At 42.6% G+C, this 71,566-nt stretch overlaps 4 protein-coding genes and 2 long non-coding RNA genes across 7 annotated transcripts in view; 3 read left to right on the top strand and 3 right to left on the bottom strand.

The window, feature by feature from the left end:
* Positions 1–361, top strand: part of HTR1F (5-hydroxytryptamine receptor 1F) — a 101,357-nt gene extending 100,996 nt beyond the window's left edge. The window contains exon 3 of the mRNA XM_081907902.1: positions 1–361. This exon is cut by the window's left edge and continues 3,369 nt beyond it. The gene's annotated coding sequence lies outside the window, so the exon portion shown is untranslated.
* A 19,500-nt stretch (positions 362–19,861) lies between these two features.
* On the bottom strand, positions 19,862–25,250 carry LOC309368116. The gene is made up of 3 exons (XR_014167553.1): positions 24,894–25,250; positions 24,341–24,382; positions 19,862–20,148 (listed from the first exon to the last, which is right to left on the bottom strand). It is a non-coding gene; the product is annotated as an uncharacterized lncRNA (long non-coding RNA).
* Positions 25,251–26,752: 1,502 nt separating this feature from the next.
* On the top strand, positions 26,753–40,297 carry PDZK1 (PDZ domain containing 1). 2 transcript variants are annotated; one of them, XM_081907881.1, is made up of 10 exons: positions 26,753–27,244; positions 28,155–28,222; positions 30,883–31,094; positions 32,247–32,493; positions 33,711–33,847; positions 35,361–35,556; positions 36,349–36,545; positions 37,396–37,584; positions 38,838–39,137; positions 39,647–40,297. In XM_081907881.1, exons 3-10 carry the CDS (start codon positions 30,888–30,890, stop codon positions 39,704–39,706), a joined length of 1,533 nt encoding a protein of 510 aa, XP_081764007.1. In that variant the 5' UTR covers positions 26,753–27,244; positions 28,155–28,222; positions 30,883–30,887; the 3' UTR covers positions 39,707–40,297. The 2 variants fall into 2 exon arrangements, with proteins under 2 accessions (XP_081764007.1, XP_081764006.1); XM_081907880.1 differs by having other exon boundaries at positions 28,164–28,222.
* Positions 40,298–40,468: 171 nt separating this feature from the next.
* On the bottom strand, positions 40,469–53,904 carry GPR89B (G protein-coupled receptor 89B). Its single transcript, XM_081907885.1, has 14 exons — positions 53,706–53,904; positions 51,744–51,803; positions 50,729–50,832; positions 50,446–50,552; positions 50,215–50,316; positions 49,333–49,453; positions 48,731–48,811; positions 45,984–46,093; positions 45,159–45,247; positions 44,268–44,360; positions 43,770–43,865; positions 43,172–43,261; positions 42,171–42,236; positions 40,469–42,064 (listed from the first exon to the last, which is right to left on the bottom strand). Exons 1-14 carry the CDS (start codon positions 53,745–53,747, stop codon positions 41,858–41,860), a joined length of 1,368 nt encoding a protein of 455 aa, XP_081764011.1. The 5' UTR covers positions 53,748–53,904; the 3' UTR covers positions 40,469–41,857.
* A 3,426-nt stretch (positions 53,905–57,330) lies between these two features.
* Positions 57,331–58,826, top strand: LOC309368177. The gene is made up of 2 exons (XR_014167592.1): positions 57,331–57,697; positions 58,523–58,826. It is a non-coding gene; the product is annotated as an uncharacterized lncRNA (long non-coding RNA).
* An 8,277-nt stretch (positions 58,827–67,103) lies between these two features.
* GJA8 (gap junction protein alpha 8) overlaps positions 67,104–71,566 on the bottom strand; it is a 4,946-nt gene continuing 483 nt past the window's right edge. The window contains exon 2 of the mRNA XM_081907890.1: positions 67,104–69,488. Coding sequence (XP_081764016.1) covers positions 68,221–69,486 — 1,266 coding nt within the window. The 5' untranslated portion in view covers positions 69,487–69,488 and the 3' untranslated portion in view covers positions 67,104–68,220. The remainder of the gene's footprint in view (positions 69,489–71,566) is intronic.

Genomic DNA, 71,566 nt, shown 5'->3' on the forward strand with positions numbered 1-71,566 from the left:
TAAGTAAAGGGGCAGGAGATCTGGAATCTTACATAGAAGATCTGGGGTTCAGCCCCATTGTCCAACCCATAGAAACACTCCTGTTTGCAAGGCACTACACTCTTGTGCATCAGTTCTAACTGCTGCATTATTTTTGAGAAACGACCAGGAAAGACACTCTGCATTTTTTAATAAGCTCCACAACAACCTTACTGAGCTGTTTTAAATTCCTCATGAGTTGGAGGAATAACTTTTGCAGTGGGGATCCTGCTGTACACATGTAGGCTACTGTGTGATTTAGAACCCTGAAAAATCAGGAAGAGCAATGGGAGCAAGATAACACATTAGTTCTTGCCCTTCATCATCATGTGAGAGATTTAGGAATACCTGAATAAGCATTCTAGGTACATGCCAACCTGGAAAGTATGGATATCCCACACACCTTTTCTCTCTTCTGCACACATCCATCTATGCTGCTTCATTCCTTCATTCCTGGACAGGTATCATTGAGCCTACTGAGGTCTGGAGGCTTGTCCATGCTTATGTACCTTTTGCCCTGCGCTTTTCAGGCACAACTCTGTGATTTAAAGCTCTATGAGCACTCTTTTTGCACCCCAGTGCATTCCCTGTGAAAATCCACTCTTTAAAGCTGAAGACCAACCAATGTCCGTTCAGGTTTTCAATGGATTGCCAGTTGCTCCAATTTGGTAGCAAAGAGCAGGTTTCCTCAGGGAAAGCTCTGGGACAATAAAAAAGTGGAAAGCATAAGTGTAGATAAGTCCTGGGACTTGCAATGACGCTCTTTTACCAATCCTTTAGGATGATCACCACCACCAACACACACTTAAGAAACATGTCAAGTGTTTGAAAATACAACTCCCCCTGCACTTCCACGTAGCACTGCAGCCTGGGTCTTGCTCGAACTTTGTAAGTTAAGCCATCTCCCATTAAAAAAAAAAAGATGCTGTCTTTAGCTGCCTATCATTATGCAGTTCTGCATCTTACAACAAGAGGCATTGGGACCTGTTGAAGCAATGCCTACAAAAGACATAATTTAATGTGCCAGCTGTAAGCTCTGATGGATGACACCAGCATGCCGCACTACATTAATGTGACATAACCATGGACTGCTTGGCGTTTCACATGCCCAGAATATTCAGAGAAAGAAATCAAATACTGCAACCAAAGAAAAAGCACTTCAAATTACACTCCCTGAATGGCTTCACTTAGATTTTTGTAAAATAATCACTCTCGGGGACATTCAGCGTAACAGAATCAGATTCTACAAAAAGCAACTCTTGAGTTTACAAACTCTTGTTTGTGTATAAGTCATTAGAGTCTACCACCTGGGGAAAATATGTGATTCACTCATTGAGGCTTGACTTGAGGTCATACTGGGGAGTAACACAACCAGGTAGAATGGGTCGCTTTCATGACCATCTTAGTTATCTACTCTCTTTTTCACGAAGTGTATTTCTGGGACCCATATATCATTTGATTTTGATTGTCCAGAGCAAAGCTACGTTCAAACCATATTAGGGGAAAGCACTGCAATTTTGTTGTATGTAAATATTTGTCCAGTGCAAAGTTAAGTCCAAACACTTTGCTAGAACTGCAGCAACTGCCTCTTCTGATGCAGCAGTTGCCGCCCTAGTTCCAATCTATTAAGGTACAAGTCAGGCGGGAGCGGGTGGGATGGAATCGGATGGCGCTTCACTTATTCCATACTCCAAATAGTGTCATAAATCTGCTTTTGCAAAAGGACAATAGCCACAGAAAAGGACCTCGGCGTAAACTGTCAACCGAAGGACTTCTTACATCTGTGCGGCACTATCCTTAAGCCACTTTGTCCAAATTGGATGTTCTGATGTGGGACTTGGAGCCGGGAGCTTCTTAACTTGCGAGTCACAGTGCTGACAATTGATTTATATGGTCCATTTCATAGTGGTTGCCGAGTGCAGAAGAATTATATTGCCATTATTTGTAAGACCTCACGGAGCAGAACAAAGGCAGGGGGGAAGGTGTCGCTGTTAGGAAAGAAGTTATTGAAGCTATCACGTTTGCCTGCAGTGTCTCCGGTTCGGGAAATGGATCAATATGTAGATAATAAAGAAGAAAATACCTGTTACATTGTGAAGTCGGTGCTTACATGTAATACTTGGCAAATATAGCAGTTGCTGCTGCAGCTAGGAGTCAAAGGAGGGCTCTTTCTACCCTTTAGGCTGGTTCCAACTGGAGCATTCAAGATACCAGCAATTGCAGGATGTAGCTAAGTAGCTTTTTCGAATATCACCACTTGTAGGTCAGTATTTAGTCGCCAATAATCTCATGCCACATGAGACTCTTTTACCACTTCCAATAACTGTACTGGGTCACGATATGCCATTATGGCTATCTTAAAAAAAGGCAGAGGACTAGGCAATTGAGATATGGTGTCTAAAGTCCTCCATCCTGACTCAGCCAGGGTTCAGCCAGCTGAGCTGAGGCCAGGATAAGTCCTGGAAAATGAATGTTCTAGGGGAGTGGTGGGACAGGGAGAGACTTACCCCTATTCCAGTCCCTATTGACAAAAACTCTTTATTTTGAAAGGCTTGTTTTCCTCCTGTCAAGCTCAGCTGGTAGCCCCACTTCTGAATGGAATTTGGAATGGGGTGGGTTACATTGGCATAATGTGCCCCCAGTATAAATGACACTGGCTTCCTGGGTTGCTCTGTAAGTCTACAAATCTGCCAAGAGATTTTGCTATCATATCAATTCTAAGCATCAATTTCAAGCATCAATATCCCAACTGGTGGAGATGAAGTAACTTCACACACACACCCCATGTGCCCCTTTGAGTCCTAATTGGTACCGTGGTCCTAACATGGCCACTTGTGACTGGTTTGGCTACATTCACTCATCATCTTAAGTCTTCTCTTGAATGGGAATCATCCCAAAAATATCGCCAAGGAAAATATATCAGATTTACATTTCCAAGATCCAGGACTGGAAACAAAGGAAAGACTAATTTGCACTCAAAATAGGGGCATGTTTCCTTGGGGAAAATACTCTCTGTATAAGAATTTCCCAGGGACGATGGTCAGATGGATTCTTCATCCCTAGATGATGACCATTTCCAGATTGGCTATGTATTGCTCAATAACCAAAGGTTATAGCCTCGATTCCTATCACTTTGCTTGATTAAATGCTCAGTAGAATAGGGCATCGGAAAATCTCAAAGTGTATGAAAAGAAACTGTCCTGAACTTTCTTACTTTTCATATATAACCATTTATGATCTCTTAACTCCAGAGCAGCTAGACAATGTCAGTGTTGCCACCCTGTCTGCTTTGAAGATGCTCTTTCATTAGCCTTCATTGCCTAACAATCAATTGTACTTCTTTTTAGCTTTTTTGCATTTAGAATTCTGAAAAGCTTTTGTTCACCTTTTAGCATTAGTATGAAACACCTACAAAGAGCACATATATAAAGGTCAGAACTTTGGTGAAAGGAAGCAATTTAAAACAGAATCATCTTCTGCTATTCTTTCTTCTGCTCTTTCTTACCCACAGGGTATCTTCTAATTATGCTTAGCCTCACAAAGCCTCATGCCCTCTTCAACAAAGTTTATTTCACTAGTGCACAACAAGTGCTTCCTGCGTCTCCATTTTGGGTTTAAGTCTTCATTTGTAAATATAGAAAGCCCCTACACGAGCAACCCCTTGTGCTACCCCAAATCACAGACATTTGCATTAAATTCTTTTTTTAAAATGCCCCTGGATGGGCATGCAGACACCCCAAGAGAGGACATGTGTGAATGTGTGGCTTCTAGTGGAAACAAGCCGTAGTGGAAACTTCAATATTCGTACCCAAACAGAACTTAAATTTGCCCCAGCAGGTATGAAGGATTCGTATAAATAGACTATGTTATATGTCTCTTTGAAAATTAAAAAAAGAGTTAGAAACTGAAAGTACAAGTGGGATTGACCTCAGTGTCAGAACAGTTTGGATTTATCAGGATGTTGCGACTGTCTAAAGGAGCAGATGTTAAGTGCCAGGGCTGGGAAACAGGGAGAGTGGAGGGCAGATTTCCAGCCCTGCTGTTCAGGCTGCTTCCAGCTAATGGCAGAGTTCCACACATCATCTGAAACCCAGGGAAAGGAAGCACAACGTTCATCTTGCCTCGAATGCATAGGTTCTGCAGCAGCCACACTGGCAAAACGGCCCACTTCACCAGGAAAGCAGTGGCATCACATTCAGGTCTTATTTATATTTCGACAGGGCTGGAGTCCACAACATGTGCCCTGCAAACATGATTCCTGATGATTCATAAAAGATATATTGGTCGATTCTCCCTGGGATACAACAGAACCCGCTGAAAATTACTTATTAACAATCTCGGTTGGAATTGTGTCATGTTATTTTTCTAGGCGGAAAGCATATGCAGTGTTTGCACAATTCCTGCTAGCAACATGGCCCACGTCTGTTAATCTATGCCCTGCAATTAATGGGGATAAGCTTGTGTCGCAAAAGGCATCTATAAAACCCTAGCACTAAAACCTTTTACATTATCAAGTATAGCGTAATGCAGGGGTTCCTAAACTGTGTTCTGCTTCATTCAGACCACAGTACGTCCGGAAGACAGTAGAGGGTACATCTACCCCATTAAATAGTCATATTGATTTTTACTTGTATTTGTATTGCTTCTTTTAGTTTATTTTTACTGTATTTTATTAAATGACCTATGGTGTCCCTATGGGATTCATATTGTAATGCAATCAAATACAATATATAAGAAATAAAAGAAATAATAATAAATGCAATGATGCAGCAGCTAGCGCAGCACATTACAATTGCCACCACAGTCAGAAAAATAATTAGGTGCTCTGCCAAGGCCCACTGGCATAATGTAAGAACATAAGAAGAGTCTGCTGGATCAGGCCAGTGGCCCATGTAGTCCAGCATCCTGTTCTCACAGTGGCCAAGCAGACTCATCAGCCACAGCTCTTGGTTTACTCCCTGCCTATGCGTCTGTCATTCGGCTCTGAATCTGTAACTTCTGATTAATGCTGGCTCCATGATTTGAGGGCTATTGGGCAATATATCTTGAGTGGTTCTCACTACCTGCCTTCCTCTGGGCCCAATCCACACAGTTGCTCAGAAGGAGAGGTGAGCAGAGGTTGCTGCTCCTTGTCACTCACTTACTAAGGAAGGTCAATGACAGCAAGGGGAGGAGCAACAGAGCCATGGGGCTTCCAGGGTTTGCAGTGGACCCCTTGCCTGGGCCTTGGCTGGTGCCTGAGAGTGCCAACCCAGACAGCAGACATGCAGATGACCCCCTTTCCCCCAGGAATGGCTTCCTCGACTGCTAACCTCTTCCCTCATTCCCAGATTCTGCCTTGTTTCTGCTCTCTGATCTCATTCCATCTCTGGAGACATCTCTGGAGGCTATCTTGACATTAGGAAGCATGTTGAGCCAGAAGCTGTGTGAAATGTTTCTTGACCAAGCCAGACAGAGCCATTAGGCAATCTGAAGTGAGCCGGAGCGGGCAATGTCTTCTTGACTCTTACTATAGTGATCAATCATCCACCTTCTTTTGACAAATATTGAGACACAGCTCCTTACTATTCAACTTGGTTTCTGTAATTATACCAAAATGTTGACCATTCAAGGCTGGAAAGGAGGGGAGGAACTGGCCTCTTTGATGCAGCTTTTTCAACCTCACTTATCATCTTTTAAACCAAGCCAATCAAAATGAAATTTTAACAGCTTGGGGTCATAGTAACGAATAGGCTCACTTTGCATTGGCACCATCTCAGAGCTTGTGGACTCTCCACAATTTGAACTTGACAGTGGAACCCACAGCAAGCAGGCACCAATTTAGATACAATCATTTAATAGAACAATAGAATTGTACAGCTGTAAGGGACTCTGAGGGTCATCTAGGAGACTGTACAATTTGAAAAGCATATAAGAACAAAACAGATCAAACTTGGAACAACTGCTAGGTAATAACATTGTCTCCAAGGTGCAAATACTCAGCTATCCAAAGGTGTCTTATCAAAGCAAGAAGGATCTCATTCTCTCTCTCTCTCTCGCACACACACACACACACACACTTCCAATTTCCCCACCATATAGTCAAGGTGCAATTGTAAGACTATTGAACTATAACAACAAGGGAGGAATTTTGTATTAGTTTCTTATTTGCAATTGAGCTCATCTTGACAGCTGACTTTTGAATTAGAGGGATGAGCAAAACAATCCAATTTCAGAACATAAAATGAGTCCCCAACAGGTTGGAACCACAATATAAAGAAACAAGGATTTTTTCATGAAGTCATTTGGGGTCCCATCTCATAGATTTTCAAAAGTTTAATGATCACACTAAACTGAGTATCCCAGGAGTGAGGGTGGATTATGACCAGCACGGTTCCATTCAAAGTAACGTGTGCTTTAACTGGGCTAAGTAGAAATTAATTACATCAGCAAGCTAGATCCAAGGGAAACGACTAACCAAATGTAACATCAATGGAGTATGTACAGCAGGCTTCCCCAACCCAGTGCCCTCCATATGTGCCCATCATAAGAAAATAAGAAGCGCCTGCTAGATCAGACCAATGGACCTCCAACCAGTTTCCTGCTCTCACAATAGCCAACCAGATGCCTATCAGAAACCTACAAGCAGGATCTGAGCACAATAGCACTCTCCCCTCCTGTGGTTTCCCGTAACTAGTATTCAGAGGCATACCGCTTCTGACTGCAGAGCCTTGCCATTGTAGCAAGTAGTCCCTGATAGTCTGATCCTCCATGAATCAGGCTGATCCTCTTTTCAAGCCATCCATGTTGGTGGTCATCATCTCCTCCTTTGAGAGTGAGTTCCACAATGACCGCTCCCCGCTTAAAACGGGGGGCGCCCTTTGCGTGGACGCGTCCAGCCCCTAGATCTGGAGCGGCTCCAACAGCATAGGCTAGGCTTTGCCTTCCCTCAGGTGGGATACCTGGAGGTCTCCACCTACCTCAGTCAGTTGTCCAATCCCACCTGGGGGAAGAGTTGCCAAGGAGACCAGGCCAGGTAGGGGAGGGATTACCTGCCCACACAAAGGAGGGAGGATCTTACCTGGGAATTCTCACTTGGCTCCAGAGCTTCTCCCACCCTACCCACCCTCAGTCAATGTCTTATGTTGCAGGTTAATTTTCCTCACAGGTTTTGCAGGTTAATTTTTCTTCACAGGTATGCGGGCGCTGCTTCGTTAAGGTCGCTGTTAAAGGGCCGGAAAGGAATTTCCCTGCATTGGCAGGTTTCGCCTTTCCCGTAGCAAAACGTCACAACTTTGGCGGTATCAGGCCTTGGGCGGAATCCTTTTGTCCATCTTCCTCTTTGCGGTGGCGATACCAGGGTTCCCCGTTAAAGGGGTTTCTGAAGGGAGGCTTTGACCGTACGCCGGAAGGTCGTCATTGCTCTCCTCTGCGGCGGCGTTACGGGGGCGGCTATCTCTGCTTGAACATATGTTCTCCAGAGCCAGCCCATCCCCCACACACACACTGGATAACCCTGATGCTCCCTAGGTCCCCGGCTGGGGACTGGGGAGGGAGGACGCCCAATGCCTGAGCCAAGGTCTACCCACATTTGAAATTTAATAAAGTTGTGGCCAATTTAATCCCATAGCATGTTGTCTTGAGTCATTATTCCACATGACGGGGGGACCGCGCAGCATCTGGGGACTCCGCCTGTCCACGCAATAGAACTATGTGTTGTGCAAAGAGATGCTGTCTTTTGTCTGTCCTGAGACTCAGCCAGTGTGGCCAGAGGCCAGAGAAACATAAATTGTGGTCCAAAACGTAGAGAAGGTGCCTGCTTGTGGAAGGCTGATGAACACAGTATGCTGCTCATTGAAACTCAGGATCATCCTGAAAGATCTGAGGTTCCTTCTTCATTCTAAATGTCCTGGAAACGTGTTCACTCTTAAAAATTAGTCTAAAACTGAGGAGGCATAAATGGTAAGCCCCATGTCCCTTTTCTCCTTCAGCATTTCTGATACAAGCCAGTACTGAGTGTGGCTGTAGCTGCCAGTGAATAAAGGGAATGAAGATTTGCTGCCAACTTAAGAAAACACCAGTGTTTGTTTCCACTGATCCATATCCAAAAGATTGAGGGGAATGTCTCCAGCCACTAGATCAATGCAACAATAATAGCCAAATCGAACTGTGAGGTGAGCAGCTTCAAGAAAAATTGCAAAATGTCCATCATAATTGGCTCCAGATTCATCTGATTCTTCCCCTCATTATCCAGCCATCTCAAGCTACAAGATCACAGTCCCCATTTGAAGCTTGGGTGTCCCAACAGCTTGCTATTTTATTTTTATTTTTAAAGGAATATCTCAAATATATTCTGTATTACAATCGTAAGTTTATATTTTGGCCAATATCCTTAAAAACAGCTCAAAAACTTTAAAATTTTTGGAGTTTAAAAAAAAACCCTCAAAACTCAACAACTTTTGTGTCTGGATTTTCACTTTTTGAAATATGGCAACCCTAAGAATCAGCAATGACAGGATCCCAAGAAAGCTTTAAAAGCTGGGGGAACAAGATTTGAGAGCAACACTCTTAGCTGAAGATTGGGATGACATATAGGAATATCATTCAAATTAGTTTCTGGACGTTTATGCAAGAATCTCCTCAAGGTCATTCACCATGGGTCCCTCCATTCCCACCTTTGGAGCAAAATAGCCAACTCTGAACTCTGCTGGAGAGCGTGTGGGAATTTGGGGAGCTGCTCCAGCCCCATGATCATTTTCACTGCCCTTTTTTGCACTTTTGCCGGCCCAACAAGATGTATTTTGAGATGCAACTACCCAAACTGTACACAGTACTCCAACTGTGGTCAAACCACAGATCTGTATAAAGACATTACAATATTGGCAGTTTTATTTTCTATCTTTTCCCCCAATGAGGTCCAATATCTTTTTCCAACTCAGATGCCATCAGTGAATATGTGAAGTTAATATTGTTTTAAAAAATAAAAATTGTTCCAACTCACATAACTTTACACAAATGTATATTAAGCTGCATTTGCCATTCTGTTGCCTTTTCAGTCAGTTTGGTGATCTCCTTCTGGAGCGCTTCACAATCCCTCCTGGGAGTTGGCACCCTAAATCATAGAATCACAGAATTGGAAGGGATCCTGAGGATCATCTAGTCCAACCTGCTGCAATGCAGAAATATGCAGCTACCCTATATGGGGATCAAACCTGCAATTTGGCATCATAAGCACCATGCTCCAGCCAACTGGTATCATCTACATCTCACATCTCTCCATTGTGAGAGCTGTCCAGTTTATTCCTGATTTTTCCTTTCTACTCCTTAATTAGTTACCAGTCCAGAAAAGGGCCTATCCTCACCCCCTGACTGCTGCATGCCTATGAATGACCTTGGAGCCCTGTTGTTCAGGTACCAGCCCCAATTCAGTAGCAAACCCTGAAATATTTCATGGTGTGTTCTGATCCCTCCATTGATTCTCACTCCAGGTCCTTCCACCCTTAGTATCTATTCCAATGCTCCCTTTCCTCTTGGCCACTGTGTTAAGGCACTATGGCTAGCAGCAACAACAAAAGCTATGCCTCATTCTGAGTTACAGCTGCTCACTTTTCTGAAAACCTTTTCAGGCCAAGTTCGCTTTGCTTTGGCATTTTCTTGCCTGGAGATAAAGTGGCTGAAATCCACTCCCCCACCCCACAAATATTGCATATGAAAGGAATAAAATACAACCCCCCCTTTTTTTTGCACTTCACTGCATATAAATAGAGTAACACTTCCCCAAACCATCCCTTCCATTTACTCAGCTCCTTGTTCTTGCTGTTTCCACCCACTGCAAAGATACACACAATAGATGAAGCAGGAAAACTGGTTAAAATAGAAACAGGCGTCATTTATTCCGTATAATCAGCCAGAATAAAACCAACAGGAATGGGGGAGGTGAGCATAGGACTGGAGATGACACGAGAATATGGTATAAGATACAGCCTCAGAATTGTAGGTCATGGGTAGGCAAACTAAGACCCAGGGGCCGGATCCAGCCCAATCGCCTTCTAAATCCGGCCCGCAGATGGTCTGGGAATCAGCGTGTTTTTACATAAGTAGAAAGTCTTCTTTTTATTTAAAATACATCTCTGTGTTATTTGTGGGTGTTTTTACATGAGTAGAAAGTCTTCTTTTTATTTAAAATGCATCTCTGTGTTATTTGTGGGTGTTTTTACATGAGTAGAATGTGCCAGACTGGGCTCTCCTGTAGGCTCTGCAGATCCAGGCAGACTCTACGTTTCCCCAGTATGGAGTGTCTCTTGGGTCCGCACATGTATCTGGAGTCTTGTGCAATATTTGGAGACTTCTGGGTGGGCCCTCAGTTACATCAGGCAGGTGGGGTTGAGTGAACATGAACACTGGCCCCAGGACTCAGACCTTAATCTCTGGTTAACAGTTCAGTGGATGGATTCTGCCTCTAGGGTTCAAGTGTGGAGAGACCATTTCCTCTCCCAGCCTGTTCCTCCAGATACTAGGCTCTTTAGGTCCTTTGTGACTAACCCTTCCCAGTCCTGCTGTGGTGATGCATTTGTTAGTTTTCGCATAATGAAGACCTTTCTCCTGAAGTGTGACTCAGCCATTTTATGGAATATTAATTGTACAACTGTAAGAACGGTTTTGTTGTTTTTAAAGCCTATTTTTTTGTGTTTTACATATTACTATACACTGCTTTAAGAGCCTCTGACCGTGAAGCGGTTTATACCTCCATAAAATAAACAAGTAAATAAGCAGAATCAAATCATTTTGGTGCCAAGTGTTTTGGTACCCTGCTGAAATATTATGAAGGTGGTGCTGTTTTAAGCACAGAGAATCGCCTATATATTAGAGGAGTTCCTCTATTGCTCTGTAGCAGTAGCAGCATAAAAACTACAGGGGCACTTTAGGATTGAAAAGCGGCAACAATAGGCAGGTGGGTTAAATCATCCCCCCAATACTCAGGTGATGTGCAGTATTCATACTCTAGCAACCCAGAAATATTTGGGGTTTCTGTTGTCAATTCGGCCTTTGTTAGCATGCTTCCTGATTCGATACACGTTCACTCAGAGTGAATTGCCATTGTGTTCAGTTGGCTTTAGGTAAGTATTCATGGGACCGCAGCCTTTGTTTATCCTCGTGTGTATATTTGCATCGTAAGTCACTGTTGAAGGGTAGGCTGTTGTCACCGAACACTTGCCAAAAACTGAGGCAGACTCTCCCCGCCTCTCCATTAGCAGCCTCGTGTGTGCAATCTACACATCCATTGTTCCCTGGTTTCCTGCTAACAAAGACTCTGGCCAGAAATCCAATGGTAACTGCCAGCTGAAGCAACGGGCAGTCACCTATGGCTGGTAATGCTGAGTTATGCGCTTAGAGCATCCCAGAGGTTAGTCAGCCTCTACAGGTCTTAAGCTTGCTGAGAGAGCAGCCTGGTCTCGTTCCCAGGCCAGCAGTTCCCCCTAGTGGCTAATCAGAACATGCATTCCTTCTTGAACCAAAATAATCACAATTGACAGACCTTTGCTCCCAAGAAGCTAAAGTCCTTTTTTAGTTTGTTAAGGGTTTCTGAGAGTTGTCACTTTTTGAGTAGAAAGCTGCAGTGCTCAGCATCTTTTGCAGGAAAGAATGTGCTTCAAACATGCTTTCAAGGTAAAAGGGAAAAGGAAAGGAGCCCTGGATGGTTGAGTCCAGCCAAAGGCGACTCTGGGGTTGCGGCGCTCGTCTCGCTTTAAGGCTGAGGGAGCCAGCGTTTGTCTACAGACAGCTTCTGGGTCAGCTGTCTAAACCGCTTCTGGTGCTTCTGGTGCAACGGAACACCATAACAAAAGCCAGAGCGCACAGAAACGCCTTTTATCTTCCCACCACAGCTGTACCGATTTTACTTGCATTGGTGTGCTTTCGAACTGCTAGGTTGGCAGGAGCTGGGACAGAGCAACGGGAGCTCACCCCATCTCACGGATTCGAACCACCAATCTTCTGATCAGCAAGTCCAAGAGGCTCAGTGGTTTAAACCGCAGCGCCACCCACTCCCTTTTTAAAGGTATAGATTGTGTGTATGTAGCCTGTGTTTTTAGTCATTGGTGGTCTTCCCTAACAGGAATGCTCCCACTCAAAACTCTGACCAACTTTAGCCAGGAGTCTTGTGGTAGTGTGAAGACAAATAAGGAGAAAAGAGTGGTGATGATCCCTGATGTAGCTTATAAGACAGAACTGTTTGATGTTGCAGCTGTAAAATTAGAAGCCTCATGAATTACTTCTTCCTTTACTTGCAGTTTGTCTTATTTGGACTTGCATCTTATCATCACTGAAATGAATTCGTTTGTTCATCTTTTGGAGATTGCCTAGATATGCAGTATTGTTTTGGGATGATCAGCCACTTTAAACAAACCAATAAAAGTAACGGAACCAAACTGAAATCCTGGAGAGCTGCTGGGCTAAATGGACCAATGGTTTGACTCATTTTAGGCAGTTTCCAAAGCTGGTGCGAAATAACTAAAGAGCAGCAACCAGATGATTTAACAGAAGGGCAACATGCAATGGCAGGAAGTCTACTGTGTGACTGTTAACTAAACACTGGTTTCTCTATAGAGCCGTGAGAGTGATCTCTGCAATTGATTCGCTTTACCCTTTGTATTAGGGAGCTTATTTTAACTGCTCTGATTCATTGTTCCCTGAGATATTTTTAAAGCAGCGCACATTTGTTATATCCTGAAAAGGGGGTGTTCGGCCTTTGTGAAAGCAAAATGAGAGGCCAAGGGCTCAATAAAGCCAATGTAGCACAGCTGTGTTTAATAACGTATATTTCACCACAGGGATGACTAAACACAAGAAACGTTGTTTGTCTTCAGCCAAAAACACTCAATACGAACAGTCCAGTTTTCAGAAACTGCTTCCGCCTTCCTTGGATTTTAGTTTTATTAATTTGCCATTTGCTTTGTCAGTTTGGCTGATTTAGGAAAGGCCTTATGTCTAATATTGCTCAGTTGGGATGATGAATGTATACAAAAAAAATGATTTTATTGGATTAATTATCTTTATGTCCTAGAAAGTGAAAACTTGGGGGAAATTTCACACATTATTCTAGAAAACCAGGGGCATTCCAGTCACAAACCACATTATTATTATTATTATTATTCTCATCATAATCATCATCATTAATTCTATACTGCCCTTCATCCAAGGATCACAGGGTGGTTTATATTATAAAAACATGGAAATGCATATCATAATAACAAGCGAAACAATATCCCACAGCACAGTTTAAAAGGCCATAGATTGTTTACATAGGCAAAGGCCTGGGAGACATTAGCATTCCTGTTAGCATTCCTGAGGAGCGTATTCCACAAGCTGGGAGCCACCACAGAAAAGACCCATGCTTGTGTTGCCACCCTCCAAAGCTTTCACGGAGGGGGCACATGAAGAAGGGCCTCAGGTGATGACTGCAGGGTGTGGGTGGGTTCATAGGGGGAGAGGTGCTCCTTGAGGTACTGCCAACTTGAGCTGTGTAAGGCTTTATAGGTTGAAAACAGCCCTTTGAACTGGGCCCAGAGGCTAATTTGCAGCCAGTGCGGTCAGGCCAGGATTTGTGTTTTAAGTTCAAATCATCTTCCCTGGTTAGCAAAGGGACCACTGCATTCTGCACCAGCTGAAGTCTCGGGACTGTTTTCAGAAGCAGCCCCACGTATAATGTGTTGCAATCATGTAACCTAGAGGCAGTGGCGTAGTTAGCTGCTCGGGTGCCCGGTGTGGCAAGCGTATCCTGCAGCCAGGGGCAGGGCAAGCCGCCCATGGGGGCGGGGCAAGCCAAGGCAGGGCGCGCTGTGTGGAGCCTCTTCACAGCCACCCCCTCAGCTGTAGGGTGGCTGAGGCAGTAGGCAGACGCAAGGCCCACGCTGCTCGAAAAAGCAGCGTAGAGCTTGCAGGCAGTCTGCCTGCCGCCTCCCCCTCAGGAGAGACGCGTGGCTCAGGAACGTTGCAGGCCCTGCGTGGCGCAGGCACATGTGGCGCCCAATGCCCGCTGTCTCACCTAGCTACCAGTGGCATAGGAAGGGTGTGTGTGGTGGGTGCAGGAATTATTTTTCCAAAAAAAAAGTGTTGTGAGCCCAATTTTTACTTATTTATTTTAAAAACACATACCTTTGCCATTTTGTCAACCCCTCAGTGATGACAACCGGGGCGGACCGCACCCTCCACACACCCCTTCCTACGCCACTGCCTAGAGGCTACCAGAACACATACCGCAGAAGTTAGGCTATCCCTGTCCAGAAAGGGGCAGAGCTGAGCCACCAGCCAAAGCTGTTTGTTCCATGTGAAGTAGGCCACAATATAGTGTAACAGATTTTCTGCCAAACATAACACCCGGGGGCGGGGATGGATATGCGCAATCTGTTTGTGCTACAAACCTTTACTTCGGAAATATCACAAGATACTTGCAGAAGTATAGTAAGGTCAAGACCTAGTCTACCTACCTGGATTACCTACCCAATGGCAAATAGGCTGTGTAGCATTGTATTCCACCAACCAAATCCATTCTAAAGAAATTCTATAACCAGGCTCAAACCGCAAGGATGAGTTGCTGATGATAGAATCCTAGTTCTATACAGGCAACTTGCAACATTCATGCATTTAGCTTGCATGTTGAATGTGCTTGGCAAAAAAAAAACACCCAACATTTTTTTAAAGGCAGCAAAAAGGGGATGAGTGTCTGGGGGAGGGAAACTTTGGAAATCCCACCTACTATGATAGCCATGTTCAAATATATAAAAGGATGTCACATAGAGGAGGGAGAAAGGTTGTTTTCGGCTGCTCCAGAGAAGGGGACACGGAGCAATGGATACAAACTACAAGAAAGAAGATTCCACCTAAACATTAGGAAGAACTTCCTGACAGTAAGAGCTGTTCGACAGTGGAATTTGCTGCCAAGGAGTGTGGTGGAGTCTCCTTCTTTGGAGGTCTTTAAACAGAGGCTTGACAACCATATGTCAGGAGTGCTCTGATGGTGTTTCCTGCTTGGCAGGGGGTTGGACTCGATGGCCCTTGTGGTCTCTTCCAACTCTATGATTCTATGATTCTATTGCACCCAATATGCTTTGAGTATATCCAGTTTTGCCTTTATGTGCTATCCCCATAATGTAACCACCGCATAAATTCAAGGTTGCCTGAATTACCATAAAACAAAAACAACTATTGGTGTCTTTGAGTGCAGCATGGACTGCCACTGCAGCACCAGCTATTGGCTGGCACCTGTGATGTACAGGTAATTATGCATCCATAATTATATAAAATGACTCTTGTTTATAAATGTGTCATGTGTGTCATCCTTATACATGTACACACACTGACCACCTTTTAATACTTGCTTGAGTCAATGATCATTGAAACTGAACTCTATGCAATTACTTCTAAAACCAAGTTAATATGTAAGATGCACAAACATTAGTCATTCAGTGCTGTGCACAAGATTTTTTATCAATCAGATAAAACAGCCATGGGGATAAGTGAGGAAGCTGGATGAGAGGCAGGGAAGTATTTGTTCTGCCATGGAAAATTTAAGACTAAGTTGTGTTTTTTTAATCAGTATATAAAGTGAGCCAGGCTGCATGCTTCACTACCTTTGAGACATTTTAGCCCCAAAGGTAAATTGCTGAGAAAGTTTATTAGCAGCTAAAAAGAGAGCTGCAGAATGAAAGTGCTATTTCAAACTATTGCATTGATTGCTGCAGTAATAGTGTAATATACTAGCGCATAGCTACAATAAGTTAGAAAGACTGTGTCTGCAATAATAATTTGGATTTACTTCCCTGAAATGACCCCAGCCAAACTCTTTTTCTTTGTTTTGTGTTAAAGGATGGTGGACTGACTAGGGTTGAAGAAAATTGTTTCAAACTGTTTTTTGACATTCTCTTTTAATTGTTGTAACCTGCCCTGGGACCTTGGGGTGAAGGGCTGTCAAATAATAATGATGGTGGCACCTGATGAAATATGCAGGCAACAGGAAGTGGCAGGGCACCTCCAGAAAAAAAGCACTTTTCTTTTCACATGGTCATATGGAACATTCTTTATCTATTGAGATCGGCATTCAGCTAATGCCAACTGCAAAATAAATTTTAAAAACTCAGGCAATCAAGATTATGGCACATTAATCAACAGAACCAAGGCCACATAACTTCAAAGTAATGAGGTGGCCTGAGGATGTCAGATCAGATGCTCTGTTTTCCAGGACAAGATCTCTGTGTGGCATGAATACACAGTATATATATATATATATATATATATATATATATATATATATATATATATATATTTGCTTTCGTAGATTTTCACGGGTACAGGAATGCAGGTTTTGGTGTCCTCGGGTGTCTTCCCGTGTAAAAGTTGGGGTGTCTAGGCGACGTTTCGACGAGGTCTCACTCGTCATCTTCAGGCTGGTGCTTTCGGCTTCTTGTTACTGGAACAGAGCAGGATCTCAGTGTTTGAGTTCCTATAAATACTGTTGAGGGGGTGTGGTGTATAGCCTCCAATGTTCTGGGCAGAGAGGAAGTTCCCAGGCTAGTGTGCCTTTTCTTCTTTTGTTCCTTAATTACTTGAGGGATATCTTGAGTGATTTCTTGAGTGATATCCTGAGTACCACTCAAGGTGTGGATTAGTTGCTAAAGTCTTTGTGTCTTGACCTCTTGAACTTTGTGAAGAGTTTTTCTGAGAAGATGGCTGTACTGCACTTAGTTGTGCTCTGGCTTGGCTTCGTGTATAGGGGCGAGCTGTGGTTTTGTGGCCTGTGTCAGCCAGATCTGTGTAGGGATTGCAGGGGGGTGCAGCATCCGGAGGTGCCACCATGGTTTGGCTACTGGATGGTGTCTGTAATTTATCTGTGGAGAGGGTCTGGGTTTGGGTCTGGTGTGGTTGATTGGTGATAGCGTTCTGTGTGCCTCTGGATCTGGTGTCAGTTTTTGTGGGGAGGGCTAATTTCCAGATGTCTGGCAAGCGGGATGTGTCGTCACGCTTGTTCATGTTGTGAGGGTGTTTCTCTATCTCGATGGCTTCCATGATTATTCTCTTGTGGTGACTCTCATCTCCAGAACCAAACGCCTGGCTGACAAAGACCACTTGACAACTGAGTTACAGAATCTCTCAAATGTGTTAATTGCCAATGGATACCAGCAAAACAGGGTTACGAAGCTAATCCAAAAAGAAACACCCCCCAAAAACCAAGACACAGAAGAAAACAATGGCATGGCCCTCCTTCCTTATATCAAGGGCACTACAGATAAAATTAGCAAAATCCTCCATAAACACAATATCAAAACAGCCTTTTGCACCAACCAAAAAATAGCCAATATCCTCAGAAACCCCAAGGATAAAATCCAGTTGGAAAACCAAGGGGTCTATGAAATACCCTGCAAAGTCTGCCCAGCCACGTACATTGGACAAACAAACAGACGAATAAATGCACGTATCGCAGAACACAAGAATGCCGTCAAAAAAGAAGAAAAAACTTCCTCTCTTTTCCAACACATGAAAGAAACAGGACACGAAATTAATTTTGCAGATTCCAAATTGCTCTTTAACATGGAACATCACCACAAGAGAATAATCATGGAAGCCATCGAGATAGAGAAACACCCTCACAACATGAACAAGCGTGACGACACATCCCGCTTGCCAGACATCTGGAAATTAGCCCTCCCCACAAAAACTGACACCAGATCCAGAGGCACACAGAACGCTATCACCAATCAACCACACCAGACCCAAACCCAGACCCTCTCCACAGATAAATTACAGACACCATCCAGTAGCCAAACCATGGTGGCACCTCCGGATGCTGCACCCCCCTGCAATCCCTACACAGATCTGGCTGACACAGGCCACAAAACCACAGCTCGCCCCTATACACGAAGCCAAGCCAGAGCACAACTAAGTGCAGTACAGCCATCTTCTCAGAAAAACTCTTCACAAAGTTCAAGAGGTCAAGACACAAAGACTTTAGCAACTAATCCACACCTAATGACCCACCTAAGTGGTACTCAGGATATCACTCAAGAAATCACTCAAGATATCCCTCAAGTAATTAAGGAACAAAAGAAGAAAAGGCACACTAGCCTGGGAACTTCCTCTCTGCCCAGAACATTGGAGGCTATACACCACACCCCCTCAACAGTATTTATAGGAACTCAAACACTGAGATCCTGCTCTGTTCCAGTAACAAGAAGCCGAAAGCACCAGCCTGAAGATGTCGAAACGTCGCCTAGACACCCCAACTTTTACACGGGAAGACACCCGAGGACACCAAAACCTGCATATATATATATATATATATATATATATATATATATATATATATACATATATATCCTTAGTGATTTGGCAACTCTTAATGGGTTCATTTGAATGTCACTGTTTGCTACATCGTTGTTGGTTATTTAAAAGAAGATCTCAAATAAATATCTCCATAATTTTAACGTATATTAGAGAATGTGATGGCTTTCCTGCACTGCTAGACGAATGAGGTCTCTAGTCCTTATTATCACTGAATGTCATGTCACATTTAAAGATGGAAGGAAGCCATAAGCCTGTCTCTCCAAATGTCAAAAGTCTCTCAGTTGCCCAAACGGCGACCTTCCCCTGCCCTGCCTCCTTCATTAAAAGATGACCCAAGTATGTTCTCTCCATCTGTTTCAACCTCCAAGCCAACAAGACAGCTATTACTTGCCTAAAAATACCCACCAGTTAAACTCATAAAGCTTATGCATTGCATTTCATATTTAAGGGAATTTGATATAGAAATAACTACCGTAATCAGAAATACAGTATGGACATGGCCAGGGGATAGAAATGGAAACAGTATTAAGAAGCTCATTCAAGCTCTATCTACAAATAAGTAACCATTATTGATCAAGCATTATTGAACTGTGTCCCTATTGAAAATGAATTTCAATAGGGACACATGTAAGGTTGTACACGTAGTCTGGGGCAACCAGCTGCACCAATATAAGGTGGAGGACACCTAGCTTGCCGGTAGTACATGTGAAAATGATTTAGGGGACTTAGTAGACCACATGAGTCAACACTGTGATGCAGCAGCAACAAGAAAAAACTGTTCTGCCTTGGTGAGACAACACCTGGAATACTGTTCAGTTCTGGGCAGCACAGTTTAAGGATGTTGACAAGCTGGAGTGTGTGCAGAGGAGGGTGACCAAGATTATCCAAGGTCTGGAAACCAAGCCTTCTGAGGAACAGTTGAGGGAGTTGGATATGTTTAACCTTGGAAAGAGAAGACTGAAAGAAGATATGATAGCCATCTTCCGATATCTAAAGGGCAACATAGCCATATTCAGGGATGGTGAGAATTGTAGTTCAAAACATCTGGAAGGCACCCCTGTTCTGGACCATCTTTCCAAATCCCTTGCACCCTTCCCATTGGAAAGCCAAGTTGGGTTCAAAATGCTGAAACTACAGTAAAACTAAGAATAGGGCAGATGATGCCTCAACCCCTTGTTCATTTAGTTACTGTGTGTGTGTGTACTGTTTATATATACTGTGTGTGTGTGTGTGTGTGTGTGTGTGTGTGTGTATATATATATATATATATATATGTATATATTCTATTTTAAAAACACTTTTGAGATGGGATGACTAAACTATGATACTTTGAAAATGACTAACCATTTAAAAATGCATTTTGCAACTTGTGATTTGTTTTATTTTCAGCTCATTTCTTTAATTGAATTTGCCTTTTAGCTAACTGATATGTTAAGCTCTTTTTTTTCTGGAAAGTCACTGTCAAGTTAGAAGCCACCAGCATATATGTAAAGCTAGCACGCACACACACGCGCACACACACCCCATCCAGTTTTGTTTTGTTTTGTTTCTGTTCCAGTGTCGATCACCGTACACTAAAGTTGGAACTCGCTTATTAAGGCTGCATTCCTAAACATACTTATCTGGGAGCAACTCCCATAGAATTAAATGGAACTGATGTAGACATGCATGGCAGTGTGCTAATTGTCCAGTCTTCTACTTTGGAGAGCATCTTCCAAAGTTTACAGAGACTGCATGAAATTTTATCCACCTGAATAGTTTTGTTTCATCTGAAAACTCAAGGGGTTCTTGGGAAGGGATGGATTCCCCTGAGCTCTGGAAGAGAACAGGATAAAAATGTAATTAATAAATGTAATAATAGCAACCTAGCTCTTTAAGTTATACAAGAGCTTCTAGACATTGGGGATAAATTTGTTCACTCTGCATTTTTAAACATTTTAATTCATGCATCCCAGACGAAGGCTGTGTATACACTCCTGTTTATTCTGCATCTTGTGCTCCCCCACTGCTGGTTTGGAAAGTAGTGTAAACATGGCACTTAACCACAAGCCATATATATCCTGTATCCTTTTTTTAAAAAAAAAAAAAGAAATACAACATGCTGCTACATTTTCTCCCAGTTCTGATATGAAGTGAAAAAAGAACAACCTAGCTGCATTTAAGCCAATAATGTCTACAGCCTAATACACAAATCTTTTTATACTTTGCAAATCTAATATTTTTATGTTTTGTAGATCTCTGAATTTTACAGTAGTTCTTGGCTCACTAAATGTACCAAGATGTATAAAATATGTATAAAGTATGTATTTTAGGATAAATCTATTCAGAAATGTGTGTGTTGCTATAAGATGCATATTTACGTACTATTTTAAAAAATAGTATTTATTTTTTTAAATTGCAGATTGATGCAAAAATAAAATGGAATGAACAGATGCAAAAATTACACAAACTGGAAATAGATTGATCTGTCCATGTTTAACAGGAATGTTTACAGAAAGAAAACCCAGGAACTGAATTTCATATACATATTAAATTGAAGCCAGCTAGTAAATTTCAGCACTTTTCAAAAGAGTTTGCAGAAGTTCATGACAGATGGAAAATTTCAAAATAGGCATGTGCTATTTTGAACAAATACTTTAAAGAAGGGGTCTGTGGTTAACAGAGAAAAACTAAAGATCTCAACCACAAAACCTATCTGCAGTTACATTGCTATGGAGAATCTTGCTTGTTAAAATAAGGTTCTTCGACATCATACAGGCACTTAATTCTCTAGCAGAAGTTGGAATGCTTTTTATTTTCACTACATAGGGTTATTGGCTCGTTTCAGAGGAGTCCCTGCTGTTTGCTATTGCAAAGCCAAAATAGAAGGAACCAGACAGAGATACAGTACAGAGATATAGATGGGAAATTACTTGTGCTGAGCCACTGACATACTGAGGCATTGATAACAAGTTCTAGTACTGCTTCCTATCAAAGGAGGATGGAGCCAATACTGTAGTAATTTGACGTTATAGAATGAAATATTGTCTCCAATTATTATGGGTTGGAACTAAGACTCCAGCCTTAGGCTTCTTGTGCTTTTTTACATTTTCTTATGTTGTGTGTCAGCCTGTTCAGGAATAAATAGTGTCTTGTTTTGGGCATACAAAGTGAGTAACCTTGCTTTATACTAAAAAGAAGAAGAAGGTGGCAACAAGAATGATACCTGCATTTATACTGACAGGCATACCAGAAGTACCACAGCAGTCACCAAAGAGGAAGGAGATTACCCCAGAAGCTGAGCTCATGAGAATCACTGACAATTCTGAACTTGGACATTTGGGGCCATTCACAAAAAGGAAGTCAAGAGACCCCAGTAATGGACAGAAACCCCACAAGCTAGAGAGACTTCTGTGTTTTTTTCTGGGGGGACGCAGGGGTACGCATACCCCTAAACATTTTGTGAATCTAAGTTTGGCCTCATTGGGAAACAGTATTTCAATATGAGTAGGAAATGAGAGTAACCCCTACACGTTTTTTTAAGAAAAAAAGCACTGCCTACACCTGAGGAGAAGTGTTATTCGTTATTTGTCCTTTGAAGGACTTCATGTGAGTTGTGATTTAGGTGGGGACAGAATGTAGTAATTAGGAATTGTAGAGTTAAATAGTGGGAGGAATTCAATGCCACACTTGTGATCATTCCATTAGACCAATCATTTCAACTTGCCAAATGGAACAATCCCCCTATTTCCTCCCCAGTGCATATTTTGTGGGGGTTCTTCTGACCCCGAGCCAATTTTGGGGGGATGCAGGGAGTGTATGGAGGAAGGATGGGGAAGCCTTCTTGTGCAAGCAGAAGTCCTTGTGTAGAGGATTGGCTGACAGGACTCAATAGGTGAATGCCGCCCTATGTCCTCAACTATTATTGGTTGGAGCTAAGACTCCACCCTAGAAAATGCCATCTAGAGAACTCGAAAGCTTGCACAATACTTTGTAATATTTTAGTTGGCCTAACAAGACCCACCTATACTTGTCCTTGATTACTGAACACCTTTACAAACACATTCACATTTCTTGCCATCCTCTAAATAGCAGAGGTTTCTGGTGATTTGATTCCTTCTGTGTGTGTTTTGAGGGATTGAGTGTGTTTAATGAGTTCCAGAAAGAATAGAATCAAGGTTGATATGTTGCATATGTTGTTACACAAAAACATTTTTAGCCGACAATTAGAATATATTTAGTTATACCTTGGCCCATTCTAAAGGCTTGAAGCAGGTAAAATGCATTAATCTAACAAGTGCTAACACCACAAGCTATATCCCAGCTCCCTAAAACCACCCTGACTAGAAAGAACATACAATGTTTTCAGAATATGACCCAGGTTCAGTGAGGTTCTGGATGTGGGAAGCCAAATTTTATAGCTGTTGGAAAACCACCTAGAACTCCTCTACATGTTGTTGTTGTTGTTGTTGTTGTTGTTTAGTCGTTTAGTCGTGTCCAACTCTTCGTGACCCCCTGGACCAGAGCATGCACACTCCTCTACATACTCTAGAGTAAAACCAGAGCCATGCAAGATTAGCTGACAGTAACATTTGCTTCTGTGATCAGAGAACCAATGAGCATTGGTACTGGATCTACCCTGACTGTTGTAACGTTATTAGAACAATATTAGATATACCAATCTAAAACATCACAGGGCATACTGCTAAAAGTTCCTCCTTAACATTCCTCTGTAACAACACAGTTGCCCTTACTGCTGGTTCCTGGTTACTCTGCAGTGCCCTCTGGTGTTACATTTTAATAACACATTATTAATATTACAAGCAATACATTAAGATATACCGGTACATTCCTTAACTCTTCCTTAGCATTATAGATTCATGTAGGTAGCTGTGTTGGTCTGACACAGTCAAAATAAATTTAAAAATTGTCCAGTAGCACCTTAGAGTATCTAAAGAAGTGTGCATGCACACAAAAGTTTATACCCAGAATAAACTTAGTTGGTCTCTAAGGTGCTACTGGACAATTTTTAATTTTTTCCATTTTCTTCCTTAGCGTTATAAACCATGAGTGTAGATCCACCCTGGGAGTGATATTTGGACTCCCTATATCAGGATAGGGAGCCTTTGGCCTGCCAGCTGTTGTTGGACTACAATTCCCATTATCCCTAACCATTGTGAGAGACCCTGATGGGAGTTGGGGTGCAATAATATCTGGAGTCACCAGCCATGACAGTTATGTTGTACCTCCAATGTTAGAGGCAGTATACCAATTGCTGAGAATAACAATTGGAGAAACTGCTGTTGCATTCTATTTCTGCTCTTTTTAACGCCACAGGTTTTCCATCCCTGCCTTATATGAATAGTCCCAGGTAACAAACAAACAAAAAATGTTCAAGGTGAAGCACTGGCATGATTACACGGTCCATTTTGGGGTTTTAATCTATCTTGTTTCTGTCAGCCATAAGGGATATATGTATGTGTCACCTAGCCAAGAACTTGAAAGGATCTCAGATGGGAATTCATTCCAAGATAAGATGTTTCAGCTCTCGAAACCAAGAGGTACCAGGCAATTATTCATCTGGGCAGAACACTTTCAAGTTAAATGAACGAAATTAACCCTGAATACAAAGCCTTGCATGTTAGTTTTGTATATGCAAGACTTACTTTATTAGATGATACTTGGAAAACTGACGTCCCAATAACTGAAGAGTAACTATTGGCAGTGTCAGCTCTTCCCACAAACCTGAGAAGATTAACTGTGGGTATCAGGAATAGTGCTGGCTCATGAATGTGCCAAGATTGAGTAATTGTATGCATTCAGTTTTGAATACTTAGCTTTGCTGATTTTAGAAGAGAAGACTTGATTAATATGCATAGGTAATTTGTTTGCTTTGTATTAGAGATCACCAGTCAGTCAAGAACCTTCTGTCTGCTGTTGGTTAGAAATCAAACAGGAAGTGACATGTCTCAACAGAAAGAAAAAGAGTTTTTGGAAATAGGTTTGTTCAACGGGAGGGGATGCTTACCTCTTTCCCTGTTTGTCACTTCTCCACTTCAAGAAGAAGCAACTATGGTCATGAAGAAGAAAAAGCAAGGCATTAAGGACATAACAAGAGACTCCTGGATCAGGCCAATGGCCCATCTAGCATCTTATTCTCACAATGGCCAACTAGATCTGGCAAAATGAAGGCACCATGGGTGAGCAGTTCCCATGTCCAAGAAATTGCTCAACTGCTGGCTCTTGAGGGAGTTTCTGCCTGAAAGAGCAGAGTCACAGTCTGGGGCTGCTTCTGGATCCAGGTCTGTCACTGGCAGCTCAGGTAGCCGCAGTTGCCAGAAGTGCCTTTTACCAAGCATTATTATTATTATTAATTACATTTATATATTGCCCTTCATCTGAGAATCTCAGGGCCCTTTACAATATAAAAACACAAAAAATACATTATAAAATGCTACTGGCCACCTCTGCTGAGATTCCAGGGGTCTTCTTGGTGCTTAACCAGGATTTGTGTTCCTTTTCAACAAAGCACAGAAGAGACTAGCGTCTATAAGAAATATGGTGTGCCTTACACATACAACCTGGGCTATGATGGAGGAAGGGCAGAACATTACACCCCAACACGGTCTCTCGTTGCTCCCCTCATAACTTGGGTCCAAAGCAGCAGGCAGTCATGCCCCCGGGCTCTTGGTGCAGCCTCTCCTTGCCAGAATGCATGGAGTTCTGCCTGCTTCCACCTTCTCCTCCCCAGCAACACTTGCAGAAAACAACTGCTCAGTTTAAAAGGGGCACATTTCTTCCTGCGGTGACATCACACCCACCATTACCCTGGCAAGCTCCTCCTCCCAGTTTACATCATCAAACAATGAAATCCTGAGCCTGGCATTTGTCTCTGCTCACTATCCCCTCATCAGAGGAGGGGGTCAAACTCCGATGCTGCCTACAGGTTGTGTCAATGGCCCATTACTTTCCGTTCTACTACATGATGGTTCTTCTCCCCAGGCCAAGAAACAGATTTCAGCCTGCATCTTTACACGGCTAAGCTGTCTTGCACCTGGGTTCCCTCACTGTGAGAAGCGAAGTTACAGGGAACCAGGCAGAGGGCCTTCTCGGTAGTGGCACCCGCCCCGTGGAATGCCCTCCCATCAGATGTCAAGGAAGTAAACAACTATCTGACATTTAGAAGACATCTGAAGGCAGCCCTGTTTAGGGATGTTTTTAATGATTGATGTTTTAATGTATTTTTAACCTTATGTTGGAAGCCGCCCAGAGCGGGTGGAGAAACCTGGCCAGATGGGTGGGGTAGAAATAATCTATTATTATTATTATTATTATTATTATTATTATTATTATTATTATTACATTTACTAACTCTAGAAATTAGTGGCAGCCAGAAGTTTTAGGGGATCTTTGCCTCCTGCAAACCCATAACAATAATAATAAAAAACAAAGCAATACCTTTAAGCAGAGGTTGGATGGCCATCTGTCATGGATGCTTTAGTAAGATATTCCTGTATTGCAGGGGTTGGATGACCTTCAGGGTTACCACCCAACACGACAATTCTATGATTCTGTAACAGTTTAAAAAGCCATGTAGAGGGCACATGAAGAAAGACCTCTGATTTAGACTAGAAGATGTGGAATATTGATGTGTGTTTTAATCTGTGTTTACTTTATCACTGATTTTAAATTTTTTGACTGTTTTATGTAGTTGTTTTTATTGATAACTTTATTCTTTTTACAGATAGGTAGCCGTGTTGGTCTGCCATAGTCAAAACAAAAAAAATGTATCTGAAGAAGTGTGCATGCACACGAAAGCTCATACCAAGAACTAACTTAGTTGGTCTTTAAGGTGCTACTGGAAGGAATTTTATTTTTTTGTTTTATTCTTTTTGTAAACCACTTTGAGGCTTTTCACAATGAAGTGGCACATACATTTTGTAAAATAAATAATTTACACCACATTTGAAGCGCATGAGAACTGTAGTTCAAACACACACACACACACACACACACACACACACACACACACGAGTTTGATTTTCCAACACCCTTAACAAATTACAACTCCCAGTATTTGAGTTTTTGTAGGGGGGACAACATATGGTTTAAATGCATGGGGTATGTACACAGCCTAGGTTTCAGAGTGTGGGGAACAAAATAGGCAGGCAAATTTCCAGGATTAGCAAAACAGATTGTAATCTCAAAGCATTCTAAACTGACTTTTCCACAGCCCCTCCTTAGAAATCTCTGAAGAAGTTGGCAATGCTTAAATTTCCTTGATCTTATGAGCCTAACCTAGCAGGAAGATTTTAATAACTGCTCTGTGCTATTACTGCCTGTGCCTTGTTTATCACTCTGCAGCACTTAATGGTGATTTCTTTTCATTCCGTTTTTACAACACTGTCTGTCAGAGCACTCTGTACTTTCATGGCGTTAAGCAAGCCAGTACTTCCCCCTGCCCTCTTCCAGCCTGGAGCAGAAACAAAGGGCATCTCTGCACTCCAAATCTATTGCATATAGGTTTTATATCAGCCTAACCAGTTTCATTTCTCCCCAAGGATCCTGGAGATTGTAGGGCTAATAATCCTGTTTGTGGCATAGTGATTGGAATCACAGAGACAGCTACCTGAAGGCAGAACTTAAGAACTCCTTTGGTTCTCTTTTCTGGGTTAGAGATCCCTTGCTTTTTTTCTTGCAGAATGATTCCTCCCAGGTTCCCTGGCGAGAGGAAATCACCACTAAGCCAGTTTAAGTCTGCGTTGGATAAGCCCTAAAGGTTTACAGGTGCTTCATGGGAATTAGGTCAGTAGCTTTGCTGGAAAAGGGAAGGAGAGCGGGCGTGGCGTGGATTCATCCAAGCAGTGCTATGGTCCTGGAGCCAGATATTAGCTCCCCGCTTAAGAGACCGCAGAGGCCTCACTCTGGCAAGGTATGGGGTATCTCATTTTATTATAGTCAGCATTTCAAAATATGATTGAGGGTGCGAATGAAAAGCTGATCTTATGAATGCATATTGGTGCTCTTATTGTGGGAGAGCCAAATGTCATGCTGTTGTGTGAACATTTCTAGATATCTGAGATCAAATGTGGCCTACCCTTTTGGGGGGTATACTTTGATTTGCAAAGAGGGAGTAAAGATACAGTGTCATGTCTGCGAGTAGGCCAGGGCCTTGGATTATTCAGCCCTGATGAAATTGCCAGGTTGCGTTTTGTCTGCATCCTTTTTTTATATGAGATGCTTTTGATGAATTACTTTGCTGCGAGACCAGTTCTGCATAAGTCTTAGGTCCATAATAGGGTATCCCTGGTCCCGCTCAGCTCTGGGAGGAAACAGGAAGGGTGGGTGTCAACCATAGGTAGGCCTGCATCAACCCCCCCCCCAAAAAAAAACCATAGGATGAAAGATGGCAGCATAGTTTATATGTGTAGATGCAAATTTAAAGAGACCTACAATAATTTAAACTGAAGTACAATAACAGTCTTATAGTGGAGGACATTCTGAACTGCTGTGCCTGTTCCGGCTCCTATCCCGGTGCCGAATATTGATGTGCAACTTCAAGGCCCCTGTTCTCCATTAGGGCTCTTTTAATTCGGACTTGGGCTGTCCTTTTAATTCAGAGTGAGACACGTGGCTGCTCTTGGCTGTGATCCATGTGAGAATCTTGGCACCTGTGATGCATTACTAAGGAGGAATCCAAAGTTTCTGAGGAAAGCCCAATGCTGCTCAGCTGAGAGGTGTGGGGGTGGAGAAAAGATTGGTTATCAAGAAGGCGAACAAATGCAAAGAAGCCTGTTAAATAAATCATCTTTTAAATCAACCTTTGTTCATTTGAAATGTAGCTGTGCATACTGGTACAGCAGCATGAGAGACTGCAGAAGAAAATTCTGAGGGCAAACTACACAAGCAGGTAAGTTTTTCCCCTGACTCCTCTCCTTCCAATTTTGTTGTGTGTTTTTAAAAAAATGATTGCTAGATTTTGGGTCAAATCACTTTCATGTAACTCTGAGAGCTAGAAACTTGTGTGTAATATATACACAAATGATAAGAATCACAGGAATCCATCTGATTCCACATGCTGAAATTTTATTTATTTGTTTAGAGTTTCTCAAATTTGATTACACTATGTTTATTAAAAGTGTGTGCCCCTTTTTCTTTCATTGTAAATTAGCTATGAAAATAAGGAATAAGCACACATTATGCTGACTGTGCATAGATCATAGGGGAGTGGGATCATGCTTGCTGGCTTCCTAAGCCTATGCACACCTGTAAATGAGCTTGCTTGCATTACAGGGCCCTGTCTATTCTGTTCCTGATCGCATTTGGGCTCTCGCACAGGTTATGATGAACATTTGTAGAGAGCAGAGGTGGGACCCATGGGGTGATCCTGCTCCCACTTTCAACAAAACATAGGAAGACCCTATAGATAGCACTTGTCAAGCAAGTGGGCTTGTATTAAGCTAGAACTGCTAGTTTGTGGTTGGAGCTTTTTTTATATATAAAAATACAGGTATTCATTTTATTAAATGACTAAGGAGCCAGGAATCAGCTGTTCAGTGGTAATTAGAATGACAAGAATAATACGTGCAGGGAAGCAGAATGCCACTTAGTCCAATCTTCCACTCATTAACCATCATCTCTTTACATATTAACTACATCATCTAGATTATAGTATACTACCAGCAAAGCAGGGGTGAGCAAAGTACACAATTATCACAGAGCACTGGAACTGCAGCATCATTACTAAGCTGCCCTGCTCCTCTGGAGTGGGGAACAGGTTCAGCAGAATTTAACTTAGCTTATTAGCCAACAATTATCTGTGGTTACCACCTATCCCTTGCCCTTGCACAGTGGGAGGACTCAGGCAGAGAACTTAGTCTTTCACTTAGCACTGGGCTTTGTAAAGAGGTTTTGCCCTTACCTCAAATAGAATAAGAGCTCATCTCTCCTCTGAGATCTCCCACCTGAGCCCAATGAGAATATTGCTCCATTTCTGGTTGTCCCCTCCTCTCCTTCTAATAGAAGTGTAGTCGATAAGAACAAGAGAGAGAGTCTTCTCCACTGCGGCATCTGGATTATGAAGCATTTGCCCAAGGGAGCTTCAGCCGGCTGCCCCCCTCAGTGCCTGCTTTTAAGAGGCCACTGAAAAAAATGTGTTATTTGAGTACGTGTATTTCCCATGGTTGTTTCCCCCCTTCTGTTTTTATTCTTGCTGGTTAATTTTTTATTCCATTTTATTTAGTTACGATGTGTTAAGATAAAACACGATAAGCTGCCTTGAAGTAGGCATTTTGCCTAGAAAGGAATGTGCATTTTACTATAAATAAACCTGCAAGCAGCATGCATGAGAGACTCCTGTTATTTTTTACCTTTCCCAAACAACAATTCAAAGGCCTCTTTTCTCAAGCCCTCTTCAATTTACAGTATAGGAACTCCGGGAAAAGAGAGAGGATTTTTTGTGCTATACGCTGGATGGAGGGATGGTTGCCATTCATTTGTTCTGGCGATTCCAGATTTGTGGAATCCTGCCTATGAATTATATGCTTTCTTTCACCATACTTCATCATATGCCTAAGATTTGCTTTCTCACACTGGGCTCACACTGCTGGCTCTGCTGAATAAGCTGCACACTATCCCCGATTTCTGTGTGTTATCTATAGTTAGCTGCAGGGGGGAAGACAACATGCATAGGCTTCCCCCCTAAAGACATCCATGACTAGCATGTGGACATCAGGAGTACAGCTGAGAGATGCCATGTGGCTTTGAAAGCAGGATCAGTGGCATGGCCCCACTGCCCCTTGGACACACAAATAATGAGGGAACTAAGCGGTCACTGTAAGGGATGCTGTGGTCCTCGCCAACCCTGTGATAGCCTTGGCTAGTTGTTGATTCAGTCAATATGTGTTTGTGCTGTACAAGAGGCCTGAACCAAGTGTGAGTTGCTATGTGCAAATGAGAGGGAATGACAAACAATTTTAAAAAATCATTAGAAGAAGAGTTTGGATTTGATATCCCGCCTTTTCACTCCCTTTAAAGAGTCTCAAAGCGGCTAACATTCTCCTTTCCCTTCCTCCCCCACAACAAACACTCTGTGAGGTGAGTGGGGATGAGAGACTTCAAAGAAGTGTGACTGGCCCAAGGTCACCCAGCAGCTGCATGTGGAGGAGCGGGGAAGCGAACCCGGTTCCCCAGATTACGAGACTACTGCTCTTAACCACTATACCACACTGGCTCTTAATGAGTAGCTTGTGTCGTTTATTCTAGTAATGTGTGATGTCTACATTGTATTTTCAAAGAAAATTTTTGCTAAAGTGCTATGAATAATCAGGGCATCAATTTATATCTCAGAGAAAAATAATCCAGATTAATCAGTACCTTCTTCTCTGTCCCCACAAAAAAAAAAAAAATCAAAACCTGGAATTGTCTCAGTATTTCTATAATTGTCCTGGTTCCTTTTATGAGCACCTTCTTTGGCTCATTCCACTGGACTAGTTTTCCGTAACAAGGTTCTTTTTCCTTCCATGAGCATCTTTGCCAACAGAGTAATATTTTTTTTATCCCTTGTGACAGAAACGATGTCTCCTCTTCGGCCCAGGGAATGCAAACTGACCAGAAAAGAGGCAGAGAACTATGGATTCTGTCTGCGCCTTGAGAAATATAAAACAGGGCACCTGATCCGGAACGTAGCAAAGGGGAGTCCAGCTGAGAAGGCTGGCCTGAAAGATGGAGACAGAGTCCTGAGGGTCAATGGGATTTTTGTAGACAAAGAAGATCATGGAACGGTATAGAACAATTTCATTTGGGGGCCCTTTCTGCTGCCAGACAAACAGGAAATATTGGTACATCATGCAGCCTGATCCCGGACTCATCAATTTAAAATCTTTACCTTTTCAAAAAGCTCAGGGTGCCTTACATTGATTTAAACTGATAAAATAACCATCAGCACCACCACCTTGATCATGTGCAGCAGCAATAATATTATTCAGCAATTGCCCGTCTCCTCTGTTAAAAGTCTGGCAGTTCCCAAAGGCATTTCTAAAACATAGAATCTTAGTGTTGGAAGGGATCCCAAGGATCATCTAGTCCAACCACCTGCAATGCAGGTGGCCCATATGGGTATCGAAGCTGAAACTTTGGCATTATCAGCACCATGCTCTAACCGACTGAGCTAACTACGATGACGGACATGACTCCTTAGCCCAGGGGTGGCTAACCTGCAGGTCAGGTCAATTTTTCTGCCACCTAAGATCCTACCAGTTTGGGTGACATCAACAAAAAGAGGGAGTATGAGAGTATGGGATAGCTCCACCAACTTTTAGTCACACCCATCGTGGACATGTGGCCTCTGAGGGGTTAGCCAAGGGTGAATGTGGCCCTCAGGACTTAGCCCCAGGGCCATGACTGAAAAGGCCATGCTTCTAGCCATAGGCAACCTCTCTTTTCATGAAACATGCAGCAGGGCCTTTTAATATTGAGAGCAGCCTTAACTGGGAAGCAGTTTATACAGACCGAACTGCTCCCTGTGGCATGTTTGTCCCATTACATTTAATACGATTTACTCCTGGGTAACCCATGTGCATAGGGCTGGAACCTTTGGGCATATATAACTTGCAGGTCTCCACTCACAGCACTACAGTTTCTTAGAGAGGAATTGACTATTAAACCCATTTGTATCCGTAGTGTAGATATATCATTAGAGATTTGCTACACCAAACGTTTTCTGTTTCCCCCCTTCCAGCATGGGCACCCAGAGGTAACTTTATGGGATTCCTGGATTGTGACTACTCTATTTTGTCCCCAATATGTATTGCACGTATCCTTCAGTCTCCTTTGTCAGTAGGTCTCCTCTTGTACAAGGCAACAGGAAATACCTAGATGAGCTATTTTACTACTACCTGTGATTACTACTGAAATGCTCATTCTGCCCCATACAGGTGGCTGATTTAGTTAGGGAAAGTGTGGACTCTGTATCATTCCTTGTTTTGGATGAAAAATCTTATGAAGATGCACATAAGGAAGGGGTCAATTTTGAAGAGTTGGGTCAAACATTACCAGTCCAGCAGCAAGCAGAAAACACTTCAGTTGTGACAAATGGAGAACCTGGCCCAGTTGCACATCCCCGCCTCTGCTATCTGGTGAAAGAAAGAAACAGCTATGGCTTCTCTCTGAAGACAACGGAAGGTGAGAACAATAAGCATAGACAATGCACATGTAGCATTATATAATATTCATTGTATGCATTCTGGAGGTGGCAGTGGGCTTGGTAGTTCAATACAATTTCTTTATGTTGCGTTCATATAAAGCACATGTTCCCAAGCCCTTTGTTGAAGACCATTATTTGGATTGTGAGTTCTCATGGTAATGAAATGAAAAGGTATTCGAATTAATCTGAAACTCTGCTGAAGTGCCAGAAGGAACAGCACAAACCTTCTGGAAATATAAAGGCTTTGGTTGAAAACATTTCAGCTACAGGGACAGGCTAGCACATACATTTTCCCCCTACAGCTGATTCACACATCACACAGCATCTGCATGGTTTTCCAATTAAATGAGATGTGGGGCAGCAGAGTGTAGCATTTTAGGGGGTGAAAATTAATTTTGGCAAATTTCTTCAGTGAGGGGTCTTAAAATTATGTTTCTGGGTGTGAGAAATACAAATCTTTTTGTAATTAGACAACATTTAGCTTGGTAAGTCTACATTTGATGAAGGCGCAGATAAGCTGCTTTTAGAAAACAAAAGATTTTAAATTTCACCTTCTGAAAATCTCAGGTAATGTGGAATAATAATAAAAACTAATGATAATATGACTGCAAGTACATGGCAATGGAAGTGTCTTCCACAATAACAGCAAGAGAACTGAGGTGGATGCAATATATCTGCTTTTTGTCGCAACTCTTGAAAATTATATCCAAGGGTATAAAGAAAGATCTCTATCCAGGTATTTTTACCGTGTTTCATGCTGGCAGTCACTGGCACATTTTGTAACTGCCCAAGAAAGACTTGTTCCTTTCAAGACAGGAAGCACTTACATTTGGCAATACAATCATAAGCCAGGTGCTAATAAACAATGGGAAAACAAGTCGTATTTAATAAGCAACTATTCTTGCTGGTGGAAATCATCAACCAACATAAACAAGTATAATAATCCTCCCCACGGCAGTATTGAACATGGCATAAAGAAAGGTTGGGCTTCAGAGGGTGAATGGCTTCCCTCTTGAATTCCTGGGGCATAGAAAGAAGACATGGTTATTTCCAGTTGGATCACACGTTTACTGCCATTTCATATGTTCCTTGAACAAAACGTCCCAAGTCTACAGGGCTCCTATTGTTATGCCATTGCTGAGTAACACAGAACATGGCGAGTTATTTAGATCTATCCTGGTTCTTTCTATTCCAGGTCACAAGGGATTGTTCATTATAGATTTGGCCCCACAAGGACCAGCTGCATTAGCCGGAGTGCAGCCCAATGACCGCCTGATCGAAATCAATGGAGAGAATGTGGAAAACGACACTCACGAGGAAGTAGTCGAGAAGGTATCTCCAAGCCTAAAAATCAAGACCTCAGTCTCCACCCTGTTCTTCAATCTTTGGTTAGGTTTCCCCCCACAGATGTAAGAATGTGGTCCTGAAGGAATGCAGGCAACCATTTTCCCAGCGTTAACTCATCACAGTACAGTGGTACCTCAAGTTAAAAACTTAATTTGTTCTATAAGTTCGTTCTTAACCTGAAACTGTTCTTAACCTGAGGTACCACTTTTATCTAATGGGGCCTCCCACTGCCGCCACCGCACAATTTGTTCTCATCCTGAAGCAACGTTCTGAACCCGAGGTACTATTTCTGGGTTAGCGGAGTCTGTAACCTGAAGCATCTGTAACCCGAGGTACCACTGTATGTATCTGTCTGCTTAAGCATAGGAATGTAAGCTGCCAAAGTCAGACCGTTGCTCCATATTATTTGAAATTATCTATATTCACTGGTAGTTGCTCTTCAGGGTTACAGGCCTGTCCTACCCGGAGATGCCAGACACTGAACCTGGGACCTCCTGCATGCAAAGCAGATGCTCTACCACCGAGTTTCATTAAACATGACAGGTGATTGACAGGTGGGTTGCCATCTGTTAAAGTTGGCCCCAGGACAAAAACGGTCCCCACCTCTGCAAATGGCGCTGTGGTCTAAACCACTGAGACTCTTGGGCTTGCCAATTAGAAGGTCAGCGGTTCAAATCCCCGCGACAGAGCGAACTCCCATTGCTCTGAACCAGCTCCTGCCAACCTAGCAGTTTGAAAGCACACCAGTTCATCTAGATAAATAGGTACCACTGTGGCGGGAAGGTAAACGGCATTTCCATGCACTCTGGCTTCTGTCACGGTGTCCTGTTGCGCCAGTAGTGGTTTAGTCATGCTGGCCACATGACCTGGAAAGCTGTCTGTCCACACGCCGCCTGTCACGCCGCCTCCCTCAGCCTAAAAGCAAGATGAGCGCTGCAACCCCATAGTCGCCTTTGACTGACGTAACTGTCCAGGGGTCATTTACCTCTACCTATACCCATGTGCCTTCCATGTGAGTAATATGTGAACAGGGCTTTTAGACAAGGCTTACAGCATAGCCTCTAAAGTATTTAACAGCTAAAACTTATTTCTAATAGTTTCCCCAGCCCAGCCCATCCACAGGGCTGAGTGACTGGTGTCTAGCTATCTACTGTCATGCCTTCCACTCAAATTGCATAAGTAGTAGATTTAATGCTGAAAAATTTGTGTTAGTGTTAAGTATTCAGATCCAAAGTGAATAAATAGGTGGGCCGTGTCTGAATGTGGAAGAGCAATCAAACATGCACTCCAGACACTATAGGCTTCATAAATGCAGTTCAGAACAATTTAAGCCTCACTTATGAAAATGCCATCAGAAAAGATGTTTTGTGCTGACTAGGGATTTCCAAGGTCACCTCATCCACATCAGCACTTTGAATATAAAATGCTCCTCAGCCCTGTCCCACTGTTTGGCATGGCTGAAGTACTAGCTCTAAGCATTGTATGTCTGTGTTCCCAGGTGAGGAGGTCTGGAAATCGACTTGTGTTTCTGGTGTCAGATAAAGAAACCGATCAGTATTACAAGAGCCAGAACATGCAGCTGAGGAGAGAAATGGCAAGTTTGAAATTATTACCCCACAAACCCCGAAGGCTGGAGCTTGCAAAAGGAAAAAATGGTTATGGATTCTACCTGAGAATGGAACAGAATGGTAAAGGTATGATCGATCGATCTATATATCTTATAACATTTATGAAACACCTTATCCCATACAAGTGTGATTAATATGTGCAAAAAATTATAAAATTCATTAAAAATCGCATTTGTGCCACAGCTCTCCATTTGTGGAATACACATTTATAGGCAAAAACATTCTTCTTCAACCAGGCCTTTGACTAACGTCCTATATCCTTTTAAATGTGCTCATAGGGAGGGAGTGGGGGGTTATTTGCTTGTTGTTGTTTTCTTGTTTTTATTATGTATTTTGTGTTTTTTCTCTTGTAATTTTATGCTGTTAACCACCCTGAGATCTGCAGATGAAGGGCGGTATACAAATTTAATAAATATATAAACAATCACATTCACTCAGTAAAAGGGAATACAGCAGCAGCAAAAATAACTGCTAGATATTCCCCCCCCCCCATATGACTGTGTGAACAGATGTGCTTTATGCTGTCATCTTAAAAATGGCAGGTGGGGATAGAGCATTATTTATTTGGTCTAATCCAGCCTGGATCATCTAATGTTCTTAATAGAAAATGATTTCCCTGAGTTTATAATCAAACAGAATTCGGATCTGAGAAATCTGGAGCCCAATCAATTTCTCTCTTTCACCTGGAAAATGCTGCAGTGCCACTTGGCTGCTAGTGTAACTTGCACTTCTTGAGAAGGCAGCATTTTGTGAGGTAGTCAAACAACATTAAAAGACCTAAGCCACAGGTATGGTCTTAAACGAAAACCCACTAAGGCACTTTACCAAGTATCAGGCCTTTCTTATTTTTGTGTACAGGTCACTTAATTAAGGACATTGATTCTGGCAGCCCTGCAGCAGAAGTTGGTCTCAAGGACAACGACATTCTGGTGGCTGTCAATGGAGAGTCGGTTGAAGCACTGGACCACGAGGCTGTCGTGGAGAAGATCAGGAAGTCTGGTGAAAAAACTGTGCTGCTGGTGGTGGATGACGAAACCGACGCCATGTACAAAATGGTAACAGACACACTTGCGCACAAGCACAACTAACTTGGAAGTCATACGATGAGCAAAACGGTGGGGGTAACCAGACGGCTGCAGCTATCTGTAGTTACATAGAGCAAGCATAGAAATTGGTAACATATGCAGAGAATGCCAACTTTAATTCTTTTTATAAGCAAGTTTCTAGGTTGGAAGGATTAGCCTGAAAGTCTGGCGGAGATTCAGAAGCCACAGGTGGAAGCTGAGAAGGCTTGGCAGGGCGTGGAACTTCCTACATTACTGTATTTTCCCTCCCCTTTTGGCAAAATGACTCATACCAAATTAGCAAATATATACCAGCTCCTCTTTTCCTGGTGCAGAATTCTGATTATCTGTATGCAAACTTTCAATTTTTGAAAAATGCATGGAATATTGCCAGCTGAACATATAGGCACCAAGTAGGTATAGATGCATTTATATTACTTGGCTTATGTTATAAATTGTTGGAGGCTATTTGTGTTTTTTTGGGGGGAATAGACATAAAGTATTTAATGACATGACTCAAAGCAGAGTAAAATGTTCACTCCTTCTTCAACAGTTGGAGGGTCAAAATGTCATAGAGGCAGTTTATTCCACCCACACAAGTTCCTGCATCATTCTCTGTGGTGTGCTTATAAATTGATAGGATATAGGGAACGGAGGAAAGGAGGGACTGAATGTGCCATCTGCTATCATGGAAGAGAGAAGCAAGAGATTTGCAAATATTTAGTGGCAAATATTGCTCATTATATCCCAAAATGTGTAAGGGAGGTTTTATCATCACACGATGTTTGGTAGCAATGTGTATTTTGCAATAAATGCCTTTTTCCCCCTTTTGGTTACTAAGGCTAAGATATCCCCATGCCTCTACTATCACACAACCCTGGTGCAATCTCCATGTGAGGCTGAAGTGCCAACATGTCATACGGCGAAAGAGCATCACAAGCCCAGACTCTGCTACCTGGTAAAGGGTCCCAGTGGCTTTGGCTTCCGTTTGAATGCCATCAAAGGTTTGCCTGGCCAGTTCATCAAAGAGGTATTAATCTAATCCATATGCTGGTGAAATAAACATGATGCCAAATATGAGCAGCAGTTGCCCAGCCCTTCTGCTCCAGAGGTGCACAATGCAGGGACCACTTTCAGTCTAGCCTTGCCCCAGGCTTGCACATTCCCTACCCCCCTTTTTGCTGCTGCATGGCCACAAGGAGGAGCATGAAAGACTCATGCACAATATTAAGAGTTGAAAGGGGGCACATGAAAGAAGTTTTTAAAATTATTTAAATTTATATAATTAGAGTTATAGCAAAAAAGGTCACCTATTCAGCGCATATATTACATCATGCGTAGGTTAGACATCAACGCCAATTCTCTTTTATGATGCAAATTCTGATAAATACAAGGAATCAAAGTTTTCTAAACAATTTGTATTATTTCTTCCATTCCATAACTGTTTAGATCACATTCAATTACTCCGTACTGTTAAGCCCCAGATTTTTTTCTCACCACTGATCTATTGACAGCATTCTATCCGTTTTTCATGCCATGGTGAGTAGCTGCAAGCATATGAAACCCCAAACCTGTGCATTGCACAGTATCTTGCTGTTTCATTAATTGCCACCAGAAATCGACAGCCAATTATTTATTTGACATTAACTTGAATTCCCTCCAGATCATGTGATGCCCTATTCTCATCGTTTTTTAACTTCACGTCAAACCTTCTCTCGGGACCTTATCCATTTCCGTGCTACCACTTCTTTTGTGCCACTTGCTAGCAAAGAATGCGACCATTGATTTTGTTTTCAAACTCCCGTGCTCTAAATCCGCATGTGAAAATAAATAAAAGTAATAACCGCTCTCTGAAGCATCACTACAGCTGTGCTTAAAAGAGGGTGGGTGGCGCTTCAGAGTGAGTTTTGGCAAAGTGCTCTCTGAAGAGGTGCCCCAGCTAAAAATCACTGTAGTCATATTTAAAGGGAGGGTGGGGTGAGCTGGGAGTGGGTAGGCTAGGGGTGGGTGAGGTGTAAAGGGAGTAGGGGTTGGCCAGGTAAAAATGTTGGCAGGTAGGTGGGGTTGGTGAGCACAAGCAGCAATGGCAGCACCCCCTGGGAAGGAAATACCATCTCACTATTTTTAACTATTGCATTTCATTAATTGTAACTTCACAGTGTACAAAGCTTCCTAGCCTGCAGTCATTTGGCAGTCAGAACTACCCCTACCATAACTACCATACTCTGCCCACCCACTCTCAAGCAATAAAATGCCTGGCTTTTTAATACGATATAATTTCAGGTAAAGGAGGGTGGCCCAGCAGAAAGAGCAGGGCTGAAAATCGATGACATCTTAATAGAAGTCAACGGTGCAAACGTGGAGAATGAAGATTATGACGATGTCGTGGCAAGAATCCATGATGGTGGAAACAAGCTGAAACTAGTAGTATGTGGAGAAGAAGCTTATCGGTACTTCAAGGCCCAGAATATGCCCATCACTGCCCTCATGGCAGATTCACCAGACAGCAGTAGTGACCCTCCTGCTTACACAGAGATACAAGCCCCAGAGCCAGATGGACCATTGCCAGAACCACGAGAGAGGGTGAGCTACCTTATTTATAAAGGCTGAGGAAAGGGATTTGTTCAAGGTTGCAGTCCTAAGTTTGCTTATTTGGACAAAAACCTAAATTAAATCACTGGTATTCAGTTCCACGTTTATATGGCTAGGTTGCAAATAAGTGGTCCTATGATTTGGCCAGAACAACTATGGACATGGCATGGCTGAGCTTATGCTCAGTCTATGCTTAAATCACAGAATGACATTTGCGTGAACAAGCAAATGTGCTAGTTCCGGGGGGGGGGGGGGTTGTGCCCTCAGCACTCTTCCCCCAGCCCTGCTGCTGCTACGCAACTTAGAGCTAAGCTATGGTTTGGCTGAGTGTTACATCTGAACCCATTTTTTCTGGGTTTCCTGCTCTTGGTTTGTCTCAAGGCCTGAAATTTGCACATTTGCTTGTTCATGCAAACTGGGCCAATATTCTAGACTAGATCAGACTGCTGCTGGGAGCGTTTCTTACTTGTTTACTGGGTTTTTTCTCTCTCTCTCTCTAGGCTAACTCATCCTCCTCTTCACTCTCAGTTGCTTCTGAAGATGATGATACCAAATTGTAATGCCGGGGTCAAGTACCTTCCCATGGTAGTGCCCAAAAGGGAATAGTATTCTGAAGCAGAGTTACAAATATTACTGCTTAGAAAATGTTGGCTACTCTCTTGTGCATGCTTACTTGAAACAAAGGCCCATTGAACAAACAAACATGTATAGGATTGGACTGCTAGATAACATGGCTTTCAGGTGAGGAAGGGATCCTACTGGATTCCGACCTCATTTTTGTTAGGCTTTTTCCATGTGGACCAGGACTGCATGCATTAAGAATGTTACTGTGTTGATTGCAGCCAAAGCTTCCTAATGGAAAATGGTGAGTGAATACCTACCATGCATATGTACACTTACTATATCCCAATTAAATCAATAATCATTCTTATTAACATTGATTGCTCATATAATTTGAACCATTAACCCCAAAGCAACTATTAATGTTTAGTCATTTTAGTACAAACTAGTTTTAGGCTTTGTTGCCCAACATTTGAACACTTTGAAAACACTGCAGTGTATCAGTTATGGACTGGCATATCTACATTGGTTGCTTTCACAGTATTAATTCCATTTTAAGTTTTAAAATAAATTGTTTCACAGTAGTCTGATCTGTGTCTGCAGAGTATCTGATATACAGAATGTGAAAGATTCTGTTCCTGCAACCTACCATTTGACCAGAACCCTACTTTTGCCTCTTTCTGATAGCAGATGAGGTCAAACAAGGTGCCTTAACAAAAAAGTGAACCAACTTTAGACTACAAAATGTATACACATGAAAATACATGGCTAAGGTTTTTATTTCATTTTTTATCATATTTGCTATCCTTTTTTTTATTTCCCACATATAGTAGATCCCTTGACCTCCTCTAGCAACCCTCACCCAAATCTTCTACGATTCCAAACCTTCATCCATGCATTCTGCCCCCTTGCTGCCTCAGGTGGTCTTTCACCTTTCTCTTCAGCCCACGGCCCTCTCTGCCATGTGCTGTGCGGAGGAGGCAGAAGAAGAAGCTGCTGCTCAGTTTCCAATCACAGTCTGTTTGGTGGAGGGTTCCCTGTTCTCTTCCATAAACAGAAGCTGCTGTCCCACTAGTCAAATCAATCAGTACTAAGTCTGGCAACTGCTTCCCCATCAGAAGGGGTGGCAGAGAAAAAGTTCATAGATCATTCTTGCTGGGGAGGAAACAGAGTGGAGCTGCAGGCCTTTATTAATTGCTTCTTTCAGGCATTTCCTCTGCCCCTTCTTCAGTCTGTTCATGAATATTAGAAGAGAGCTTTTGAATCTACCTAACTACAACATGACCATTTTTAATCCATGTCTCACTGAGCTGCCTTATCATTGCCCTGAGTATCCACTTCCTAGCCATATGGAGGGTTTCTCTGATACACCTAATTCTGGAATCAAGAGGTAGGTTTCATCAGCAATATGTTAGGTTACAGTGGGATCCACAAGGAGGAAAACCAACATCATATATGTAATATACATAGGAATATTTGCTATCAAATTTCTGCATCATTTCTCCTTACAATATGGAATGGAAATGGATAAGGACTGAGCTAAGATCCCATGAAACAGCAAAGGGGCTGAGATATACCTTCTCTGACGAGGGCTACACAGCCCACTAATGATACAGTGACGTGCCAACACTAGACAGGGTAGGAACAAAACCCTGGCAAGCAACATTCAGTTTGATTGGTCACAAGCTGCCCAGAGCTGCTTTTGAAATATCCAGACTCTTGGAAATTCACCACTCTTCATTCCATCTTCAGAGAAGTAACTCATTTCCAGAGTCTGTAGGGTTATCACAACAGTATTGCGAATTGTTATAAAAGCTGGTTTATTTAGATGTTCGGTTCCAGAATCACTACTTCCAGATTAAGACATTAAAGCAGACATCTTGCCAATCACACTTACTAAACATCACAGAATTGTTTCTTCCCATTCTGCTTTAGAGAGAGCTGCCCTTTCACTCCTTGTGATTTATTTCCACTCAAGGACATGCTTATAGCACAAGGGTTGTTTCTTGGGGCTATTTCTTGCCTCTCCTTTTGCCTACGCTGACATATTTGGTTCTTGTCAAAGAACTGATAATCCATCGCAAAAAAAAGATGGCAATATGCCAAATACTTTGCTTTCGTCCATCACACAGTGAAGAACCAAGACGGATTCAGAGTGCCATGTGCTTTTCAGGAGCCTGCTTATGCGCCAGGTAGAGGAAGAGGATGCTGGAGAGAGCACTGACCAGAAATATAACATCAAACCAGCGGTGGTAGAAGTTAAACTGTAATTCTCCTAGAACTTCCGTAATGATGGTGCGATACTCTGGAGGCATACTCATTCGAATCAGAAGCACTGAAGACACAAAATACATCCCCTGCAGAAGAGAGAGAGGAAACATCAGGCATCCCCATTTCCAGCTGCTTACATAGCTAAGAGTGGGCAAGAAGTAGCTGTTCACCATTTGGGGCTAAAACACTCACCATTATTTGTGCCAATAACAGAACAATGACATTGGAAGACTTGCTGCTTGAGATAGCATAGAAAAACTGGAAGACAAAACACAGAAAACCATCTATATATAGATATATACAGTGGTGCCTCGCAGGACGAAAAGAATCCGTTCTGCGAGTCTCTTCGTCTTGCGGTTTTTTCGTCTTGCGAAGCAAGCCCATTAGCAGATTAGTGCTATTGGCGGCTTAGCGGCCTTAGAGGATCAGCTGATAAGCGGCTTAGCGGATCAGCTGATAAGTGGCTTAGCGGCTTGGGGAAAAGGGGGGGGGAGGAAAAAAACCCCGCAGGAACTCGCAAGACATTTTTGTCTTGCAAAGCAAGCCCATAGGAAATTCGTTTTGCGAAGCACCTCCAAAACGGAAAACCCTTTCGTCTAGCGGGTTTTCCGTCTTGCGAGGCATTCGTCTTGCGGGGCACCACTGTAATCCAGTATGTTGTTCTAAGTATAACATTCTAATTAAATTTCAAGGGACAGTAGAAATGGCTATTCTGTTGCATAATGTCATGGCTTTCTAGCCAACAAAATGGTCCGTACAACTCATTAGCTGTCCAATAGAAACGGTTCCAATTCCAACAGTCACTTATATATCCATGTTAAAGACACACTGGGAGCACTCTCTTGCCTTCACCAGTGAAGAATGTGGCTCAAGGAGGGAGAGCTCAGCATGACAACATAAATCATGAGGTTGGTGGAACTACATGCTACACAGCCTTTCTCAACCTGTGGGTCCTCAGATGTTGTTGAACTACAACTCCCATCACCCCTAGCTAGCAAGGCCAGAGCTCAGGGATTATGGGAGTTGTAGTCCAACAACATCTGGGGACCCACAGGTTGAGAACCGCTGTAAGGGGAAGGAGGGGATCCAACCTTGTGGTGCTGCCCCAAAATTCTTAAAAGCTAAGTTCTGATGAACTCACACTTTTCTGCTTATACTCATTATATATATAATAAGACTATGTACAGGCCTACCTTTGTGAGTGTAATCAATAAACCCCTGATAGAGGTGACAATAATTATTCCAACAAGGATAAAGGAAATATGCTGAGACCAGAATTTCACCTGCAATAACACAGAAAGGAAACAGTTACGCTCACAGAGATGCTCATATCTACAGAGTATGGATTTAGTAGGCTGCTTATTTTCAGATATTGTTTATGCATTCAATGTTCTCTGGAGAAGTTCAAGCAAGAATATTTTCATATAAACCTATAGCAGATAAACCAAGAGTTCGTACCAGGTTGGTGTACACATCACTGGATTTAAACTTCTTTTTAGAATGACTAAAGGTGTATAGGTGTTTAATCTAGGCCAATGCATTCTCTAGTACCTAAGATAGGAGTACTGCCATCTTCTGGGCAAACAGAAGACTGGAACTTAAATTTTAAAGATGCATAGTTCTATTGAAAATATGAATTTTCTAAAGTTTTAGAATCACTCACTTCAGTACCCACAAAGATTTTTAGAAGTAGTTAGCACATTGAATTAATATCCAGCTCAGAACAGAGTAGAATGAAATAAGAATAAAGGAACACTGAAGAAAGAAGGTGGATTTTAAAACAGTCCTCACATCAAACTGGATCCCCAAATAGTTCACAGTTATCTCAATTCCTCGTGTGACTGGGTCTGTCTTTCCAACTCTGTCAAATACAATATTGATTGTTGCCTGTTGATGAGAGAGAAAGAAGCATCATATTACTTAAGCTACCTTCACTAAAAACATCACACATACACCGCTGCTTTAATGGGAAATTGCCCAGCATGGTAAACAGGCTACAAAGCATGGATGTGCATACACATGCGCGCACACACACACACACACACACACACACACACAAAGAGACAGGCAATACTGCCCAGTGATACTATGTAGTTATAAGATGGACATCACACTCTGGCCTCAAAATCAGTCTTACTGAAATTCAACGAGAGGTCAATTTAAAAAACTGCCTGAACTCTAGCTGCTGAATAATATTTACATATTAAGATCACAAGATGCAGAAATCTCTCCTTCCAAGCACAGCCTTTGCAAAATATAAACTGTCATTCCAATGGCACAGATACATACCATAAAAATTTTCCAGACACAGTAGATTGAGAAAAAGTAGCCCAGAAAGTTAAAGTATTTCCCTTGGAATGTTTTAGAGTATTCTATCCTCTCCTGCAAAGAAGAAAATGTTCAGGTTCAGGAGGCATCCAGATGCATTCGAAAACCAGCACATCATATCTCATGGGTTTCTTAACATGAAATAAAACAATTTCCATCTCATACAGACCATGTGACAGAAAAAGCAAGCAGGCCCCTTTACAGACGAAGAATCTGTGAGGTGCTGCCAGAGCCACGTTTGCATAGGCCCCGGAGAGTATAAATTCAAGTGACACAACAGAATAAGCCCAGGTCTCCAAGCTTCCAGGAATGCCCTTAATGTTACAACAACATGCATACTCTCCCTTTCAATAAGTTTCAATAAGGCACACATATTGACCACTTGATGAAGCCTTGATTAATAAAGGGAAGCACACCTGCACTGATCACTATCTACTTTTAAGCACCCGGCAAAACTCTGTCTCTTCCACTAAGCCATGGGCCTTAAATTATCTGCAGAATTATCTACTAAAGTAAGTGGGATGTGTTATGAATGTATTTTGGGCTTTTACTCTGCTTTAGTTTTATCTTGCTTTTTAAAAGTCATTTTGAGTTAGATTTTTTTAAAAAGTGATCACGACTTGCAAATAGCAATAATATGAACAAAAATATATCTAGACTGGGATAACCAAATGCAACATAAAATTGTGGTTTACTCTAGGGGACATGATCCCAGAGAAGGCTAATGGCTACTTATCAGAGTATCATAAAGCTATGTCTCCTGTATCATGTTCGCTTGCTGGTAGATTTCTAAAGTCTTTTTTCCCTTTCACCCACCCATCAGGCATGAGAACAGTCCCCCTTTGCCTGCACCTTGGTAGCATGCAGGTCAGCAGTTTCCAAGAAAAGCTGCTGACTCAGCTCCTCCAAAGCATCTACCTCCTGCTGGATAACTGCCAGATCTGGTAAATGACAGTTGTCAAGGACAAAATCATGTATAATACCATCCAAAAACAATACATATTTCAATGTTTCTTTTCATCCCTGAGCCATCGCAGGAAAAAAAAAAAGCCTTGACATTTTCTGAAATAACAGGTCCTTTACTGTCTAACTCCTGGGCTACAAATCAGAAACTGTACACTGCTGCCACCTGCAGGATTACAACTGATGATGCATGTTGTATACTAAAATATACTGTACATATAGCTATACTAATCCAAGACAGCATATGGGTCCCCTGAAAATCATGTTGCTGTGTGTTTTCTGCCTCATGTCACTGGGTATATCCAGCAGACAGGAAAAAGCACAACTGTCATTGCAGTCAGGCAACGAGGCACATAGAAGGGAAGATAATGCATGGTACTGATATATTGAGGCTACATAACTAAATCCATGCCCAGTTCCATATTTCCCATCAGCCAACATCTATGATAATTTCTCACTTATGTAGAAGTGGGTATGAGCATAAGTGCCCTCACTAGATCAGGCCCTGGTGCTTAGGCTTGAGTTAAGAGTTGTTCACTCTTGAGGTATGCTAATCTCAAGGAGTGGAAGGTAAGGGATTCTGCATAGTCTGTTATCTGCACAATAGTAAATGTGAGCCTTACATTTCCCCCTTTTCCTTTTATCTTAACTCAGCTCCATTATAGTTTCCCCCTTTCCCATTCCCCAAAGTAGAACTAAGGAAATAAAGGATACTTTCGCTGCCTGGTGAAGATGATGCCACACTTTTTATCATCCCCCAGAAACCAGTGGGCTTGTTGTTAACTTCCCCTCTCTGGAACATGTTTCTGTGAACCATCGCTATCCTGATTGGGAGGAAAAGTCAAGTGCTAAAAAAGAGAGATACAAACTAGAACCAAAAACAAATCATCACATTTCAAAGTTTAGATTACTCAAAATCTGGAATTCAGAACGTTGCTATCAACGTAACAGACAAACTTTTGAAAAAGTGTATATTAACACAATTCCGGAAAGTGGTAATTGTGCATTTCCTAAGCAATATCAGTAGCTGACTTCCATGTCATTAGGTAATAATAATAATAATAATAATAATTTATTATTTATACCCCGCCCATCTGGCTGAGTTTCCCCAGCCACTCTGGGCGGCTCCCAATCAGTGTTAAAAACAGTACAGCATTACATATTAAAAACTTCCCTGAACAGGGCTGCCTTAAGATGTTTTCTGAATGTCAGGTAATTCTTTATCTCTTTGACATCTGATGGGAGGGCGTTCCACAGGGCGGGCGCCACTACCGAGAAGGCCCTCTGTCTGGTTCCCTGTAGCCTCACTTCTCGCAATGACGGAACCGCCAGAAGGCCCTCGGCACTGGATCTCAGTGTCCGGGCTGAACGATGGGGGTGGAGACGCTCCTTCAGGTATACAGGACCGAGGCCATTTAGGGCTTTAAAGGTCAGCACCAACACTTTGAATCGTGCTCGGAAACGTACTGGGAGCCAGTGCAGATCTCTCAGAACCGGTGTTATGTGGTCCCGGCGGCCACTCCCAGTCACCAGTCTAGCTGCCGCATTCTGGATTAATTGCAGTTTCCGGGTCACCTTCAAAGGTAGCCCCACGTAGAGCACGTTGCAGTAGTCCAAGCGTGAGATAACTAGAGCATGCACCACTCTGGCGAGACAGTCCGCGGGGAGGTAGGGTCTTAGCCTGCGTACCAGGTGGAGCTGGTAGACAGCTGCCCTGGACACAGAGTTAACCTGCGCCTCCATGGACAGCTGTGAGTCCAAAATGACTCCCAGGCTGCGCACCTGGTCCTTCAGGGGCACAGTTACCCCATTCAGGACCAGGGAATCCTCCACACCTGCCCGCCTCCTGTCCCCCAAAAACAGTACTTCTGTCTTGTCAGGATTCAACCTCAATCTGTTAGCCGCCATCCAACCTCCAACCGCCTCCAGGCACTCACACAGGACCTTCACCGCCCTCACTGGTTCTGATTTAAAGGAGAGGTAGAGCTGGGTGTCATCTGCATACTGATGAACACCCAGTCCAAACCCCCTGATGATCTCTCCCAGCGGCTTCATATAGATATTAAAAAGCATGGGGGAGAGGACAGAACCCTGAGGCACCCCACAAGTGAGGGCCCAGGGGTCTGAACACTCACCCCCCACCACCACTTTCTGGACACGGCCCAGGAGGAAGGAGCGGAACCACTGTATGACAGTGCCCCCAGCTCCCAGCCCCTCTAGACGGTCCAGAAGGATGTTATGGTCGATGGTGTCAAAGGCCGCTGAGAGATCCAGCAGAACTAGGAAACAGCTCTCACCTTTGTCCCTAGCCCGCCGGAGATCATCAACCAGCGCGACCAAGGCAGTTTCAGTCCCATGGTGAGGCCTGAATCCCGATTGGAAGGGATCCAAATGGTCCGTTTCCTCCAGGCGTGCTTGGAGTTGTTCAGCAACCACCCGCTCAATCACCTTGCCCAGGAATGGCAGATTTGAGACTGGGCGATAGTTGGCCAAATTGGCCGGGTCTAAAGATGTAAGAGTCAGGAGGCCTCCGCAATTAGGTACTGATAAAATAATTTATTTTATTTTGCTCCTAGGTAATAATGATAATACAAAGCTTTTCTGCAGACTTCAGCTATTAAAGTAACAGCATTAGTTCACAAAGTTTACGTTTATTTTACTTATGTCATCATTTATATGCTATCTATCAGTGCAGCTCATGTCATCCTGAAACAATTCATCATAATATAACATAGAAACTTCTTTACTGAAAACATGATCAGTATTATTTATGCAGTTGGCAGTTCTACCCATGAAAATCAAAACTTGGGTGCCTCATGGAGCATATGAAACAGGCACAACATAGAGGCTACTTCAACTGACTCCCCTTCCTGTGGCATCTAATTCACATCTAATGGCACAACACAAGGGTGGTGGCAGCTCAGCTCAAGGCACTCTTGGAAGAAATGGATACGAGTCATTTCAGCATGGTTTGGGGACCAAAGTAGCCAAAATGGAAGCCCTTTGTCAGGAGAGGAACCCACTTGTGGAATCATCACCTCTCTTGTAAAAGGCAAGCAGCGACCAATTATGTTCATTCTGCGATTGCTTAAAACTGAGTTTTTCTCCCAGGCCTTTGCAGGCCTTCAATATCTACCTCCTGGGACCTTGTAATATCTGCTATGGGTTGTTTTATATTGGTTTTTATTTTTGTAGAGCTCTTATATTTTTGCTTTATCACAATTTTAATAAGTTGTATTTTTGTTAACCGCCTCATGTTTTTTTAAAATAATAATAATAAAGAGCTAGTATAAGAATATTTTAAACAAACTCAGTCCATCCGGTTCATCAGTTTTTTAACTATTTTAGCTCTGTTATTCTCTGATCCTCTAAACGACAAAAATCATCCATGAACTGGCAAGTTTGTGTAATGAAGTTACTTCAAAAGAAGTAAAAGGATTTCCTGCTGTAGTTGGTCTCACCTTTTCTTCTTGCTGATGATCATGTCCATGGTTTGGAGGAGACGGCGCTCCAGAGCTAGAATGTCTGCATCTGTCACATTCCTGTAACAGACACCCATACAAACCTATTGATATGGTTCTGACTTCCAATAATAGTAATGTCCAACCCAAGCTTCCCCAATTTTGAGCCACTCCTCTTAACCCAGTTCCAGTGGAGCATAATACAGTAGAACCTCGGGTTGCGAACGTGATCCGTGCGGGAGGCACATTCGCAACCCGCAGTGCAGCGTCTGCACACGTGTGGGTTGCGATTCAGCGCTTCTGCGCATACGCAAAGTGCGATTTAGCACTTCTGTGTATGCGCGAGCGCCGAAACCCGAAAGTAACCCATTCTGGTACTTCCAGGTTTGGTGCGGTGCGCAACCTGAAAACCCATAACCTGAAGCGTCTGTAACCCAAGGTACCACTGTACTCATATTCTAAATAGGGTCAATAAAAAGACTGCACATATAATGCTAGAATCAGCATCTCACAGAGGGGATGGGGGTGGAACTACCAACTCTGAGGAGGCATTTCTGAAAACTTGGCGCTGAAGGATACAAAAATCAGGAAACACCATTTACCTGAGAAAATAAGACATATAAGTGTATGGGCAATTGACTGCACCAAACCCCGAAAGTAGAGCCATGAGGGTCACCCCAATCACTCCCACTCGACTGATGAGTTGTTCTATGGATAGAATTCCTAACAGAAAAGAAAATATTAAGTTAATTCTGTCACTATGTTCTCGAGAATACTGAAAAGCACCATAGTTACATTTGCACAAATCATTTTGTTCTAAAATTCCTAGCATAACTTCAGTTATTTAGCATCTACTGGCATAATTCCAAAGCGATGTGAATACTCTTCTGTAAGGATACTAGAAAAAATGTTGTGCCATCTCATACACCTCTTGCGATAAGCAAAGGAATACAGGAATGCTCAATTTCTGAAGGACCATGTGCTGAAAAATTCTTTCTAGAAATAATAAATTTTATAGGTCAGGATTTCCTCAGGACTTACTATTTTTAAAAACAAGCATGTGACTGCAGGTCTCTGTTGCAACTTTAGAGGGCTAACAAAGATCCTGGTGACATAAGCAGCATCCAAGGCTGCAGTCCTAACCCCACTCACCTGGAAGTAAGCCCCATTGAATTCAACAGGTCTTACTTTTGAGTAAACATAGTTAGAACCGCAGTCTAAGAAAGAGACCTATGAGCAAATATGCACTGGATTGTGTGGTATGAGTATCTGATCTATCAGGTGTCAACAAAAACCACTCATTAATTCAGAGATCCTGACTTTTCCCCACAATACCATTAAACATGTGGGTCCCTTTTGTCAGCACAGATCAAGCATAAATAGTCAGGTATGCTATGTACAGATACTGTACGCTACACACAGTGATTCATTTCAGGGAGCTCATAAGCAGCAGACAATGAACTGAACTGTTGTATGAAACTCACCATGTTTTGGACTGAGGATAGGAAATGGATCCCCCAGTTTCCAGAAGAAATACATAAATGTTAGCCAGACAACACAGGCAAAAAGCAGTCTGTGTCTGTGCACTAAAATTAATAACAAAGAAAGTCAAAAATTATTAAGGTCGTTATCTATTTGGAATGACAAGTGTTACTTTGGCTGGCAACCTAAAGCGCTTGGGCCACTATAGTGTTTTGAAGTACATGCAAACTTACACAATCGGATGTTGCTCACAACAAAGTAGCCGATGTAAAAGGGAACCATGAATACAAGGACAAGCAAAATCACACAGAGGTTCAACTTCCAGTGAAAATACCTAGAGCTGGAAAATAAAAGAAGGGCTGTTCACTACCAGATCATCACCACAGAGGAAATTTTAAAATCATTCTTAATCATTTATAACTTGACAGGACCAGGACGAAACAAATAAATAAGCCCATCAAAGGCATTAAGGTGACAGTCCTTCTGAAACATTCTAACATTAGCTGCTATGCTTACCTGCTGTTTAGGACCCCTAGTATCTCAAAAATGATAAGTTCAAACATGGTGCAGGAAAACGCAAAGGTGACAGAGAAGACAACCTGTACAACATACTGTCGCACCTGTAATAAAGCCAGTAGAGCAGAAACAGAAGTCACTTCCACAAGCAAAGTATTTGACATTCATTTCTGAGTGGAAAGAAAATGCCGGTGCTTTAAGATGTACACATATAATGGGACCTATACCCAAGTTCTCAAATAAGCCTTTATTGATAGGTTAACAGATAATTATTTCACCTCCTGTAACTATTTTCTCTGACATCTGATTAAATGCAGAAAACCTTTTTAAAATTGTAAGCAAATTAACTCTAAACTGTGTTTTATGACAACTGATCAAACAAACATAACAGTAAGGAGTCCTAAAGTCCACTCCAATGAATAACTACTCACAACTATATCTCAATGAGGTTTGTACTCAAATGAATGTGCTTAGGCTTATGGCCTTAGTAGAGCAGGTGTGCAGAGCCTTTGGCCCTCCAGTTCTTGCTGAACTACAACTCCCATCATCCCTAGCCACTGTCCATGCCTGCTGAGGCTGATGGGAGTTGTCATTTGTTAACATCTGGATTGGTATAAGGTGGCTTCCTAAGTAAGCCCCTGAGTTCAAGAGGGCTTCTTTTCAGGTAAGCAGGTATAAGATGGTATAACAATCTGAAGGAGTGAGATTCCCAGCAGAGAAACTGCCAGCCAGGGCAGAAGGTGGAGGAACAGGCTTTTTCTTATTCTTCCTGTCATGGTCAGTTTCTGTAAGGTTTCCCTCACTGACCACTATAGGAGAAAATAAATCCAGGAGTGGCAGAATTTTGCAGCCAGTTTGGGGACATTTCAGGAGAACAAGGATGCTTAGGATCCTGCAGAACCACTGACATCTGCTTCAGGATTGTTTCCTAAATTATTTGAACTCAACTTTATATCTTCCTATATTGGCAGTTTCACTTTCAGGTCACAATAAAGTTACAGTTGGTGGTCCCCACCTCATAATCTTTGAAGAGCCGACGCATGAAGAACAGCCACCCAAATCCAAAAAACAGCACCTGCAGAGGGACAGAAGGGCAGTTAACGGTTTCAAATTTTGCCGTTTCAAAATTCTGAAATCTTAAAATTTCTTAGTACATGCAAGTATATTTCTGCTTTCAAAGTAAGATACTTGATACACTAAAATAAAAGTTGTTTCTAAACTGTGGTGTAACTAGATTGGGATTTGTTTTTTCCTAGAACAAATAAACAGTATTGGGGGGGGGGGGAGAGGTTTCTAAAATATGAAGCCATGCAGTGTTAGAAACTGAGATTATGAAAACTAGGAGCTAAATAGCACCTTAAACCTAGGTTATGGGTGCAACAACAGAATGTCTAGGTGTGCTTTTTTATAACAAGAATACAAAGCTGAAAATAAACTGCAGATAAAATATTATGTTCATTTTTCACATGGTCTAGTCCTTCCCCTGCCCACCCCCGTAATATTCTTAAGAGGGTCTCTTCTCCAGTCTTCAGAGAGTAGCTGGACATGGGGAGCCAGAAAAGCATTCTCCTTTCCTTCCACTCTACAGTTTTAATCTGAAATCTGAGGCACAGTACTGCACACAGAGATAAGAAACTGCTCGTGCTAATGAAATTCCCTGTTGCAAAATGCACCTTGAACAATGGGAGTTTTAAACACTGAAACCATGCCACATGAGAAGATAGCAGCAATACTTCATCTATTTGTTCTGGCACATTAAAAACAGAAGAGAGTGGGAATCAATATACTTTTTATTCAAGGTTTTGAACTTCTGGAAGTATGTGTCATTAGAACACTGACAATGCAATCCTATTGTATTTGTTTATGCCACCTTTCAAGACAAATCTCTTCCAAAGTGGCTTGCATAACAACACCATAAAACAGTTTTAAAAATACATATATTATCCAACTAAAGCATAGCAGCAGTTTAAAAGTCCAGCATACAACTTAAGAAAATGCTGATTATAAACGTCTATGTTTCAACATCCTTCAAAAAACTAACAAAAGTCTGGCCATAAGTACTTGAGTTTTGAACTATTTGTAAACGTTTATTTTAAAGAACTGTAATCCACCCTAACACACTAGGACACCCAAGATATGAAATATAAACATGGTCATCCTTACAAAGGAATTTCCTGTGCTCATGACCCACATATGCTTTTGTGTAAATGGGTAGGTTACAATGTGCTTTTACTTTTTCTTATGTTCTTAAGTTGCAACTCCCTTAGACGCCTTTGGTATAACAAGCAAGTAGGCAGTTTAATTTATAATAATACCACAAACCAAGTATGCCAAGAACCCCACAAGCAATCTGAAGATCCATGGATAAAAATGGACCCCATAAGCCACTTCTGAAATGCAGCATCCCCTTTAACAAACATGGGAAACATGTTGAAAGCTTGCAGTTGGCAGGGAGGGAGAGACAGAGAGAGCGCTTGCCACATGATAAGGTGGGAGGGCCCTAGCCCACCTCCCACTCTATTTTGGCATAAGCTGGCAGAGGCCTAGTCTACAGATGCTGCACAATGAGCTGGCAGAACAGGTGCACCTCTTCAGAGTACAGGTAAATGTCATTGCTCCTGGAGGTTCCTGCAAGTGAAAAATCTGGAAAGAGAGAGCTCTGCAAGCAGAGAAGTTCCAACCCAGCCCAATCCCTTCTGTGCCACCGAGCTTGTCTCTCTTTTTTCCTTTTTATCATATTGAAGCTAATGGAAAATGTGGGTCTCTCCTCCCGCCCACTTTCAAAAATGGTACAGTCCATCTTCCTCCACCTGCAGCCGGAAGTGGTCCCGTCCACCTTCCTATCGCCTCGTTCTGCCGAGCTTAAGTGGGAATGAGGAGACTAGGAAATTCCAACTCCTTTTTCGGGGGGGGGGGTGACATAGCTGTGGCTGCGTGGGGGGGGGGAGAAAGAGGGAAGGAGCGGGGGCCTCGTTACCTGAGATACGACCATGATGCTGGAGTCAATCAGGAAGCTCATAGTGGAGAGAAAACCCTCCCGAAGGGGAGAGATGCGTCTCTCTCACACACTCAACCTCTCCCCCTCCCCAAGTCCCAACGGCCACTTCTCCCCTTACTCAGTCGGGCTCGCGAGCGTCAGCTCAGAGCACCTCGACTTGGCCCCGCCCCCTTTCCGCTGCCTCATTACAAGGCGCCACGATCGGGGAGGCGGGGCCACGGAGTCATAGGACATAGAGATAGGAAATGAGAAGAATAGCTCATCGCCTTTTCTGGAGATGGAACTTCCCGGTTTCTTTAGGCGGCTTCCCCAACCACCTAAAATAAAACGAAATTACTGTAGATCTAACCTGCTGGGGGGAAGCATGAACTGCCTATGCTGCTGCTGCTGCCTTCGGAAAAGCGGAACACGCTTCTGCCCAATAGCAAATATTACATAAAAGGGTTTATATATATATATATATATATATATATATATATATATATATATATATATATATATATATATATATAAATATATAAATATATATAAATATATATATATATGATATATATATATATATATATATATATATATATATGCAGGTTTTGGTGTCCTCGGGTGTCTTCCCGTGTAAAAGTTGGGGTGTCTAGGCGACGTTTCGACGAGGTCTCACTCGTCATCTTCAGGCTGGTGCTTTCGGCTTCTTGTTACTGGAACAGAGCAGGATCTCAGTGTTTGAGTTCCTATAAATACTGTTGAGGGGGTGTGGTGTATAGCCTCCAATGTTCTGGGCAGAGAGGAAGTTCCCAGGCTAGTGTGCCTTTTCTTCTTTTGTTCCTTAATTACTTGAGGGATATCTTGAGTGATTTCTTGAGTGATATCCTGAGTACCACTTAGGTGGGTCATTAGGTGTGGATTAGTTGCTAAAGTCTTTGTGTCTTGACCTCTTGAACTTTGTGAAGAGTTTTTCTGAGAAGATGGCTGTACTGCACTTAGTTGTGCTCTGGCTTGGCTTCGTGTATAGGGGCGAGCTGTGGTTTTGTGGCCTGTGTCAGCCAGATCTGTGTAGGGATTGCAGGGGGGTGCAGCATCCGGAGGTGCCACCATGGTTTGGCTACTGGATGGTGTCTGTAATTTATCTGTGGAGAGGGTCTGGGTTTGGGTCTGGTGTGGTTGATTGGTGATAGCGTTCTGTGTGCTTCTTTTTTGACGGCATTCTTGTGTTCTGCGATACGTGCATTTATTCGTCTGTTTGTTTGTCCAATGTACGTGGCTGGGCAGACTTTGCAGGGTATTTCATAAAGAAGAAAAAACTTCCTCTCTTTTCCAACACATGAAAGAAACAGGACACGAAATTAATTTTGCAAGCAATATTTAACGTCTGGACAAGATACAAAGACTTATTAGAAAACAAAACACCGAGGTGGCTGTCACCTTTGGAGGCCAAGGCCCGAAAAAGACCCAATATGGAGGCCAATTGGCCAAAATATTGGGAAATACTAGAAAGGGATGGAGACAATTGGAAACTGCAGAGTTTAGAGAAAATGAAAGATAAAGTGCGAGACTGGTTACACTATGCTCAGATTAAGGAAGTGTTTAAGATTGATAAAAAGTTAGGATTCCAGGTGGAGAAATCGAAACTGGAGACAGAACTGCTAGAACCTAAGACCAAGGTACTTTCAAAAATGTATAACTTGCTGCTGAAATGGAACACACAAGACGAATTGGTTAAATCGGTTATGATAAAGTGGGCCCAGGATATTGGGCACAACATTATGTTTGAGGACTGGGAAAGGTTATGGACTACCGGGCTGAACTTCACAGCATGTAATGCTCTGAAGGAAAATGTAATGAAAATGATATATAGATGGTACATGACCCCAGTGAAATTGGCTAAAATATACCATTCGTCTGATAACAAATGTTGGAAATGTAAGGAAAATGAAGGAACATTCTTTCACCTCTGGTGGACCTGCCCTAAAGTGAAGGCCTTTTGGGAAATGATATATAATGAGTTAAAAAAGGTATTTAAGTATACCTTCACCAAGAAACCAGAGGCCTTCCTTCTGGGCATGGTCGGCCAGAACGTGTTAAAGAAGGATAGAACATTTTTTATGTACGCTACAACGGCGGCAAGGATACTTATTGCTAAGAGCTGGAAAACCCAAGATCTACCAACACTGGAAGAATGGCAGATGCAGCTGATGGACTATATGCAACTGGCTGAGATGACTGGCAGAATCCGCGACCTGGGAGAGGAGAGGGTTGAAGAAGACTGGAAGAAATTTAAGATTTATCTACAAAAGTATTGTAATTTGGTTGAATCCTAACAAGGAAGCCAGAGCAGAAATAACTGTCTACCATTAAATTATAATTTTTTATTTGAGTTTAACCTAAACATTGCACTTAAGAGTATAAACAAGATGATAATTTGCTTGGAAAAATTCGTTTTTAATGATGAGAGTGGAAGCGGGAGACGTGAGGGAGTCCGCAATAGAATGAAAAGATGTTATGAAACCTATTTTGTTTGTTAAATATGTATCTGTAAAAAATCTTAATAAAAATTTTTATAAAAAAAAAACGAAATTAATTTTGCAGATTCCAAATTGCTCTTTAACATGGAACATCACCACAAGAGAATAATCATGGAAGCCATCGAGATAGAGAAACACCCTCACAACATGAACAAGCGTGACGACACATCCCGCTTGCCAGACATCTGGAAATTAGCCCTCCCCACAAAAACTGACACCAGATCCAGAGGCACACAGAACGCTATCACCAATCAACCACACCAGACCCAAACCCAGACCCTCTCCACAGATAAATTACAGACACCATCCAGTAGCCAAACCATGGTGGCACCTCCGGATGCTGCACCCCCCTGCAATCCCTACACAGATCTGGCTGACACAGGCCACAAAACCACAGCTCGCCCCTATACACGAAGCCAAGCCAGAGCACAACTAAGTGCAGTACAGCCATCTTCTCAGAAAAACTCTTCACAAAGTTCAAGAGGTCAAGACACAAAGACTTTAGCAACTAATCCACACCTAATGACCCACCTAAGTGGTACTCAGGATATCACTCAAGAAATCACTCAAGATATCCCTCAAGTAATTAAGGAACAAAAGAAGAAAAGGCACACTAGCCTGGGAACTTCCTCTCTGCCCAGAACATTGGAGGCTATACACCACACCCCCTCAACAGTATTTATAGGAACTCAAACACTGAGATCCTGCTCTGTTCCAGTAACAAGAAGCCGAAAGCACCAGCCTGAAGATGACGAGTGAGACCTCGTCGAAACGTCGCCTAGACACCCCAACTTTTACACGGGAAGACACCCGAGGACACCAAAACCTGCATTCCTGTACCCGTGAAAATCTACGAAAGCATATATATATATATATATATATATGAGAGAGAGAGCGCGAGCGAGCGCATTCCGTTGTTTTCTATGGGTAACTCTCATTTGTAACCCAGGAGAAGAAAGGCAAACTAGGGTCTGAATATAGAGAGACATCCACCATACATCTATACATGTATATATCTATACATGTTTATAGCTGGGAGGGTCAAGAGGGGGCCTTAGAGATAGGATATTAGAGCCGCTCACATAACCTGCATTTCCGATATTAAACTTGCGCGAGTCCCATAGAGGCGAGGCTTTGGGGGATGAGGAGGACGGAGCTGAAGAAGCGACCGGGGAAGAGGCTGAGAGGAGGGCGACGCAGGGGCGTAGGCAGGATTTTTGTTGTGGGGGAGCAGAACCTCAACTACGTACTTTTATGGATTTAGGGGTGGGGCAGCTGCCCCTCCCTGTCCCACCCCCCTTGGCTACGCCCGTAGGGCGACAGCGGCTCCCTTTCAGCTGGGAGTGCTCGGTAGTGTCTGGGTCGAAGGAGGCGCCTTAAGGGACGGCACCCGGCGGGCTTCTCCAGCAACTGGGGTTCCGGTTAACAAAAGGGACTCTGCAAATCTATCTGCCGGTTGTTTTTTACTTCTGTGTAATCTCATTCTAGCTATGCCGCTTGCTTGCTGTTTTTTTAATGCACCTGCTCCTATCTGAAAAGAAAATGTGCTGTCGTGCAATTTATTTGGAAATTTTATTCAAGGTGTCCCGGGGTGATCATTAAGTAAAGGCTTGTTTGAACAAAGGCCCGATTTATACAGGGTGAAGGCAGCGGGGGGGGGGGGGAGCTCTTGAATGCATAGCTTTCCTGGTTTCTACATTTGGCTGCCGGCCTTCGCAAACCAGAAGTCGAATACCCGGGTGAAGTGCAAAACTCTTGTACTGGGCTTTATGTGCACATTGGCTAGCATACATGAGAAGTGGGTGTATTTATATGTGACAGGTCAAGGTGGGTGAGGGAGTCTGTGTACTGCACAGATTAGACTTGAAAGGGGGCAAATCTGTCAGCTCTTTGGGGTTTGTTTAAAAGTCTCGCAGCCTGATTATCTGCTTAAATCAATCATTTAAGTTGCACTATGCTCCCTTTTCAGCCTCAATTTCACATCTGTATTTGCAATTGGATAAATATGTTATCTTAAATCAGGTAGGGAACCTCCAGCCTGCAGACCTAATTTCAGGTGTGGGGCAGGTAGAGATGCAGCTGCTAATGCGCAGTTGGGAGCCTTAAAGTGCACTCCTGGTTGTGTATTGGGAAAGGAGGTTTGCTGTCACTGCTGATCTGTGGTAAGAGTAAACCTACTGGGACTGGAAGGATGCCTGTTGAAAGCAGGGCTAAAGTCACTGCCTGTCATTTTATCGGCTGTAGCTTCAAGGCTCACTTAGCTTGGATTTTCTTTTCTAGTGCAACTTGCCACACCACAGAGGAATAATTTATCACCCGACTGTCGAAGTGGTAGGCTGGATTTGGAAGAACCTAGGACCTGGCCTGCTGGCTGGATCTAGTTCACCAGCCCTGTCTTAATAGGTGGTTGTAAAGATGAATGGGGTTTTCAGAGTGGGCTGTCGGAACCTCACAGAATTGGCTCAAGTTAATTGTTCTTTGCCTTTACACAAAAGAAGAAAGCAGTGTCTGAAAAAGGAGAAAGTACTTGAGAAACAGGACTAAATATGGGGTTTTGAAATTAAAGATTGACTACATTGTCAAACTTTTCCAAGTGCATTTCCTTGTTTTTCTTTGAAAATAGAGGCTCACAACCATTGTGAAGTTGTTTATAGCATAGATGTCATCAATCACAACAAAAATTTGCTGGTCCTTTTAATATCTAGTCTAGATTGCATTCTGGTTTTGGAGGTGTCTTGATAATAATTCTTGAAATCTTCGTTTCTGTCATAAACATTCTTTGCTCTCTGTAATAGAATGCATGCACATGGAACACTGCTGAAAGCCCAAGAATTAGGGCATTTCCCAAGGGAAAATCCAGTCGGAGGAGAAGGTTGCTGTAATCTGTTCATCTGAATGGCACCATGGGATTTTAATATGCAAGTGGGCAAATGCTCTGCCCCAAATAAACCCAAATATAAATTATAAACTAAGATATTGGCAACTCTTTTGTCCCATGCACACAGCCTTCAACTCTCCCCTTCATAATCCAACCAGTTAAACCAGCAGGCTTAACCATAGCTTTCCATTACATCCCAACTGGGAAACTGGTTACAAGCTTCACAACAAGCCAGGATATTAAACAAACTTCCAGCTGTTATTAGGCCTCAAGACAATTGTATCAATACAAACTAATCAATAACACTGAAACATCAAAAAAATAGATAAAATCTGTGTCTTTAAATTTTTAAACATTTAAATAATGATTCTAAAAACACTTTTCAAAATTGCACTTCTGTAGTTGTAAAAAAAACAACAACTGTTAATACAAAGACTGAGTGACCTAAACAGATTGCACAGAAGTAATCACAAGTTTTCTGACTTACCATGTTCATGAATATACAACACTGCTGTGAAAATGCAAAAAGTTTTGTGGAGAAATATGAATGTTCTTTTCTCAGTATCGCTTTACCAGTGAAAATAAAAGCATTTTATTATTGGAAAGCAATTGAGCGTCCTACATAAGTGGCCATTATCACCTAAAATCTAGAACACTTAAGATGATATAAAGTGATTTCTCTTGTCTTGTTGGGTCCCATGGATCTGAACAGGTTTAACTGATAGAATCTGTGTGCACCAAAAACTTTCATCATCAAGCCCCCTTCCCTACACTCTATGGAGCAGAGTTGCTGAAGAGACCAGCATTTTCATTTATGTGCCTGTTTTATCAAACAAAGAAGAGCTCACATTGGGATTATTCTCCGTCATGACTCTGAAAGGCAGCTTTGTCTGTGAACAGCAACATTGCTGCTTTTCCGGCATCAAATATGGTCTATTTTTAAATGTAAAACTGCATGTTCAGTGAGAAAGTGAATGATGGGAGTCTGGGATCGTTGTACAGACCTTGTATAAACTCACTCTATAGCCCATGAAATTCACCTGCTGCGCACAGCAATGTAATATAGAACTAATGTGGTCTATTGGATGGTACATTGGGATTTGACTTAAGGAGCCTAAGTTCAGTAGCCCTGCTTGAACATCAAATCACTTGATTGCAATTTTCAGTTTGCTTTCTGTGAACTTGGAATAATAACGATCAATATCACATTCTGGAGAGGAATGAGATAAAGGCTATAAAGAAATTTGAACATTACAGTGCTATAGAAATGACTCATTTGCCTAATTTTGGAGCTCATATTCACTTCATTTACTGGGAACACCTAATATAGCAATCATTTTATTGCACTCACAATTAGAGCTGGTTCTATAATGAGGCAGAATAAGGCACTTGCCTCAGGCAGTGATTACCACCAACCCTGTTCTGCCTTAGGGTGTCTTCAGAAAAAACTAGCAGGTCAAGGAGGAGGGATGAGGCAGTAGCAATGGTGATGGGAATTTGCCTCAGTCGCACAGTGTGTTGCACCCATCCTGGATCCACTATTCACCAAAACACAGATAGGTTTGATATAATCCTCAGTGGATGAGTTGGTCATCTTCCACTGTTAGAAAGAAACTTTCTAGTGCCCAGAATCATAATAATTTAACAATTGCCCAAACCTCCATTCTCCTCAGACTTTTGCCTGTTGGGCTCAACTATAACCCAGCCCCACTACTGCAAGTTGTAGGAAGCTGAAAATTTTAGTGCATTTCAAAGTTGTCCAGGGTCATTTCCTAGAGTTTTCCACCCTCCCCCAATATAAGTGAGCAATAATCATATTCCATTTTTGTTTCTTCACAAATGAAATCAGCAGTGTGGCAACATGAGAGTCAATAGGGAAGCCACACTACAAGAAAGTAACAGAATTTGGAAAAGAACTTAAAAGTACACTTAATATATTGTTAGCGTACACGAAAAATCTGGAAAACTACCAGTTGCCTTCGTTTTGTGTGTATTGCGGGGAGGGGGGGTTAATTTGATGACTTCTCCCTCTAGCAAATACCAGTAAGAGTGTGTTGCTTGTTGTTACTTCCATGGGGTACACCTCAGTCCACACCCTATATTCTTTTCCCACCTGCTTGAGAGACTAATGGGGAGGATGAACTGAGACAGCTGTTGCAGGCTAGCTGTGCTTTTGAGATTTTCAGCCACACATGCCAAGATGATGTGGACAGCCTTAGGTACATGGCACATTTCCTTGCAGTTTGGGGTTTGCCATGTACTGTTCTGCATCAGGCTGTGAAATACATATGCAATTTGGATAGCTGAATGTGATATCAGTGTTGTGTCCAGATAGCGTACACTTTGGCACCAAAAATAAAATAAAATGAATTCACTTCTTCTGCAGTGTGATTGTTAATCCACCCTGCCTGTTGCTTTCTCAAGATCAGTTCCTGAAAGGTGGCACAAACAACTGAATCATCAGTGTGTCCTCAAACTGCCTAGCCATTCCAAGCGTTGGTGCCAGTGATAAAAGCTACAACACAGCCATTAAAGGATCTGTTGTACCTTCAGCGCCTAGATGCCGAAGAGACACACAACCTATGCCCAAGTAGATTTAGGCCCCATCCAAACTGCTGTATTGTTGCAGGTGTTTGTGGAGGTGCATTAATGTGACATTTGAAGGGATTTGTACTTGCTCATCCACACATCATCCTGCTTTAACAGTTGTTTTGCACTGCCCCCTCCAAAGGACACAGATACATTCTGAGGAGCTTTGCCCACTGCTATGGATCGCACGTGACAGAATAGCAATGAATATTATAAATGTGGGGGAATGGGAATGTGTGGAAGCTAATGGGGCAAAAAAATATCTGAATTAGCCATTTGCAATATAAAGTCTGGAAGTACTGTATTTTTCACCCTATAGGACGCACTTTTTCCCCTCCAAAAATAAAGGGGAAATCTGTGTGCATCCTATGGGGCGAATACGGGCTTTCGCTGCAGCTTGGAGAGCGCACTGACCCCTCTCGCTCTCCAGGCTTCAGGAAGCTATCAGCAAGCCTGGGGGGCCCGCGGGAGTTCCCGCAGGGCTCCCCGCGCTGCGGATAGGAGCCTGCCGCCCGGCGCAGGAGGCGCCCTGAAGCAGAGCGCCCTGAAGCAGAGCGCCCCTTGCACCGGGCAGACATCGGCCAGCCCCACAAGCTCGGGGGACAGCAGGGAGGCGCAGCGCCGCCATCCCGCTGTTCCCCGACCTGGTTTTGGGGGGAAAATAAAGGAAAAAAATTTTCCCTTTATTTCCCCCCAAAAAAACTAGGTGCGTCCTATGGGATACAGCATCCTATGGGACGAAAAATACGGTACGCTAAGACTTAACTTTTCACATCCACAAGAAAACACTCCACCAGATTGTTCAACCCTATTTTTAAGGGCATATTAAAATAAAAAATAGATATTTCTGAACCATATGCATTTTCAAACACACATGCAGATTTAAGGATTTAATGTGTCTTCTTCACAGACGTGCAGATATCTTTAGCAGCACTTTGCCTAAATTCAGGGGCATAGGAAGCGGGGTGGTATGGTCCACCCTAGGTGGCATCCCTGAGGGGGTGACAAAATGGCACACCACGGGGGGAGGCAGCACTTACCACGGGGCCTGGCCTGCAGCATGCCTGAGCCATGCATCTCTCTTGGGAGTGAGGCAGTGGCTCGGGGCCCCGCGCTGCCTAAAACGGGAGCGTGGGACTTGCATCTGCCAGGAGGACTCCATGGGTAGCTCACCACACCGCCCCCCTGGGCGGATCACTGCAGCACCCCTGTGGGCGGCTCGCCCCGCCCTCGCTGCTCTGGGGGCCAGAGCAGCTAGTTACGTCCCTGCCTAAATTAATATGGATTCTTCAGGTTAATAATAAATAATAAGAATAAATAGCTTTGCTCAGTGCAGCAAACTATGTTGGGACAATGCTGCAAGTCTTCCAGTGCCCAGTGCCAATTGCACATTGGCCACGATGAATCAAGACAACAATCATTTTAGGAATAACTTTCACAAAGTACACCAGTATGCTTTTTCTAACAGTAGGTCCTTGTGCTCATCACAAACCTCTTTTGACATTCTGTTTTCAAAAGTGCATTGTCAACTGGCAAACAGAACTGCTAAAAGAGAGAGAGAAAGAAAGAAAGACTATTGTTACCACATAGTACTAATTATATGGCCCCCTGGATTATTATCATAGAAAATTATTAAAATGACAATATTTTGAAGGCTTTGACTAGTATAAACATATTACTGTAATGAATCAGATTAGAGGTCCAATTTGTACGGTATCTTCTTGAGAGACGTAAACAGTTGATGGTTCTGGTGATTATGGCTGACTCTAAATCCTGTTTCCTTGCCATTTGGACCCATTGCTTTGAATCCAACTCCCTGCTGCAATAGAAAACCAATTGGCACCATTGTGTTTGAAGATATCTAACACCTCTTAATGGTTGGTCTCTGGGCTAAACATCCCCAAATCCTTCAACCTCTCTTTGGTCTCCAGGCCCTTTAACATCTTTGCCACCCTTACAGCTGTATTTCCCACAAGGGTAGAGAGCAGCATGTGGTTTAGCTCAGGACAGTTCATAATGTTTTCTGCCACTGTGGGTTCAGTTCAATCTTTATTCACAATTTTCACCAAAAACAATTTGCAAAAGACAAATTACAAAAAAAGAGAACTCAATCAAAACCATATAAAAACAGTATAAGTTATTAAAAAGGAAGAACACATAAAACACACATAGAATGATATCATCTTCTATTATTAATTCTTAAAAACTTATTGTCTCTTTAACCTAGGCACCAACATAGTGGGTTGCTTATTAAATGAGTACAGTTTGCCAATAAGCCACCCGCTTTCTCATGTTCTGACCAAAATTATTTCCCTTTTAGGGATGAAACTAGTCACTTGGAGTTCTTTATATTTTGTATATCATATCATTATTCTTCCTGTTTTTGATCTCTGTGTGAACCAGCCCTAACATTTGTCTTCTTCATTATCATGGCAAATCATTTTTATATCATTTGTAAGAAATTAGAATGTCATCTGCCTTACTTACTTTCTGAGTCACTCTTAGAAGCAAGATTCTGGACTAGATAGACCCTTGGTCTGATCCAAATGACTTCTTGTTAGAATATCATATTTCTAAAATGTGTTTGACATTCAGTCTTTCATTTAAACAAAAATCCAAAACCCAACAGTTTTATTCTGATTTCCGCCCCCCTCCCCTATTACTAAAGACTTCGACACCATTTTAATAACATAATGCTATAACAGGATTGGGGCAGTCATTTAAACAAAGTACAGGACCAGTGCTGAGAAGTGTAAGACAGCAAATGATGCCACCACCCCAATAGCAGACAATTGAAACTGTAAAGGGAGATTTCTATAGGGGAACAAAATACATTGGAATTTGGTTAGGATTAAAAGCCTGATCCCAAACCATGGGAATGAATGCAGAAAAAAATCCCTGACTTCAGTTGACCTCTGAATTAGATGCTAACAGCCCTCAAATCTTATGAAAAATTCTATGGGGCCCATTCTGGGTGTTGGCAGTTTATGCTAAAGGGATTTTCTGAACTGGATTACACCTCCCATTGCAGCAAGCCCTTTGCATTGTTTCAAACTGGAGAGAATTTGCTGAGCTACTGAGGACTGAAAAAGCAGCGCCAATGAAAATGCATACCTGCACATTTCTGTTATTAGTCTCCATCCTCTTAAAAATATTTGACTTGCAACACACAATATATGCAAGTTGTATTTTGCCCACGCCTACAAGAGATTTGTCGTAGTTCTCAGGCTAGCTAGAATGCGGTGGACATTTTCAACACTAGAGATGGGCACCCGGTTTAACGAAACAGACTTTTTAACGAGTGAAATCCAGTTGCTGGTTTTAACCCAGTAGATGCCTCCATTAATTGTAGAGGAGCCGTGTTTTGTGTGTGGATAACCCCTGGAGCTCCAAGACCCCCTGAAAATTAGCTCTAGAGAGTTGAGAGGATCCTCCAAAAGAGACAGAAAGCAGTGAGAGACTGCTGGGGGAATTGGCCAAAATTACCTCCCCTCCTCTTGCAGCAGTTCTCAACCTGCGGGTCCCCAGATGTTGTTGGACCACAACTCCCATCATCCCTGAGCTCTGGCCTTGCTAGCTAGGGGTCATAGGAGTTGTACACCCGGGGACCCACAGGTTGAGAAAGGCTGCTTTAGCAGATGTATCTGCTGGCTCTAAAGCAGGCATAGGCAAACTCCAGCCCTCCAGATGCTTGGGACTACAATTCCCATCATCCCTAGCTAACAGGACCAGTGGTCAGGGATGATGGGAATTGTAGTCCCAAAGATCTGGAGGGCTGGAGTTTGCCTATGTCTGCTCTAAAGCCTGTCCACGATCACAAAGGTACTAGTTGAACTCCACCCAAAGCCTTTGAATTTCGTTGATGAGACAGGTGGGTTTTAATGCCAAATACACTTATTGCCTTGCTATAGTACTCCACCTGAGCTATTCAGGAGCATCTGGTAGGTCACTGTTGATGACCCAGCAGTAAACCTTGGTCTGCTCCAACAAGGCCCTTGTCTTATATTCTTATCACTTCATTAGAATAGAGACACGTGTCTATCTAAGATACATCCAACCAGCTTCATTCTGCAGTGGTCCTACATAGGTTCAGACTGCAAGAACCAGAATAACCAGGACAATAAGAGTAGACCATGCAGTCTGCACAGTAGGAAGTATGCTACCAGCACTTCAACGATAGCACATATATACTGAGGGGAAAGCACAGTAATGTATTTTTGGGGGGATGTAACTTTCATGCCACAATAAATGCCTTTTATTCACCACTGGCTAGAAATCTTGTTAGACAGGGATAGGGAACCTGTGTTGCTCTGGGTTTCATTAGACTTCAATTCCCATCAGCCCCAGGTAGCATAGCCAATGGTAAGGGATGATGGGGGTTGTAGTCCAACTAACATCTTGAGGGCCACAGGTTTCCCAACTCTGTTGTTAGGGTTACATACAATTAGCCACCAGCTAAATTATAACAAAAAAGGCATTACCATCAAACAACACAATCCCGATCCATTAAAAGACAGTGGTATTTTGCCATTGAGCCCAATAGGATGTGCAGCTAGGTATTGCTAGAGGCAGTACTATAATATACAATACATAACAATGTTATACAATTCCATATCTGTTACCTTTGTGGTGTCTGAGAACCTATATACTATACAACTGGAGCGACACAGTTGTGAGGAGGACTCTGCATTAGCACGGGCTCTTCCCATGTTATCCCAGCCACAATGCAGCATAACCCACACTGTAAAAGTTAGGACTGAGCTGTAGATTTGGTTTGGCAGGCGGGAGTTGGGGGGCGGTTGTAATTTGTGGGAGGTGGGAACAACTTTCCAAAGACTGGGGGTGGGCAAAGATTTATTTTGGGGTATGGGACTGTCTCATCTTTACAAGGTCCCCCCCCCCCCTTTCTGCACTTAAAAACAAACATTGCAAGTGTTTGTTCGAAACTACAAGACCCACCCCCCTCTTCTGTTTCTGCTTTAACTAAGAAATTCAAGGCTCTCCAGGATCAGGAATCTACAAGGGCCTGCATGGCTCCTTTTTCAAAGCAGAAGGGTAGGGTTTGCGTGCCACACTAAGGCTATGAAGAACTTCACAGCTACAGCAAGGAGCCGTAGCAGTTATATGGAGGGAGAGAGGGACCCTTGACACTTTGTAAAGTTGACTAAAGTAAGGCAGACGATTTCCCCCTCAAAAATGCAAGGAAATGTCTTCTGATAAAGCAATCAAAATTCCCCCCCCCCCCGCGTGGCAGGGCAAGAGATGATTAGCCCCCTGAAAGCAGAAGGGGATTCCCACCACCATTAGCAAAAGTAGTACAGTATAAGAAAGGTAACTAAAACAAATCAGTAGCAGAGTCCAGGTCATGTTTTTAACACCTGTTCTCCACTGCTTGGGATTTTGCAAGTGCCGACAATCAGCTGGACACACAAGGCTTTCGGCACAGCTGCACCTTTACCTGCCCTTTACTTGATGGTGATGTACGGTGTCAGGTATACGTGGGTGAGCCATGGCTTGACCTAAGTGGTTGCACGGGTCATAGGAGGAGGTCCAATCAGGCCCATGAGCTAGAGGTTCCACACCACTGCTCTAGATGATGTGCTCCTCTGTCCTGGAGGCCACATTTATGAAGAGAAACCAGTATTTGCTTGTAAGTTGCTTTGGGTTGCCTGGGACAAGATAAAACAACTTAACATAATTAATTAATTAATAGCTATTATAATAATAAGTGGCCCAGGTCCTTGACATGTCCCTCAGAACCAGTTTTTAAAAAATACAGCAGCATGACACAACCACATAAATTGCTCCTAGGAGGCACTGTTGTATCTGAGGAGTCATAACGTCGGGTTGGGATATATTGCAGGGACAAAACGTTAAGTGTCTGAACTGGACCAGGGGATACAAGTAAAACACATTTATCTCCACAGGCAAACACTGCAGCTTTTGTTGTTTCACAGGGGGATAAATGGATCTCATTTAACAATACTAATTGCCGGTATCCCTTTTTGTGAGGAAAAGAACTTGCGCTCGAGGCTCAACAAGGAAAGGAGAACCAAAACTGTTGTGGCCAAAGCAAACACCAAACAAAGAAATACCCAAGTTAACAGTTTATCAATATCTTATCATAACCAAATGAAGAAACAGGCTTCCCGCATCCCCGGAGAAAAGAGGAGCATGAAAACAGATTGTGATCGCAGTTGTTACGTCTGTCTTCGTTGCTTTAGGAAGGCTTTCCCCCTTGGATGTCAGTGCTGTATATAGTGCGCTTGTATGTGAGGCATTTGTATGTGAAGGAAGAGGGATTCTTTGGTTAAATGGGTCACTGTAGGACAGCTAGCTCCATGTGTAGGACAAACAGGACTGACAAGGCAGTTAGCGTTGATAGCACCTTTCTAGCCAAAAACACTGATAAGAAATAATATTAAAATGACTGGTTTAGCACTTTGTTTTGAGACATCTGAGATATATATGTATTTCTGTGGCTTCTTCAGAGCCACTCGAGCCAGTACCCTCATACAGTCAGATCATCTGACCTGGCACGACTACTGGCTTTGCTTAACCTGCTGAGGGGTCTTGTGTCAGCTGTAAGATCAGCAGATGGTAAAGGCAAGTCGTCTCCCGGCGGCTCTGGCTCTTGTTCCTCCTCCATATGCTTGTCATCTTCTCCTTTCTCTGGGGCTTCCTCAGTCACCAATTCCACCCTCTGTTCCTGGGCTGCCGCCTCAGCCACTTCCTGTTCCGGCTCCTCTCCTGCTTCAACCTTCTCCTCTTCCTGTTCATCCGCATGAGCGTAGGAAGGCAGGTGCTCCCCCAAGGCCCTGGAAAGGTCTTTCAGGCGTTCCATGCTGATCTTCTCCTCAAAGTCGTTGAATGAGGGGGGAACTGGGGTGGTTTCTACTCCCACTTCAGTCAAAGGGAAATAGTGGAACGTTGGCTTCTCCTCTTCCTCCAGCAACTTGTAGCCTTTGACCTTCTGGATAGATGAAACTGCAATAGAATGAAGGGGTTTCTCTGGGGTCTCCTGAGGCTCTTGTTCCACTGGCCTCCTAAAAGCACCCAGGATCTTCTTAAAGCCTAAGTGGCTGATCTCTACAAGATTGAGGAAGAGAGAGACTGATGCCACAGCCAGCATAAACACAATGAAAACAGTCTTTTCGGTAGGCCTCGACACAAAACAGTCCACGAGGTTGGGGCAAGGCCATCTGCCACAGCGGTAAAGTGGAAGAATTCGGAAGCCATATAAGAAGTACTGGCCCACTATGAACCCCACCTCAAAAAGGGTTTTGAAAAAGATGTGGCAAATATAGGTTCTCAGAAGCGTTCCCTCAAGGTGGAACTTCTTGGTCCCCTTGGAGCTTGCTTCTCTCGTGGTTATAGGGCTCTTCCGGTCTGGATCAAGGGGTGAGTTTTCTTCGTGTGCCGCAGCTTGCTGAGCCCTCTCTGCTTCTTCCCGCTCTTTCCTTTTCTCTTCCATCCTTACATGATGTGCAGCATGGCCCAAATAAACCAGCGAGGGAGTAGAGACAAATATGATCTGCAGGACCCACAGTCGGATGTGGGAGATGGGGAAGGCCTCGTCATAGCACACATTTTCACAACCTGGCTGCTGGGTGTTGCACACAAAATCTGACTGTTCGTCTCCCCATACAAATTCTGCAGCAGTCCCAAGGATTAGGATCCGAAAAATGAAGAGGACAGTCAGCCAGACTCTCCCAATGACCGTGGATTGTTCATTCACCTCTTCTAAAATGTTCCCCAAGAAACTCCAGTCACCCATTTCTGGCTGTTTAAGAGGAAGACAATGATTAAGTTGCATTATATAAAGAAGGGTTTTAATATATTCAGCACATGTCGCATTTCAAAAGAAGTCAGGATATCTCAGTCAATAAAAACCCGAAACTCTCTTAACCTCAGGGTCATGGTTTCAAGCCCCATGTTGGGCAAAAAGATTCTGAATTGCAAGGGTTTGCCTTAGATGACCCTTGTTGTGCCTTCCAACTCAACAATTCTATGATTCTATTATTCCTGCTGACTTTTAAAGCATTCCATGATCTCCTCATTGATCTGCATTAAGAGGAGGTAACAACAATTCCAGATTTAGTTGTTTGAGGTTTGCTGATTTAGGGCACGGGCCATATCTCACTGAAGTCAACAGCATTTGTTTTATTGACTTTGGTGGTTCTGGGTTATAGACACTGGGTGATGGCCAACTTAGTCTTGTTCAGAGTAAAGCCACTGAGATCAGCGGACTCAAGCGCATTGCTTTGAATGGGTCTACTCTAATTACGACTAACATTTGATACTGCCTTTAAAATCCCTATTAGGCTTATATCAGTGAACAGAACAGGTCACCAGAGCAGCTGGTACAAAATCATGCATTGCCATTGAAAAATGCTCTGAAATTCCCTAACTTCCCTAAAAGTTGGTTACAAAATTGTTCCTGCTTATGGGTTACTTTACAATGGTATGCCACAAGTTACTGACAGTCTACCTTTTTCACGCTGTATCTGTACGGTGTTGGGATCTTGCTGAAAGCATTGACATGGCAGTGATAATGGGGCACATGATCAAGGGGAAACTTTGCTCCAGGATTGGAAGCCACTGTCACCTGGCCCTAAGAGCTTCTTATTGATCACCACTGGGATTTATGAACCTATGTGAATCATAGCTGTGTATTGCTGTGTATCAGTTTGCAATGACAGCACAGTGTGCAGCTACAGTGCTTCACAGGATAAGAATACTAACACACACTTAAACCTTCTATCAGATTCATTGCATTGTATCCAATAGTCAGAGCAGACCCATTGAAATTGATGGGCATGACTATTTTAGGTTCATTAAATTATACAGATCTGCTCAGAGCAAAATTAAGTTGGATTACATCCTGCTAACTGAAAGAGCAGCTCTATTTCTCACAATATATATAGATGATTATTCAAAGATATAATCATATGACTTTTTGTAGACATCTGAAGGCAGCCTGGTTTCAGGAAGCTTGTAATGTTTGATGTTTTATTGTCTTCCTTTATATTTTGTTGGAAGCCATCCAGAGTAGTTGGGGCAACCCAGTCAGGTGGCCGGGGTACAATAACATTATTATTATTATTATTATTATTATTATTATTATTATTATTATTATTATTACCACTACTACTAGTACCACTACTAAAATTGTAGTGAACTTTTCCATGTCAAATGGGTAGCATATAAACCATCATTTAATAGCAGATAAGATCTGAATAGCCAGGGAGATTTTATTTTCTATTTGGCAATCAGTATTCTGTCTTTTTGATATGCATTATGACTATGGCTTTAGACATATTGTTTAGCATTTCTCTATAATAGCTGCTTCCACCTCACAAGACTCATTCACAATGCAAGTTAATTTTTCATTTCAGAATCATTTAAACTTAGCATAAATCAACTGATATTGTGCATAATTTTTGGGATAATCTGTTATCATTCCACCTGGCATCAAAGTGTCTCATCTTGGCTAACCAACATAACCACACACCATAACTCATACATCTGTAGCACAGAGAAATAAAGGCACACTAAATTTTCTATAAAATAATTTAGATAAAACCTCAAAAAGTATTCTGTAACAGGATCACAGCATTCAGAAATATTCCTTCTTCCTCCTCCTCTTCTAAGAGCTTCCGCAACAATGAATAGGATGCAATTTCTGAACACATTTTCTGCCTCCTGTGTTCTGTTAAAAAACTTTAAATACCTTGAGCAAAACGCTGTGAAGTATTATTGTTGCGAAAAATCTTATGCTGACAAGATTAGCTCTAACTTCTAGGGCTTATCCAGTCTCCAGGAATGCAAACTGGTCACTCAAGAGCCAAGGCAGT

This window comes from Podarcis melisellensis, assembly GCF_964234715.1.
Source record: "Podarcis melisellensis genome assembly, chromosome: 4".
In the NCBI taxonomy this organism is placed as follows: domain Eukaryota; kingdom Metazoa; phylum Chordata; class Lepidosauria; order Squamata; family Lacertidae; genus Podarcis; species Podarcis melisellensis.

Coding starts and splice junctions, on each gene's coding strand:
- PDZK1 (XM_081907881.1), top strand. CDS start 30,888: ATGTCTCCTCTTCGGCCCAGGGAATGCAAACTGACCAGAAAAGAGGCA. Junction 35,557..36,348: donor AATGGAACAGAATGGTAAAG/GTATGATCGATC, acceptor TTTTGTGTACAG/GTCACTTAATTAAGGACATT. Junction 37,585..38,837: donor CTGGCCAGTTCATCAAAGAG/GTATTAATCTAA, acceptor ATATAATTTCAG/GTAAAGGAGGGTGGCCCAGC.
- GPR89B (XM_081907885.1), bottom strand. CDS start 53,747: ATGAGCTTCCTGATTGACTCCAGCATCATGGTCGTATCTCAG. Junction 50,833..51,743: donor GGCTCTTCAAAGATTATGAG/GTGGGGACCACC, acceptor GCTTTATTACAG/GTGCGACAGTATGTTGTACA. Junction 50,317..50,445: donor TGTGAGCAACATCCGATTGT/GTAAGTTTGCAT, acceptor TATTAATTTTAG/TGCACAGACACAGACTGCTT.